The following is a 60,948-nucleotide window of genomic DNA, read 5'->3' on the forward strand; positions in this document are numbered from 1 at the left end:
GTTTACGCCTCTCATCCACACTGGAACTTCGTTTTCCTCCACCGAAAAGTGAGACTTTTGAAAATGCTCTCTAATACCATATACTGTACTTTGGAAAACAATGACATTAGGAAACTAGAAAAAGAGCTTTCAAACAAAAACGGATTAATGTGGATATGGCCCAACACATTTTCATTTTTTAACTAAATACTGTATGTTTTAAAAAAGGTCTCCTGTTCTGCATACTTTGGAAAGTGATTATGTTAGGATACGAAGATAGGAGTTTTCGACCGAAAATGCAAGTAGTGCGCTAAAATCTTGTTGGACAATTTCTGTCATGATCTACTTTTAACTTTTTCAGTGTGCCTTATATCAACATAAAGCACACACATCTCTGAAGCACATTTAATACATTTACTCCACTAAAATAACTGAGAATTCAGCTCTAAACATAATGTTTGCACATATTAAATGCAAGTATAATTTGCAGAAACGATGCACCACTTTTTTCATGCTTTCTTTTCATTATAATTTTTTGCGTTTTATTATTATACATTAGCACACTTATGTAATGATTGATGCATGCAGTCATGAAATCAGAGACCCTCTCCTCGAAATCCAAACACAATTGGTCAAAAGACATATTACCAGGTGTAAATGATAATAGAGCCTGTTAATATGAATCTTTATATACTGATGTACATTGATGTACTAGGTTAAAATGATTTTCTTGTTTCTTTTTTATCTCTCAATATGACAGCATTCTGATGGATAGTTTTTGGTTAACGCAACCCTTAGATGAGGCCTGTTTTCAAGAGAGTTTGCAACACTAGTAATAATGTGCATGCGATTATGCAGTACATATAATACGTTTTATTTTATGTGGTACATAAAATTCAAAATTTCAACAAATGTTTAATTTTGTGATGCATTTAATCTCTTGCTTGCAATTAACTCATACTTGTTGCTAACAGGGTTCCCACGGTCATGGAAATCCTGGAAGTATCAGGGAATTATTATTATTTTTTAGACCTGGAATAGTCCTGGAAGTTAATAAAATCATGGAAAAATTTCATGGAAAAAGTCATGGAAAAATCAGCGAAATTTCTATACTCAATGTACACTTTTCTAGATTTGCTCAGCTCTTAAATATTCCATCAGCTAGATAATGCTATTGTGTAGAGTACAATTGCTTGCAAGCCATATTGATGTCCAAACTGTGAGCGAATCGCTCTTTTGAGTCAGTTCTTTTTAATTGATTGGTAGGAATGTTTCACAAATTGGTCTAAATGAAAATGATTTTTAAAAATCTGTATCCAGTAATCAAAAGCAACTGAAAAAGGCATGGAAATTAATCCCAGTCCAAAAGGATGGGAACCCTGTGCTAAATAAGCAGCAGTTCTACATGATTTCCGAGGGATTTTACAGTAATGTTTTGGTTTATGTTGATGCAGCAGGGCTGTGTGGCTCAGACAAGCAGTCATTCAGGCACCCTCACCTCCTCTATGTCTATGGGCATGGGTCTCGGCCTGGGACTGAACGCTCCTGCCATGATCACCAGTGGCACTGCTACCATCTCGTCAGCGGCTGCTGCAAAGATGAACCGGATTCCAGCCAACCTCCTCGACCAGCTGGAACGGCACCTGCCACTCCAGCGAGATGGCTTCAGCACGCTGCAGTTCCACCAGCGCAGTCGCGGCTCCAAGCAGCGTAGCGAGAGTCCAAGCCGCATCCGCAACCTGGTGCAGTCCGTGCAGAAACTCTTTGCTAAGTCGCAGTCTTTGGAGGTGTCGGCGGTCAAAGGGAGCATTACTGCAGGTAGGGATGCAGATTTTGATGAATTCTTTTAACTGGTCACCGACCATTATTAATTGGTCACCCTCATGTGGCCCCAAACCTGTATGACATTTGCTGCATCCCCACTAATATGTTTTCGTTTGACAATGCATTAATTTCGCTGCATTTAGGCCACTCATCCACATCAGAATGGCGTTTTCCTCCACTAAAATCTGAGCGAAAACACTTTCTATTACTGCATACCTCAGATAAAGATGACGTTTTCAAACGAAAAAGGATTAGTGTGGATGTGACCATAATTTCTTCTGTGGAACACAAAAGAAGAATATTTTGAAACAAAATATCCTGGCCGAAAATATTAACGTAAGTCAGGTCACTCGGTGGCCATAGTCGTAACGCCTCTGCCAGTTATTTTCAGTCATACAAGTACAGTTTCTATCTACTTTAATGGGAAAGACCAAAATCTTCAAAACAGTTGTTAAAGTTTACATTTAAACAGCATATTTGAAATCAGCAATGGACCTATTTCATAGCAGCACCATCTTTTATTTTTGACAGGAATGACAACAAGGCAATGAGGGAAAAGCATACAGTCTCTTCAACAAGTTGCACTGTTGTTTAAAGTGTTTTGGATTGTTCTGCTGATGAAACATTACAAAAAATATCTTTCCAAGAAATATCAGTTGAGTTTTGGAAAATGAAATGTGACCTACGACTTTATACAGCTATACAGTGGATGCCTTTGAAGAAACTGTTAGTCTTTCCCTCACATTCTCGTTTTCATTCACATCAAAAATCAAAGATGGTGCTTTTGTAAAAGGGTCAAGAAAGACTGACAACAATGGTATCATTAACTGTGCTTATTTGGCTTAAATTGTGGAGAAAATCATTATTTTTCAGGCTGCTCCAGCTAATGCACATATTCAAAGGTAATTGGCTCTTTTAAGTTTAATGTGGGACTTCCATTCCTACACCTGCCATATTTAGTGTAACGATTTCTCCCATTCATATGTATACAAGTGACCCGTGTAAAGCCCAAAGTATAATTCGGTTTTGACGCAAACGCTTCACGTCTGCGTACAGTCGAACGCTAGCCTTTCAAAGTATACTTAATATCACTGTGCGTGAATACACAGGCAGTTGGCGCATGTGCGCTACAACTGCTATAAGATACTGGACTATATCTCTTCAGGAGTTTAGACTCAAGAAGATGTCTTTATATTCCTTCAAACTCGAGTTATACAAATGTAGGTATCTCCTGACCTGCTCGCACGCACACTCTTGATGAGCACATCTAATGTTGTATTGTTTTTTCCAAGTTCATCTACTGATATTTAACTGTGATTACATCTTCTTCTAGTGCTTCTTCATGAAAGCAATGGCTCACTTGTGAGTTTTTCCACCTTGTGGACCCACTAATTGTTGCAAATAATTCCAGGCGCATGTGCATTCTGTGCATTTAGAGTATGCACGGTTAGAAAATTCGGGCCGCACTCACGCGTCACGCGTCCTGTATGCAGACATGTAGCATTTGTGTCTGATTGAAGTATACTTTGGGCTTTTCCCTATATAGACATAAACATCCCATATGTCTATGTTTGTACATTATATAGCATATATATAGCACATATATAGCACAGTTGTTTAATGTAAAACAATCATTATTTTAAACTGATAGCATTAGTCAAACAAATTGTTAATTTTGGTTAATCGATTGACAATCTACATTCCTAACCGCAGGTCAAGGTGGGGAAACCGCCAAGACGGCCCGACGAAGCAAAAGCAAAGACCGCGCAAAGACAGAGGGCAACAAACGACGACCACGGCCCAGCCTCTCAGGATTCTGGAGCTCGGACGACGGCTTAGATGATGAGCCAACGACTCAGCCCACCGCCGGTCCATTAGCAGTGGCGTATCGTAACCCACTGAGTATGATGACGCTGGGGAGAGCTGTGTCGGACAGTCAGGCGGCACCTAGAACACACCCACAGGGCTACAACACCATCGCAGCACACTCGCTCAAATCGTCCAAGAGCAGCGGTGATCTGAAGCCACAGTTAGTGCCAGCACCCTCCAGTGGCCAAACAGGGGACAACACACTGGTGAAGAGAGGCTCCTGGTCAACATTGACCCTCAGTCAGGCCAGACAGGTGCTTCAGAAGGGCTCTGCCACTGTGAATCGGACCCTGCTCAAGTCCAAGTCATGCCATGGTCAGGAGATGACCTGCAACTTTCTACAGGTAGCACAAAAAAGAGAGAGATGTCTTCTGAAAACTTTTTTCTTTGACAGGTCTAATAAATCAGCCCGCTTGTTTTTAGTCTTGGTGTTGTGAGTTTTAATAGGCAGAATTTATAACACTAATACTGCCAGATCCCTTCTACCAAGGGGAGCCTACAAGGTTAATTATATATATATATATATATATATATAGTGGATATACCCCCACCCCGGACAGTCAACATAAATGTTCAGTGGGATGGGGATTGGGGTGGGGGGGGGGGGGTTTGAAATGCGCTTCCTTCAAGTTTTGTAAGGCGGTGCAAATGTTCAGTTCAAGCAATTTAAATTTTGACCCTGTTGCTGCTGAGCTTTCAAAGTGACAGCCAATGATTACCAGACAACATGGCTGGGTCTAAGATGGGCTAGGGGCACATTCCCCCATAGATTTTGCTTGTGCCCCCTCTAAAACGTCAGACACCCACTGGACCAAAGCTGCAACACGATCAAGGGGGACCAACCCAAGCGAAATGATCAAGGAAGAGCACCTTCCAGTCCGACAAAAAGATAAACAGTTTCCCACCCTGAAGAACAAAATGCCCCACCAAGGGCAACATTCTAGTACTGCCCATGCCGAACAATTTGCTTAAATGCAGTAAATCTGTCTTTAAGTGTCAGGTCCAACTTTACATCAAAGTTACATGTTGCACGTGTTTTTCCTTTGACGGGGAGGTTATGAAGGTATTGTGCGTGTCTTCAGTTCCAGTTTCGTTAGGGTTAGTGTAAGGGTTAGGGTGAGCACCATTATTATACAATTCAACCCTTTGCTTTACTTGCGCTTGGGGAGAAATAGGGATAATTTTAGGGGGGTGGGGTAGTATGCATATATTCTGGATGTATGGAAAACAATCAATGCCCTAGGAACCATACATGTACTAACAACCACCTTGACAACTGCACAGCTATGTCCTTGCAAACTCCCTAGTTTCGTGTCAGTGAATTTTGCATCGGCAAACACCACTCACTTTTTCTTTATGCGGGTAGTCAGATAAAATAAATTGAGGTTTGGTTGTGTTGTCTGTTGGCAGGTGCCTACAGGTGAGTCGAGTGGGACGCTGGGTAAGGCAGGGGCCACGGGCGAGATCCCATGCAGGAGAATGCGCAGCGGCAGTTACGTTAAAGCCATGGGAGACATGGAGGACAGCGATGATTCAGACAGCCCACCCTCACCCAAACCCTCGCCTAAGACCACCGCCAGACGACAGAGTTACCTGAAGGCCACACAGCCCTCTCTGAGTGAACAGCAGCCGCCACTACCGCCACGCAAGTGAGTCAAACCGCTCACACACTCATACACAGATAAACCACGTATGTAAACCACATCACTCACACAGACACACACATACAAGGACGGGTTAAGAGCTGAGAGGCCAAAGGGCCGATACACCATTGAGTAGTCCAGAACACGACTGGCTGAGCAAAAGGCATTTCGCATAAGCAAGAGATCACTTACATTTACATGGATTTATAATAGATATCTTTAGATATGCTAGAATATAATATACTAATAAATAGGGGTTTGTAGCGAAGCCATTATCTGTATTTGTATCTGTATCTGTTCACATGACAAAATTATCTGTATCTGTCTCTGTATTTGGATAGAACCGGGTGTGGGCAGGTTTTAAACAGGAAGTGCGTCAAAACTAAATAAAATGCCCATTTTTAAATGTTACTCTTACATTTATAGTTTCTATTAATATAATAAGCCTTGTATATGCCTTTTCATAATAGTAGCCTAATAATAATAATAATAATAAATATTAATATTATTATTATTATACAACTATTATTTAAAAATAGATATTATTTTATTCTTTTTTTTTCTTACCAGATGAAACTAAGATTTGTAGGCTACATTAACTGTGGAATATGTTGTTAACTGTGGTTTCTCCTGGTATTTCTGATATTAATATCTGCATTAATATCAGAAGAAAAGAAAAAAGTCAGAGCATGTTTCAGTTTCTTCGTTTTACATAAGGAGGAATATTCTGAATAGATTAATAATCTATGGAGCATTTTAACTGTTTTTTTTTTTTCTGAATAAATTCTTAACCAGATAATTACCTCAATCGCTGATGCGAATATAAATGTGGTCAACTTTAAGAGACGGATAGACGAGCTCCATCTCTTCAGGTCAGGAATTTAACATCATGCTCAGGTTTAGGCTATAAATAAATACATGGGAATCACGTGTGAATCGTGTGATACATTAACATAGACATTTCAAGAAGTGGAAAGTGTATGTGATGTCGTATCTTAATGTTACACTTGATAAGTTCCAGAAACGCACAATTAACAGAGACTGCAACCATCCGATCTGAAATCACAATGTGTGCATTTTCATTCATAAGGTTTACACTTTAGAAATATTGGCTGCACAGATTAATAAATTATTTGTAATTTTGCATGTTTATTTAAAATGTTGCTTTATCCTTGTGCCTCTTGGATAATCAGTCGTACGAATATTTTTTTATATTATTCGGATGAATCCGTTATTAGTTTGGAAGTCATTATTTGTGCCTTTCCGAATAAGGTATTCGGCTTCGGACACATCCCTGTTAATAATAGATGTACACTTGTGAATAGTTTGGAATATTTTATTTAGTTTTTATTTCATTTTCAATTTTTCACTCCAATTTAGTTTAGTTTCAGTTTTTCAGTACATTTAGTTTTTATTTTAGTTTTAGTATTTATATTAAGGGATATTGGAGAATGGGCATTTGTGTAATGTAGGTCATATTGCTGGACTCTTCAATAGATTGCTAGCGAATTATAAAATTACGCGCTCTGGATTATTTTTAACAGCAGTATAAGAATAAGAACTTTGTAATAAGGCTTTGGCTCAAATATCACAAATATAGCAGGTTATTTTTTCATTATTGACATTCAGGCAACTTTTCTCTTTTACTTGCCCCTTCAAAAATCCACTTGTTCCGGACAAGCATTAATGTCGAGCCCTTGCTGAACTTCAAACCAGACTCTTTACCAGTTCCAAATTAAATGTTAAACAAATCACAGATTGACATGGTAAGATAGAACGAGTGAAAAGTCTGTTATCTATGTGCTTTGCCTCTCTGGTAGTGATTCCCACTCTGTTGCTGATGTAATGAGGTTTTAGGCCTTCTATTATCGGCGTCTAGTGGCATCTTCATGTTATGGTAATGGCGGGTTTTAAGGTTTAAAAACATACTGCAACAAAAACGAAAACTAAATCTAATTTGAGATTATTTTTATTTCAGTTAGTTTCAGAGCCATACATTTTTAGTTTAGTTTTAGTTTTTCCAATTATGTTTTTTTTTTTTTTTTTAGTTTATGAAAATGTTTTTTACATTTAGTTTTAGTTTTAGTTTACGATAATAACCTTGGAACATACATACAAATTCACACAAACATACCCATCGTATAAACATTATTTATTCAGTCAGTGGGCTTGTACCAAAACCTAGTGAGCTTCCTCCGGAGGAGGCATTTTAAGACATAGGCGCACTCGCGACGCGAAGGCTGTTCCAAAATATTGGTATCTTAATTATGTTGCCTCATAAGATACCTCGTTTTGGACAAATTTTAAGGTAGCATACTAGCATCGTATGTATCTTGTACGATGTAGACAATCCCAGAATGCACCGTGATGAGCTCACGGAAAAATAAATCCAAGATGGCGGACAAAGCCAGTTAAATTTGGATTATAAATATACTTCTAATACATTCAATACTGTAAAGTAACTATATATTTTATATATATATATATATATATATATATATATATATATATATATATATATATATATATATATCATAGAAAACTGACTATTTTACCCAAAATGTGTGTGTACTATGCGTATTTATGCTCATTAGAGTATCGCGTTTTTCCTCTTGCATCACCTCTATTCAAATCAGTAGCGAGTCCAGTCTCACATGCGCTACGCATGATGAGCGCTATTTGAATGACGCCCGGAGCTGCCCGGAGACATTATTCACAGCAGCGCCATCTTTCATTTTTGACGGGAATGACAACGAGGCTGTGAGGGATAGACGTAGTCTCTTCAATGGGCTGTACTGCAGTTTAAAGTGTTTTGGATCGTTCCGTGGTCAAAGCATTGAAAAAAACATCTTTCCAAGAACATTCAGTAAACAAAAAAACTCCAGACAACATGATTTGTGGAAAATCCGGCGTGATCTAGGAGCTTTTTACCATGCGTGCCATTGAAGAGATGGTAAGTCTATCCCTCACAGCCTCGTTGTCATTCCCATTAAAAATCAAAGATGGCAGTACCGTGAATAAGGTCTGTTTAGAGCATTCCAAATTGCTCACTTACTGTACGTTTGCACTGGCATGTTGTGAGCAAAGGTGAGCGAGCATTTTCAATTAATTCCTATGAAAGTCAATCACCACGCTCTCGAGGTGGATTGTGGGATTGACAGTGGTGCTGAGCAAGCACTGAGGGCATTCGAGAGCATCAAAAAAGATGAAAATCCTTGGCTTTATGCAAATAAGAAGCGGAAAACGCCGGGCGGCAGCCAATCACTATGAGCTGAAGTAGTGACATCTGTCATAAGTGCTTTAAAATATGCCTTTAATGCTGGAGACTCTGCTGGATTCAGTGCTTTAATCACATCATTATGTTTATTTCTGATTTCAAACAGACTTCAAAGGATGATTTCACACATTCATAGTGGCTGGGTAAGCATGTGGGCATTCGGAAATGAAGCTGGCATCTTTCCAATTGTAATCGCACACATATAAAATTATATTATTGCTCGTATACTGAAAACAATGAGAGACAATACACACCTGCTTTGCATATTACAAACGGTAATTACGGTTAACCGAACGTTTCCACTGGCGTGTTGTGAGTGAAGCTGAGCGAGCATTTTCAATTGATTCCTATGGAAGTCGAGCACCACACTCGCGAGGTGGATTGTGGGATTGACAGCGGCGCGAAGCAAGCTGTTCCTTAGCGTTGTGAGCGGCAATGAGCGGATCGCACCAGTGGAAATGCAGAATTATTTCAGTACGAATGCTGCCATAAAAGACAGCTGCCTATGTAGACAGGAGACAGCTATGCAGCTCACTAAGTTTTGGAACAGATCCAGTGTCTCGTCCATCCAAAGTATCTTAAAGGAATATTCCGGGTTCAATACAAGTTAAGCTAATTTGACAGCATTTGTGGCATAATGTTGATTACCACAAAAATGTATTTCGTCTCATCCCTCCTTTTCTTAAAAAAAGAAAGCAAGAATCTGGGTTATAGTGAGACACTTACAATGGAAATGAATGGGGCCAATGCGTAAACGTTAAATTACTCACTGTTTCAAAATTATAGTCACAAGACATAAACAATATATGTGTTAACATGATGATAAACTTAGAGTGATAAACTTGCTTACTAACCTTTTCTGTGTAATGTTAAATCCTATTTTAGTACTTTGTTGCCATGATGATTTAATGTCAACAACAGGGACTAAAAACGAAATCTTTTTCATTTCGGTTCTTTTGAGCAAAAACTGTTTTGTTTTGTTTTTTCGTTCAAGTTCAGAAGTTCCACAGCCTCCTTTCCAAAAGGTTACCGGTTAGAACAAAATAAAAGAACGGGTAATAACGTTCTTTTTAAAATGACAGTACTCTGCGGTAAGAGGTGGGTGAAATACCAATTGCAGTGTTGCCAGATCTCACAAGTGAAACAAGAAACCTGGTCTGGAAGAACAAGCCCAGAATAAGCCACTTGCCTCACCACAACAAGTGGGGAAAAAGCTATTAAATTATTTCTGGTGTGGTGGGTTTATCAGCATAGAAATCATAAGCATACAGTTAATTAACAGTTGAGTATAATTGTATTTACAGATCTGCTTCTGAGTTCTGTATTAATGCATCATATCGAACAATAATTCACTGAAGACTTGGAAACAACTGAGAAATGAACTTTTACCTCTAATAATGTTTTCTTTGTATCTGGATTAGCAGTGCATGTATATGTAGTATTTATACATAATTGTTAAAAAGCTCTTCATTCAGAGAATACGACATCCACAATGGACAACTAGGCAAAGAAATGTGTGATGCAGCAGTTTCCTTCAGGATCAAAACACATGTTGAATTTCTCATGCAACATGAACTCAATGTAATTGCTATTATAAAATTATAAGCTTCACATTTCTGCCTTTAACCCCTCCACAAATTGGACTCATTCACTTCCATTCTAAGTGCCATTGTTCTAACCTTGATTTTTGCTTTTTTAAAGAAAAGGAGGGAAGAGTTGAAAGTTATTTTTGTGGTAATCAACTTTATGCCACAATTGTTGTTGATTGCGCGCAACTTGTATTGAACCCGGAACATTCCTTGAAATTAAAAGCCAACTCCATACAATATCAATGTCATTGGATGGAAACATGTGTTCATTGTGACCAGCAGATGGCAGTATGTTGACAGTTTGTTCACTTTCTTTCGACTTTCTTTCCTCCATGGAATACAAAAGGAACTGAAAAATGAAAATTCTGTCATTATTTATTCACTCTTATGTCGTTCCAAATGGCTGTCTTTGTTCCGTGGAACACAAAAGGAGATGTTAGGGAGATGTTAGGCAGAATGTTAGAGACTGACAGCCTCAGTCACTATTCACTTTCATTGCATTTCATTTTTGAATGGTGACTAAGACTCACATTTGTCATCTGTCATGAAAAGTAATTTGGAATGACATGAGGGTCAGTGCATGATTACAGAGTTGTCTTTTTATTTTTTTTCGTGAACTATTCCTTTAAATTGCCCATGTAACACCACACCCTTCCCTGTAAACCCACTGTGTAGAGCAAACATAGTGCTGGTCCGTTTATGAGGGAGCAGTTTGGTGTGGTCTGGTCTCTGTGCAATGCCACCTCAGTGCCACACCTGTACAGCCCATGATTTAAAATGGAGACCAATTTAAAGGAACAGTTCACCCAAAAATAAAAACTCTCATCATTTACTCCCCCTCATGCCATCCCAGATGTGTCTGACTTTCTTTCTTCTGCTGAACACAAATGAAGATTTTTAGAAGAATATCTCAGCTCTGTAGGTCCATATAATGCAAGTGAATGGTGGCCAAATGGTTGAAGCTCCAAAAAGCACATAAAGGCAGCATAAAAGTAATCCATACAACTCCAGTAGTTTACTCCATGTCTCTTGAAGCGATCCAGTTGGTTTTGGGTGAGTGCAGGTCAAAATATAACTCATTTATTACTGTACATCTTATCATTGCAGTCTCTAGGCACAAACATGATTTCAAGCTCGATTACACTTTCTTGTGCTTGAGGCATACACAGATGGTGCTATAGGAAGTATAATCAAGCTTGAAATCATGATCGCCAAGGAGACTGCTGATGTCAAGGTTTATACCACTGGAGTTGTATGGATTACTTTTATGCTGCCTTTATGTGCTTTTTTGAGCTTCAAAGTTTTGGTCACCATTCACATGCATTATAAGGACATACAGAGCTGAAATATTCTTCTAAAAACCTTTGTGTTCAGCAGGATAAAGACAACACATCTGAGATGGTATGTGGGTGAGTAAATTATGAGAGAATTTTTAATTTTTGGTGAATTATGAATGTGAATGTATGGTTGTTTCTTCTACGTACCAGTATTCAAACACTCTTCGCACTGTGGACTTCGAGAAAATAAAGCCTTGTAAAAACATTTTTCACACTCTCACTAGTTTTTTTGTTTTTGTTTTTATTTTGTCTCTTAACATTGTCCAACAGTATATGTACATGCATCACAGGAGATTTATGTAATTTTTGCCATTTTTCTGGTCATGAAAATTTCCACCACAGCGTCTGTGAACATTCGTACACATTCACACACACGCATCTAAATAAAGACATGCCACAGACTTATCATTTTAGCTAATTATAATGATAACTTACTAGCTCTACACCTAAAAAAAAAATGTTTTCACACACACACACACACACACACACACTCGTAAACCACAACATACACTCATACATCTGAATGTAATTGTCATTGTGGTAATTGTTGGATTATTTCATACCCATCACATATATTAGATTATTAAAGGGATCATGAAATGCTCTTTTTTGTAGTTTTATTATCTTCCCTGAGGTCCACTGATAATGTTTTAGTAAAGTGTTTTTGCATTAAAACAGTCATAATTCACTATATGATCATTTTCCACCCTGTGTCTGGACCTTTGTCTGAAACGTTTGTTTTTGGCCTTAGCGCCTCCTTAAAACTTTTATGTAAATGCCCACTGTTATTCTGTAACTGGCTAACACTGTGCAGCCCCTCAAACACGGCCATAATTGAAACAGTCTGAAGAGAATGAACAAGCTCCACAACATTATAAAACTTAATTTCAGTGTTTACACATAACGCACATCCAGCACATTGCACCTGAATATATTAAACTGTTAATTTCAAGCACAACTGTTAACACTCACACCCTGTCTACACTGGACTCGAGAGTCGCATCACGTCAAAAGCAATAGAACCCATTATAATCAATGATGCTCTGTACAATGGAAGCATCTGTTGTGGCGCGTTGCGTTGCGCCAACAGTAAACAGATGTCCTGTTCCATTTTGCGCTGCACACAATTTATTTATTTATTTTATTTGATAGGGCCAGTACTCATTAATCAACAGAAAAAAGACTGTAAATGAGCCAGAGTTAGACCTGTAGGCTAATTTCCATCTGTTGTCCATAGCCAGTTCTTAAGGCGGCAACCTAAAATTAAGATAAAATGACTTATCACAATTAACTAATCGCAATAGTGTACAGATAATAGCAGTGCATAATCCAATACAATATGACAAACAAACGAGGCAACACAACGCATCCATGATTAAGTAACAACACACAAAAAAAAACTTTAAGGATAAAAAAAGAGACAGACAAAACTGATGACAATACAATACAACGCAAAAGCAACAAATACATGCGTAGACACTATGGGTGACTAATTACACATGATTGCGAGTTTGGTTTGATTTAAGCCATATCTTAAGTTTATATTTAAAAGTTAAGTAATTAGTATTCTCTCTTAACTAAATAGGTAGAGTATTCCAGTAATGGATGGCTTTGACTGAGAAGACTGTTTGCCCAAACTTGGTACTTCTGTATTGTACAACACAGTCTCCTCTAGTAATTGCCCTTGTCATCCTGCCACTTTTATCCTTCTGCATTATAAACTGGTTCAATGGGGGAGGTGCAAACCCATGTAAAACCTTAAAAATGAGGCAAGCATCAGCAAAATGTTTAAAACTGTCAAAACTAAATAATTTGTATTTTTGAACTATATTGCAATAGTGATAACTATTGGCCCTCCGGTCAAGTGTTTTTAGTGTCTGTTTGTAAAGGGACTCAATTGGTTTTCAGAATTGTTGTGCTTGTTTGTGACCAGCTAGTAAAGCAATGTGTTATGTGGGAGAAGATCATAGCATGTATAAAAGCTTTGCTGCCTCTGCTGTTAGGTATGGTCTTATATGCCTAAAGTTAGCCAGGTTAAATTTGATAGTACTGGCCACATTTTTAGCATGTTTTTGAAATATCAGATTTGAATCTAAAATAACCCCAAGTTATTTAAAGTCAGAGACCACCTTAAGCTTTTCTGCTTTAACAAAGACATCAGGATGATGAATCTCTGTGGGTTTCTGTAAGAAGAACATACAAACAGATGAATTGCTTAACCAATCAGATACATGGACCATGGCTTCAGTTAATTTGTTTGCAGCTTGTTGTTTGTTTTTAGCATGTACATAAAGAACTGTGTCATCAGCACACATTTGTATGTTGACAGATGGACAGACTAAAGGCAAGTCATTAATATACAAGCTGAACAAAATAGGGCCCAATATTGACCCTTGAGGAACTCCAGTATTAGAGTTAAGATATGTTGAATGAGTATTGCCAATACGTACACTTTGCTTCCTGCTTATTAAATATTAATTCACCCATTTAATGGCATCAGCAGAAAAAATAAAGAGATAGCTTTGAGGGGAGTACTTTATGTTTCACAGTATCAAAAGTCTTCTTTAAATCCAGAAAAACTGCTCCTATTACACCGTCTTCTTTTAGTTTTGATTTTACATTTTCAGGAAAGTTGCAGTTGACTGTTTCTGTTGAGTGGTTGATTCGAAATCCGAATTGCATTGGGTGCAGAGGGGTGTGCTCCTTATTCAAGTGAGCGGTCAGCTGCTTTGCTACCCATTTCTCGGCCACCTTGGAAACTACAGTTAAAATACTAATAGGTCTGTAGTTTCCAACAGTTTTTTTGATCACCAGCCTTGAAAACTGTTTCCAGGTGTCTGGAAAAATTCCTTGCTTAACTGACAGATTAATCAGGTGGGCAATAGGACAAACTAAAACATCCTTATTTGATTTTAAAAATGCAATATCCAAACCATAAGCATCCTTTGCTTTTGAGTCTCTTAAGGAGCTTATGATATTTATTACTTCAGATTCAAATATTTCAGTTATTCTAAAAATTGGTTTGTCATCATTTATGAGATTACACACTATATTTCTGGAGGAGAAGCTTTGGGCCAGCTCGTCAACTGAGTTTATAAAAAAATTATTAAAAGTGCTTGCTATCATATCCTGATCTTGGGTTAATATTCTGTTCACTTTAAGTTCAAGTTCCTTTGTCCTATGATCAATATTTCTTCCAGGTAGTTTATTAAGATTTTTCCAGATCAGTTTCCCATTTCCCCTTGCATCAGCAATTATTCTAATAAAGAACTCAGATTTCGCCTTCCTTATGTTCCTTACTACTTTATTTCTAAGGGATGTGAAAATGTACTTGTCGCTACTATGACCAGATTTAAGTGCTCTTTTCAGTGCAAAATCTGTGCAGACAGCCTCAAGCCATTGCGTCACGTCAACGGACATACCCGGTTTAAACGGTATCAGCACCATAAATTATCAAACAGTCATGACATTTGAAATATTCGTGAATGGAATTGTTTACTTACTGTTTTGCATCGGGTTCAAGTGTTTTGAACTGCCCCATCCTGCAATAGCAGTTCCTTTGCAAAGCTTTAATCATTTTAATGTTGACTACCACAAAGGTTCATTTTGACTCATCCCTTCGTTTCTTTAAAAAACGATAAAGTCGAAGTTACAGTGAGCCACTTACAGTAAAAGTAAATGGGGCCAATCCATAAACGTTAAAATACTGTTTCAAAAGTATAGCCACAAGACACCGTAAACCCTAAAACCCTAAAACGACTAACTTTACAGCTCAAATAATAATGAGTTTTAACAGAAAAAATAATGTAAGTGCTTTTATAAAATAATAAGCTTCACATTTCTGCCTTTAAACGCTCAAAAAATTGGCCCCATTCACCTCCATTGTAAGTGCCTCATTTAAAGCACATCTCAAATTCTGTATTGTGTTTAATAGAATTCTTTGGTGGAAATGACGTTTTTAGAACGAAATGGCTGCCTCCTTTAGCTAACATTTTAACATACTAAATACACACAATTATATAATATTTTCCCTCTTTTTTTAGCATAATTTGTCAAAATGACAGCTTGATTGTAAATGAGCCCCATTAAAAATATTCTGCTAACAAGCGTTTTTTTTTTTTTACCTTGATTTTGTTTTGTTTTCATTAAACATCACGTGTCATATTTCATATCAAGAAAGCTCTTCACTGACAACTTTTGAAAAAACTTTATTAGGGGCAAAAATGTTGGCGTGGTGGAACTGTGGGACAGTCATAATATTTAAAAAAAAAAAATAATAATTATCTCCAAAATATTGAAATGGTTTATGTTTATTTCATTCTTGGTTTAGAAAGTAGTTTAAACATGTAATAATTTGTATTTTTATAATTTATTTTCTCAATTTAATATTGAAAGTCTGAGTCTGGGACAAGGCTAAAACAGTCAAATCTGTACATAAAAGGCATTTGAAAGTACACAAATAAACGATGAAGACCTAGTAAAAAGTTTCTAAGTCAGTTTTAATGTGACTTTCACACAACATAAAGACAAAAGTTTAAATATGTTTGGTTTAATAAAAATTCACCCCTGAGACATGAAGTTGCCTGAAGTTGAAGAAACACCCATTTATTTGAATTTAAATCAAGAATATAATCATTCCCAATCTCTTTTATTTTTCAAAATCATATATTTTAAAAGATTCCATTACACTCTTAGAAAAAAAGGTTCTTTAGGGTTCTATATAGAATAGAGCGATAGAACCCTTTTTGGTTCTATATGGAACCTTTTCTTCTAAGAGTGTACAATAGAATATAATTGTAAATACTGTAGTATACACTATACATCAGAGAGATAACCCATAACTGTTACCTCAGATACACTTTCACCAATAAATTCACTTTATTCAGTAAAAGCACCTTCCCCACAAAGCACACCGATGCACGAATTCCACGTCCACCCAGAATCCACAACACAGAACAGAGGAATCACTGTGAGGGACTTCACTTAAACTGAATTAAAGGAATAGTTCGCCGAAAAATGAAAATTCTGTCATGTTGTTTTTAACCTGTGTGACTTTTATTCTTGCGTGGAACACAAAATAAGATGTAAGGCAGAATGACAGTCTCAGTCACCATTCACTTTCATTGCATCTTGTTTACAGACACTGAAACTGAATGGTGACTGACATTCTGACTAACATCTCCTTTTGTGTTCCACAGAAGCCAAGAAGAAGGTTTGGAACAAAATGAGGGTGAGTAAATGATGACAGAATTTTCATTTTTGGGTGAACTATCCCTTTAAATAAAACTGTGAAGGTCATGTAAATTGCATGTGGTCAGAAAAAAGTTCCTCTCTGCTGTTTCATCTTAAAGACTCACTCTCTCTGTCACGTTTGCTCGGTCACCTCGTCTCAGTCACTACTAAAAAAGTTATCCACTGTGCATCAAAAGGGAAGTGGATTTCAGTTGTTCCTCGGGAATGTTGATCAGACTCTTCCATCACTCACTGTCTTATGTTTCTCCTTTGTTTCTCGATCAGATGTATGCCGTCTCTATGCGAGGTCTCCACCAATCGCAGTCTGGAGAACCTGGACTGTTTGATGGCACCGAGTGAGGCGGTCCTGCAGTACTGGGATGCAGATGCGGGATTCGTTCAGGGCTGTGCATCACTGGGACGGGGGACTACCATGAGCCAGGTCAGATGATTTCATTTATTTAAAATTATTTTGAAAAATTTTAATTCTGTTGTCATTTACTAACCTTCATGTAGTTCCAAACTCACTTGATTATCTTTTGTCCTTGGTACACATAAGGAGATTTTAAGCAGAATTACAAACTCAGTTACCATTCGCTTCCATTGTATGGAAAAAGCAACCACTTTGCAAAGACCTAGCAACCAGCCAACACACCCTAACAACCACCTAGTATTTACCCAGAACACCTTAGCAGCCACTTAAAAGAAGTCCTAGCAACCAGCCAACACACCCTAACAACTACCTAGCATTCACCCAGAACACCTTAGCAACCACTTAAAAAAAGCCCTAGCAACCAGCCAACACACCCTAACAACCACCTAGCATTCACCCAGAACACCTTAGCAACCACTTAAAAAAGCCATAGCAACCAGAAAACACACCCAAACAACCACATAGCATTCACCCAAAAAACCTGAACCACTTAAAAAAAACACCTAGCATCCATCAAGAACATGCTAGCAAACACCCAACCGCCTAGCAACCACCCAACACTGCCTAACAACCACCTAATAGCCATCAAGAACACCCTAGCTACCACTTTACAAAGCTCTAGCAACCATCCAACATCCACCTAGCATCCATCAAGAACACCCTAGGTACCACTTTATAAAGTCCTAGCAACCAGCCAACACACCCTAACACCAACTAGCACCCATCCAGGACACCCTAGCAACCACTTTACCATGTCCTAGCAACCAGTCAGCACACCCTAACAAACAACTAGCATTCACCCAGGACACCCTAGGTACCACTTTATAAAGTCCTAGCAGCCAGCCAACACACCCTAACACCAACTAGCACCCATCCAGGACACCCTAGAAACCACTTTACCATGTCCTAGCAACCAGTCAGCACGCCCTAACAAACAACCAGCATTCACCCAGGACACCTTAGCAACCACTTTAAAAAGCCCTAGCAACCAGCCAACACACCCTAACATCCACCTAGCATTCACCCAGAAAACCTTAGCAACCACTTAAAAAAAACCTAGCAACCAGCCAACACACCCTAACAACCACCTAGCATTCACCCAGAACACCTTAACAACCACTTAATAAAACACCTAGCATCCATCAAGAACACCCTAGCAACCACCCAACCGCCTAGTATCCACCTGAAACACCCTAGAAACCACATAGGAAACCCCTAGCAACCACCCAACACTGCCTAACAACCATCTAGCAACCATCAAGAACACCCTAGCTACCACTTTACAAAGCCCTATAAACCATCCAACATCGTCTAACAACCACCTAGCATCCATCAAGAACACCCTAGCAACCGCATAGCAAAACAATAGCAAACACCTAACACACCCTAACAACTACCTAGTATCCATCAAGAACACCCTAGCAACTGCATAATAAAGCCCTAGCAACCACTCAACACACTCCAACAACCACCTAGTAGCCATCAAGAACAACTTAGCAACCACTTTGCAAAGCCCTAGCAACCAGCCAACAGACATTAACAACCACGTAGCATCCATCAAGGACACCTTAGCAACCTAACAAACAACTAGAATCCACCCACAACACCCTAGCAGCTACATAGTAAAGCCCTAGCAACAACCCAACACACTCTAACAATCACTAAGCATCCATCAAGAACACCCTAGCAACCACATAGCAAAGCCATAGCAACCACCTAACACACCCTAACAACCACCTAGCACCCATCAGGAACACCCTAACAACCACTTAGCAAAGCCCTAGCAACCATCCAACATGCTCTAACAACCACCTAACATCCATCCAGAACACACTAGCAACCACAAAACCACCTAGTATTCACCAGGAACTCCCTAGCAACCACTTAGCAAAGCCCTAGCAACCATCCAACATGCTCTAACAACCACCTAGCATCCATCAAGAATATCCTAGCAACCACACAACCACCTAGTATCCACCTGCAACACCCTAGCAACTACATAGCAAAGCCCAAGCAACAACCCAACACACTCTAACAACCAACTAGCATCCATCAAGAACACCTTAGCAACCACATAGCAAAGCCATAGCAACCACCTAACACACCCTAACAACCACCTAGCACCCATCAGCAACACCCTAGCAACCACTTAGCAAAGCCCTAGCAACCATCCAACATGCTCTAACAACCACCTAACATCCATCCAGAACACCCTAGCAACCACAAAACCACCTAGCATCCATCAAGAACGCCCTAGCAACCTCCAAGTAAAGCCCTAGCAACGCATCACTCAATACATTTCACATTTCCTTAAGAAAATGCAAAATCTCTTTCTGTTTACTGTTCTAAATTGCTCCGTTCTACTCTCAACATCAGCGAGGAAACACTGAAGTACTGTATGTCAGAGATGTTTTGGTGTTTACGTGACCTCGGGAACAGAATGTTCCAGATTAAGAATGTTGTACGACATCCCTAAGCTAGTTTAAGGAGACATGGAGGGTGGAAAATCACTTTGAGAGCATTTTACCACGAGGAGATACTTGAATGTTTGCTTTAAAACTGTCCCTGCGAAGTCTCTTTTCTCTCACACTTCATAGAAGAAGACAATAAGACTTGTGAAGAAAAACAACGGTCTACAGAGGAAAGAGAATAGATTTTTTGGAGGATATCTTTAATTTGACCCAATGGGAATAATGTACCATGAAGACTTATTGATGGGCATTTTTTAAGTGCTGTTTCATGAAGACATCGTTTCTAAGATTGGACGGATGTTTTTGCGAGGGAAAATGGTTGAATCAAAGGGAAAACATGAAGATAAAGCTAGCACAACTGCTAGTTTGTAGCATTTATACTAGAGCTCAAGTAGGGAATGTTTACTTCATAGGGTTCTTTTAAAAATCAGACTTTATAATTACTTCAAAGAGTTTATTCCATGTTTCTCAGCTAAACCTTTTATTGTTGTTGTTGTTGTTGTTTGCTTTTAATTACTGGGTTTGTCCTCAACAAACACACATACATTCATAACCACAATCCTGTACTTTTGCGTTCCTGTGAGAAGTGTCACCTGCTAACCGAACAAACACAAAGTTTCTCTTCGCTTTTAATTATTTAAAGGGTTCAATCAATTGAAAAGAAGCAGCTGCAGTTTCAGTCCCTGCAGGCTTTAAGAGAGTTTGAACTGTGATTGCGTTTTGTCTGCAGGTTCGTTTCATCATATGAATCACTGCAGAGTTCATTCACTCTTGGGGGCTTTTTCCTGCATTCTGCCTGTCGGATTTGGAGCAGAGAGGCAGAAAAAGGATATTTCAGGATTAAAAATGTGGCGCTTCAGCTGTGCTCAAAACGAATCACTTTGTAAATTATTTGCTAAGATGCGTGTCCTGTTTCAGTGAAGCAAGAAGTGACTTTTGTGATTACATTGGAGTTCAAAAAGTCTGAGACAACTAGTAAAAATGCCTGTTTTTCTCATTTAGATCAAATTTATGTAATTTTCCATTTAAAAAATGATATTAAAATTAACAACAATACACAGACATAAAATGATACAAAATATTTTTCTGTTTTAAACAAATTTACACTTTAATGCTATTTATTATAATATTATCAGCATAACAATGTGAGTAAAAAGTTAAATAAAAAAATGTTTTCAATAAACTTTTACCTCATTTTTTCTAAAATGTAATTTCATGTCTTAAAAATTGATTTTTAATATTTTTAAGTGGTATCGGATATTTGGACCCCACTGGAAATATATATATATATTATTAATTTTAAATTTAACAAAAAATACCTATACATAAAATTATACAAAAATCTTTAAGACAATTTGTAATTACAAATTATATTATTAGTGTATATATATATATATATATATATATATATATATATATATATATATATATATATATATATATTATATTTTAATAATAATTATTTTACATTTAACAACAATACCTAGACACAAAATGATACAAAAATATTTTTCTCTTTTAGACAATTTTCCTCTTTAATGCAATATTAATTACAAATTATATTATCAGCATAACCATTTGAGTGAAACGTTTAATTGAAAAACTTTATTGTCAATACATTTTTACTACAATTTTCTAAAACGTAATTTCAATGTTTAAATTAGATTTTTAATCCCAAATTTTCTATGTGGTCACAGACTTTTGGACCCCACTATATTTATAATTGTTTTTATTAATAATTTTACATTTAACAACAATACCTAGACATAAAATTATACAAAAATATTTTTCTCTTTAAGACAATTTTTCTCTAAAGTGCTATTTTTTATTAAAATTATAGCATTAGTGTAACCATTTGAGTGAAAAGTTGAATCGAAAAACGTTATTTTCAATAAATTTTTACTACAATTTCCTAAAACAGAATTTCAAGGCATAAATTTGATTTTTAATCCCAGGTTTTCTATGTAGCCACAGACACTGTGTGTATATATATATAATTTTAATGATAATAATTGTACATTTAACAACAATACCTAGACATAAAATGAGACAAAAATAATGAGACTTTTCAAAGTTCAAGGCCAGTTCTCTGAGAGAGAAACATTTTCTTTTTTTTTTAATTACGAGCATTTTTATACTTTTTTTAAATGCACACCTGAACCACGGATAAGGACCAATACAATTATTTTATCCAAAACAACTTCAGTTTTATCAGTATTTGTGTTCCCTGGAATTGAACCCATGACCTTGGCATTGCTAGTTGAGCTACAGTCTATATGAAAATTGCTTAAAAGTTCATTAAAACATATAAGACATACAGTAAATTACACTCCATAATATTGGAGCTAAAGCGATCTTGTCTTCCATACCATAATGCCCCAGTCCACCTTAAAACGGCAGCATCATCTCACCCCATGTGAGGCACGGGTGTGGGCGGGCAGCGGTCGGTTACTCCGCCAGCCTCGAATGGGTCGATTCAATCTGCCTGTGTCCTTTCAGGTGGAGCAGGGTTACCTGAGCAGCACGGCTTACAGGCAGGTGGACTCTCAGGCGGTGAGGGCTTTGGATCTGCCCATGCCCACCTGCTTCAGGTCTCGAAGCCACAGCTACCTGCGGGCGATTCAGGCCGGCTGCTCTCAAGACGACGATACGGGCTCCGTGGACTCCGATGAAAGTCCGCCCACAACAACATCCATCAGTTGCTATAAGAACAACACCGGTGAGTACTGCACAACTACACCTATGGTTCGTCTTCAAAGAGGATCACATTCTTCTGATCTGCTACATAACAGAGAAAAAGACGAATGATAAAATTAAATTGTCTGTTTCCAGATTTTAGCAAATACCATTTAGCCTGAAACAGAGATATGCATTATCTGCTAAATAAGGACACAAACGTATTATTCAGAAGTCTAATAAATTATTCCATGAGACTCATGATTGTTATGAAAGCATACAATATGGTTTGGTTAGAAACAAACTGAAATCTTATGTATTATTTATTCAGAATGTTCACTGACCGTTGATGTCCTGTGCACGTTCATGGAAGGGCACGAGAGCAAGAGTTCACACAGCGCCCTCATGATATTGGGGTGTTCAAGAGAAAAGTCGTTTTGTTTATCTAAAAACAGGTCCTCCACAGCGATAACGACAACAAAAAACACAACACAGCTGCACACAAAACAGAGAACAGAACTAACTAAACGTGTGAAGAGTTGGTAGTCGAAGAATTGATGCATTTCTATGCCCAGCCTTGTTTTGTGTGCAGCTGTGTTGTGTTCTATTGTCGCTATCACTGTGGTGAATAAATTAAAGGGGGTACAACAAATCGTACATGACGTAAAAATAATTTTAAATTAAATTAACATATTATCATCATGAAAATAATTTGTAAAATCCTAATATGGTCCTAAATATTGGGGAAAATATAATCCACCCTTTTATATTCCTTCTAATACAAACTAAAAAAAATTAAGAGAAACAAATAGTATATCTAAAACATGAGTGTTGTTTGAAATATACACTACATTTATTCACTTTAACAACTTTCAAATTATTCAAAATTAAACCATTAAATAAATATCTGAATAGATAATGAAATACATAATAAAATCAGTAAAAAAGCTATAAAATATATTAATTAATAAATAAATCAATAAATGTCCATTGTATTTCATTTTAGCAATAGTTTGCACCCATTTTCATTGTGGCCATAACTTTGGGTTGATTTTTCATTTAAGTACAAGCTTTATTTAATTATTTAGTTTTAAGTAATTTGGCCCTCAATATACTGAATACAGCTTTCAACTGCAAATTTCAACCTTCAACTTTACAACACCATGAGGAGCAAAACTATCCTTTTAGGCCAAGATGAAATCTGCTCAACGTCAGTGATTTGTCATGTGTTTATCAAGTTCATTCAGGACTTTGTACTTTTGTGGTTTATGACTATAGGCCTGATTCACCTGACATATAAAAAAAAAATGTGTTATATAAAAGCTTATCGGCATATTTAATATAACATGATCATTGACCACCGGAAAGTAATGGTGCAGCACAATACGACAAGAGAAACAAAGCTCTGACCTGGTTGCCGGTATCATAGTGATACCAGTGGGTTTGCATAGAAGTAAATGCTTTGTTAACCAGGACAAAGACCATCGCAGGCAATATAATGACAGCATGATAAGAAGAGGTCTCGGGTACTTTCAAATATCACAATGTCATTATATTGCCTTCGGTGGTGATAAAAGCACCATCAAAAGTGCCCCTCTTTTTCTCTCACAGCAATAAAGACCTCCATGTAAAGACTGATGTCTCTTAATTTGAGGTCGGCATGTGGGAACGTCCTGACAAGTGATCTGATACCAAAGTTTGAGGGGTAAAAAAACAGCTTTAAAAGGAATTTTTTTGTAAAAACAATTAAAATGTTGTCATTATTTACTCACCCTTATATCATTACAAACCTTTATGATGTGTTCTGTGGAACACAAAAGGAGAATTTTGAAGAATCGTTATGTCTTTATGGACTTTTGCCTTAGTTTATGTGATCAGGATTCTTTAGGCTACTGGAGTCATTACATTTTTTTGACATCTCAAATGCTCACTGCCCAGTTTGTGCCACCAAAAAAATCGTCTGACGTACATTTTGGTCTGGTAGTGTCCTGCTGAGATGTATCCTGAGCTTAAATGGCTAACATTCTCAGATGAAGCTCAGAGTTTCTCAGCCCACCATGACCAACTCTGGCAAAACTTCAGATGCAAATTAAACCTCATCTCAGTTGGTATAAAAGGACATCAAGCAGATTAGTTTGGCTAAACACGTGATGCACCAGCATCCAGTGAGCAGCCTGATTTTACACATTTTATTGGAGATGATCAGGGCTAGAGTGAGTCTAATAAACAACCCGACCCAAAGCACAAGCTTTTACTAACTTCTGTATTACCAAAATAATGATTTATGGGTGTTTCTTCAACTTCAGGTAACTGTACAGTGTATGTGCATGCATTACCGGAGATTTATGTCACTTTTGTAATTTTTTGTGAAGATTCCCACCACGGTGTCATTTCCTGCACATCAAATTCTGTATTGTGTTTAATAGTATTCTGTGACGGAAATGACGCTGATGGAAATGGCATTTTTAACATTTTTAAATAAAATAACTGACTCCTTTGTCTTGCGTAGGCTAATTCTATAGCTAACATTTTATGTATCCTAAAAACACACAATTAAATAATATTTTCACACTTTTTGTGTAATTTTGCAAAATAACAGCTTGATTGGAAATTGTGCCCAGTACAAATACTCTGCTCAAAAGTTAAATTTAACTTGATTTTTTTTTATTCAAACATCACTTATCTCATATTTCATCTCAAGCATGCTCTTTACCGACACTTTTGTTGGCTTTGTTAACAAGTACACTAACTTTTGAAAAAACTCTATTGGGGTAAAAATTTGTGTTGTGGAAATGACGCCACAACTGTGGGACAGTCGTAATTTTTGAAAAATTCATAGAAATCATTTTGACTCAGTAAATATTGAATTACACTATTGAGACTATTTGTAAACATAAAATAATTTGTATTTTTATCATTTATTTTTATAGTTTAATATTGAAAGTCTGGATCTGGGACAAGGCTAAAACAGTAAAATATATACGTAAAAGGCATTTGAAAAGTACCAAAAAATAAATGTAAAAAGTTTCCAATTCAGTCTGAATGTAACCTATACAGTATAGAACAACAACAAATAAAAGTTTGAATCTGTTTGTTAAAAATGTACCCCGGGACATGAAGTAGCCCGAAATTGAAGAAACACTCTTATATGTATTTTACTGTACTGTATTTTGATATGTCTCATAATTAAATATGGGTGACATACTCCAGATTTATTCAATCAAACAACATTCCATCAGTTTTTCATTTCAGAAGAGCACCCTGTTTGAATAAAAGTAGAGAAATTATTCAAAATTAAGCCAACTAATATGTCCATATTTCACATGAGTTTAAATAAAAAATGTTCCTCATAAAAAAAAATAAAAAAAAAATAAAAAAAAGAAGTTTTACTACTAAAGACATGAATTGTAATTTTGAAGCATATGTATAAATTCAGGTACATTCACGTGAGATGAAGACCCCGTTTCCACCTGGTATTAAGATGCATTTCGGGTGATCCAATCACATGTGATCGGCCCTAAATACAGGTCTAAACGAGGTCTATAATGGATCACAAAAACCACATACGAATGTGGTCAAAAACGCATGTGACCGCATCACATTTGAGGTGTAAATGCTGATCCGTCCTGTATGCATCCCAGCAGCAGCGATGCACCGCCCCCACCTGTCAATCAACCGCTGCGCTAAAACAAGAGTTTAAACTTTGCCATTTATGAGCTGCTTTAAAAGGAAATAACCGTCCGATGGGAAAATTTTAAAAAGCAGATACATACACAATCACGTGAGCTTCATGGATCTTCTTCAGTGTGTCTGATATCAACACAGATGACAAGCACGAACACCTGAAGCTCCTTTAATACAGGTAATGCACTTAGATAACAGATAACTCTGCTTGACAGGTTGCGTTTGTACTTGCATTTAATTTAAACCGCATCTGGGAGAAACCGCGTGCCATTTTTTCCGCGCTTTCTTTGTCTTTTTTTACACTGTTGTGCTTTAATATCATGCAGTAACACACTGACATAGTGACTGATGTATGTCGTCATGAAACAGAGACCCTCCCCTCCAAATTCAAACACAAGTGGTTACAGGAGACACATTAAAGTGACCAGGTGTAAACAGCGATGTGTCTCACCTGACCACCCGAAACGCATCGTAATACCAGGTGGAAACGGGGCCGAAGATCCTACATGGAGAGGGTCCCCTCATGGGGGCTGCCATGTTAAAATCACATGACCAGCCGGAGACTTCTTGCTTAACTATAACCCAGATTTTGGCTTTTTTTTTTAAGAAAAGGAGAGACTAGTCTAATAGATTTTTGTGGTAATCAACATGATTCCACAAATGCTGTCAATTGAGCTAAACTTGTTTTAAACCTGGAATACTCCTTTAAGATAACTTTGAATTCTCAACCACTTCTGAGGTGTATGTTGTGGACAAATTAGCTGAATTCTGTCTGTGTAAACCAGCCCATGACAAACCACTTTTACGTAGCTCTTTCTCTCGTCTTTCAACTCCCTTTAGCCATAACACTATATTAGCACTGAATACATTCATGTGCTTTTAAATGCACGCTCCTCCCTGTCTGGCTATTTTCCGCGGTCATGTGACTGCGCGCGCAGCCACAGCCCGGCTGAAGCTCCAGTCATCTCACATTCTATCGCCAAACACAGAGAGAGAAAGCGAGTGGGGATTCTATTATGACGCAAACTGCATAAACCGCGTCGAGATCAAACGCTCACGCCGCCGGCCAATGAGAGGGCGGTGAGTGGATGCCTCGAACGCGACATTCTCCAATCCCGCGTGCTGAAAGCGGATTACCGGGATCGCGTCCGTTTTTCGTTTTTTTTTACCTCGACTGCTCGAGACGTGGACGGTGGGATCCGTTGCGGGTGGAAGACACAACACAAATATTTGAAGAAGGGCAAAAACTGTCAGTGGATCGCTTAACTTTGTCTTTTATTTTTAATCGACGATATGGAAATACTCAATCGACGGTGATCGCTTCACAGCACAGAGGAAGAGGAAAGAGGTGCGCGTGAGTTTTTTTCTTACGTTAAATGTCCGCCGTGAGCGCGTGAAAGCGGTGTGGGGCGGGCACGCGCAAAGCTCGAGAGCGACTGAATGTGTTGATTCTGGCATGTGCACGGTGTTAGATTAAGTCAAGACAAAGTATCTGATAATAGCGAACTTGTGTGATTAAAAATGCGTTTTCCAACAATGATTTTATCATCTGATTTAGTGCTAGTTTTATTACATTAGCAGGTTAGCTCATGCACTAGCCTGCATGGTGGCTAGTGGAGGCGTGTTTACAGTGATTCATCCGTCTAGACAGCAAAGCATGACTCCACTACACACCCTTACATGACAACCTACCCATGTTATTATAATGTATGCCCTTTTTGCATTCATATTTCATGTAAACACTGCTTTAGGGAACGTAATGCATATTGATTTGGATTGCACGTGCGCTGAGCACACACAAAGGCCAGTTTCTATGGTGTGTGTTATGAGTCAGGTTGAATGCATGTGATTGCATTACAAAATCAGGGAAATATAGCGTAGCTACCCTTTTGTTTAAAGGCATGCACTTTTGCATGCAAACACAACTTTAGGGAATATAGTGCATGTTGATATCCATTGCACATGTGTAATCTAGAGCTATACTCGCACAGAGATCCGTTTTTCTATGCACTGTGTTATGTTTAAGGTTGAATGCAACTGTTTGCATTGCAAATTCAGGGAGAGGTAACGTGACTATCATTTTGTTTAAAATTTTGAAGAGTGAAAATCATGCATATTTTAATGCAAACACTGATTTAGGAAATCTGTGCTATGCATTGAGTGTTTCACACACTATGTCCTATTGCATTGCAAAGTTAAGGAGAGTCTGCATTGGAAATATTGTGATTGTTTCTTATTACATTAGAATGTAGGTGAGGCCATTCAAAATTCCCAGTTAATTATAGGGTGTAATTGTACTTAAAGAAATGGTTCACCAAGAAATGAAAATTCTGTCACTGCAAACCAGTATTTCTTTCTTCTGTGGTAAACAAAATGTGAATTTTTGATTTTCTAATTCCATATAATGAAAGTGAATGAGAACTAGGGTCGTCAAGCTCCAAAATTGTGAAAAAAGCACCATAAAAGTGGTCCATATGACTTAAATCTAAGTCTGTTCCTCATACTAAACTATCGAACGGCTTTGTAATATAGCTCTCAAGCCGTATGGACCACTTTTATGATACTTTCAGGGTGCAGAATTTCTCCTGTGTTCCATGGAAAGTAATTTAGGTTTGGAACGACATGATGGTGAGTAAATGATTGCAGAATTTTCACTTATGGGTGAACTGTTCCTTTAATAAAATGTACTGTAGTATTTTAACAAGGATACGATTAATATGTTATTGAATAGTTTAGGCTAATGCTTAGATAGTGCTGCCATCTTTATATTTGATGTTACTAATTTGCCCTACATTTAGGAGGTTGTTTCCCTTCTTGGTAAGCGCTTGCTGTGTTTTAGAGTGAAGATGTACCCTGAATCTAAAAACATGTCCTAATAAGGATTACAAGTCTGAATGTGATGGAAAGGATTGAACTTTCTCAGTGTATGTGTATGGTGTTTGTCTCCCATCTGTGTAGTGTTGTCTGTAAGACGTCTTTACATTTATGGGTTGTGTGGACCGACAGCATTTTAAGTTTGTGAACAGTTTATCAACTATGACATTTATTTTTTTAAAGCAGCCTAAACTCTTGTGATGACCTGTAAAAACGACGTACCTACCCTAAACCTTGGACCTAACCGATAGTGTCAGAAAAAGCAAATCTGAGAAGAAAAAACGCAATTGCAGAAGCGACCACGTCATTTTGTGGTGCTTCTTTGATGCTTTTGACACACATGTTGACTCGTGTGCTGTTCAGGACTCGTTCCCTGGTCCTTTGCGTTGCAAGTGCAATGCTCTATCAGTTGAGCAACCACACAGTTTAATCGCAAGTGAAGAAGCTTGTAAATATAGTTAGGTATGTAATGCAAAAGTTTAAATATAGTGCCTTACAAAAATGCGCTATGGTAAAAATGTTTAGATGTCATAAGATAGCATTGCATGTGGAACAGGGCGAAAAGTACTGATTTGTGAAATTTAGGGTAGCATGGTATACTGTTCTGAAGTAATTCGGAATTTCACGTTTTTCAGGACAATTAATCAAATTTAAATCCCGATATGGCCATGTGGGATCATTAAACCATCAAAGGATTCGATTTAATACACTATTTATATTTGTCTGCATGCACTGCATGCTTCAGAATGAACAAGGCACGACTCTCTCATACTAATTAGATTTTTTCATCAGTGTTTTCATTTATAGTGTAAAGCTCTTTTGTGCGGCACTTTAGACCAAAATAACTGCAATTTTATGTTTAAAATTAATACGTTTTCATTTGTTTAAGGTTTATGTATTTAGTTGATTATACGCCATTTTGATAGACCGATAAATCGGTGCCGATATTTGCTTTTTGTAACTATCGCTTATTGGCCAAATCTATGCTGATAGTTGCTAATAGTTTTTTCGTCATTTTGTATTTTCAAAATAAAAGTCCCTGGTGTGTTTTGGGCTTGTTTATTCTTAAAAGTCCTGTGGAAATTGGAATTTTGTTATTGGAATTTTGGTTGAACAATAAGCTGTATCTGGGATTTTGGTTTAAATTTTTTTTTTTAGTGCTCATTATAGTAAGAAAAGAATCATGTTTTGACATTCTATAAATCAATTTTAAAAACTATTGGCCAATTAATTGGTTTGCGGTCAGAAAAGTATACTCTGAAAGGATACGCGGTCGGTCGGGCGCGATCCGGAATGCGGAAAAATGAAGGCTACACTGGCCTTAAGTATCAATACCAATGTGCCAGGGCTGGTGTCGTGCAAAAGCCAAAATTTTGTTATCAGAACAAGTGATTTTTGTGAAAGTGAATAAAAATCGTTGTAGCGCCTCTTGTGGAAACTGCGGCGTTACGTGCACTGAGCCACATGACAAATCATTTTGCTAAAATGTAGGTATCTCTAACGTGTTTCTATGAGACCAGATTGCTTTAAAGTGTATGTGGAATTTTTGTATTGAAAAGTTTTTACTATAAATGAGAAGTAAAATAATTATTTTATTTACTCACCCTCATGTTGAGCCAAACCTGTATGCTGTGGAGCACAAAGCAAGTATTTTCTCACAGCTCTTTTCCATAAAACAACAGTTAACCTTGACAGAAATGGTCATCATGAATTGTAATTGTATGGAAAAGAGCTGCATAAAATTTCTCCTTGGTGTTCCCGGATAGAAACAAAGTCATGGGTTTGGAACGATGTTGAGTACGAGGATGAGTAAATGATAACAGAATTTTCTCTTTGTGGTGAACTATTCCTTTAATCTTAATGCAAAGTATTTGTTAGTGCTTTGATGCCCATTCTGTGTTTGTAAAAAAAGGCTGTGCCCGGTTTGGAAGGGGTCCCGGGGCAGAACGACTGACTCTAATGCCGTTAATCTGGATCTGAGCCTCCCCTGCAGAGAGAGAACTGTGTCATAAACTTGGCATCACCCTCTACGCAGGGGCCCTAATGCAAACCAGCTCGGCGAGGCCACACGTGCTGATGCAAACTTATCTGAAGCAAGATAAAACCGCGGCCGTGAAGCATTCTGCTTCTAAACACTAAATCCCATTTGACTGCAAATAAAAGAGACAAAGTATGCCGTTAGCTATGGAAGTTTCTGAAAAAGTCACGCCACTGCTTTTGCAGAAGTTCAACAAGACTATGAAGTTTCTTGAGGGAAGTCATGATGTAATTAATACAGTGCTGCTTTGAGATTTGGTCTTGGCATAATAGTTTTTTTTTTTAAATGTATTAATCTACCACTACATCACAGAGAAGTAAAGGTGAACAAAGTCATTCAATACCCCTCAACTAAAACCATTAGCAGTCGCACTTCCATTCTTAAAGACATCTTATGGTTCTTCTTATTAAGTGTGATTTATTATGTTATTAATAGTGTTTTAAACCTCAAATCATGCAATTTGTTGAGGAGAGGTGTGCTATTTTTTTCCCCAAGCGATCAGACTTAAGAATTTCTCCTGATGGATAATAAAAACAGTCGTACAGTTGAAGTCAGAAGTTTACATACACTTAGGTATCATTAAGTCATTCAAACTCATTTTTTTAACCACTCCACAGATTTCATATTAGCAAACAATAGTTTTGGCAAGTCGTTTAGGACATCTACTTTGTGCATGACACAAGTATTTTTTTCCAACAATTGTTTACAGACAGATTGTTTCACTTTTAATTGACTATATCACCATTTCACAATTCCAGTGGGTCAGAAGTTTACATACACTAAGTTAACTGTGCCTTTAAGCAGCTTGGAAAATTCCAGAAAATGATATCAAGCCTTTAGGCAAGCTAATTTGAGTCAATTGGAGGTTTTCTCGTGGATGTATTTTAAGGCCTACCTTCAAACTCAGTGCCTCTTTGCTTGACATATTGGGAAAATCAAAAGAAATCAGCCAAGACATCAGAAAAAAAAATTGTGGACCTCCACAAGTCTGGTTCATCCTTGGGAGCAATTTCCAAATGCCTGAAGGTACCACGTTCATCTGTACAAACAATAGTATGCAAGTATAAACACCATGGGACCACCCAGCCATCATACCGCTCAGGAAGAAGACCCATTCTGTCTTCTAGAGATGAATGTAGTTTGGTGCGAAAAGTGCAAATCAATCCCAGAAAAATAGCAAAGGACCTTGTGAAGATGCTGGAAGAAACAGGTAAACAAGTATCTATATCCACAGTAAAATGAGTCCTATATCAACATAACCTGAAAGGCTGCTCAGCAAGGAAGAAGCCACTGCTCCAAAACCGCCATAAAAAGCCAGACTACAGTTTGCAAGTGCACATGGGGACAAAGATCTTACTTTTTGGAGAAATGTCCTCTGGTCTGATGAAGCAAAAATTGAACTGTTTGGCCATAATGACCATTGTTATGTTTGGAGGTAAAAGGGTGAGGCTTGCAAGCCAAAGAACACCATCCCAACCATGAAACATGGGGGTGGCAGCATCATGTTGTGGGGGTGCTTTGCTGCAGGAGGGACTGGTGCACTTCACAAAATAGATGGCATCATGAGGAAGGAAAATTATGTGGATATATTGAAGCAACATCTCAAGACATCAGTCAGGAAGTTAAACCTCTGTCGGAAATGGGTCTTCCAAATGGACAATGAGCCCAAGCATACCTCCAAATCTGTGGCAAAATGGCTTAAGGACAACAAAGTCAAGGTATTGGAGTGGCCATCACAAAGCTCTGACCTCAATCCGATGAAAATTTGTGGCCAGAACTGAAAAAACGTGTGCGAGCAAGGAGGCTTAAAAGCCTGACTCCGTTACACCAGTTCTGTCTGGAGGAATGGGCCAAAATTCCAGCAACTTATTGTGAGAAGCTTGTGGAAGGCTACCCAAAACATTTGACCCAAGTTAAACAATTTAAAGGCAATGCTACCAAATACTAACAAAGTGAATGTAAACTTCTGACCCACTGGGAATGTGATGAAAGAAATAAAAGCTGAAATAAATTATTCTCTCTACTATTATTCTGACATTTCACATTCTTAAAATAAAGTAGTGATCCTATCTGACCTAAGACAGGGAATGTTTTCTACGATTAAATGTCAGGAATTGTGAAAAACTGTTAAATGTATTTGGCTAAGGTGTATGTAAACTTCTGACTTCAACTGTAAAATTACATTAGAAAGAGCAACTTGAGCCCTATCTAGTGAAAGTAATGTTATAGAGACTTGGGGTTGCGCACTTTTTACTTGGGCTAATAAGCAGCAGCATAGCAACGCTCAAGCAACCAATCAGAATGCCCAAGCATAATGGCAGCTGATTTTGCACAGGATTGCTCTCATTTTCTTTACATAAATGTAAGTAATCTAGTTGTTCTACCAGGACAAGTAAAAAGATGTTATCTTAACTGTAGCTTTTGAACTGATTATTGTGTTTTGTAAAATTGTTTTATTATATGTTGACTGGCTTTATTTTTTAAATATATATCATTCATCTGTGAGGATCTGTATTGGCAATCAAAATGGCCTAGACTGCTGAGTGGCAGCTGTCCTGGCACCAGTTTGCAAGCACACAATGCCAACAAGCCATGCCAGAAAGAGGAAAACAGATTTATCCAATATTGTCTCTGAGCCGCACAGTGTCCGTGTTGAACTTGTCCTGGCATGAGTCCCCTATTCAACTAACACAAGACAATTCTACCATTTACAGGAAGGCAAATATTAGCCTTGTTTGCACATTAACGCAAGTCTTTGTGCTCATTGTTAAACTGTTGACTAAATATTATATTTTTGCCCTGATATTTCCAGCCTAAAGGCCCGATGACACCCAAGAATGATAACCTAGTTATAACGAAAACTAAAACCATAAAGCTTTAAAAATCTTTCTAATTCTAAGAGAATAGTGGAGTCCACTCCATAACTATAACATTTTCCAGCTGATGAACAATAAAAACATTGACAGCCAATCAAAATTCATCTGACTTTAAAGGGCTTGAGCATTTAAAATAGCAGACGACATTGCAGAGAAGCTCATTGTCGATGTCCAGAAAAACCCACTACTGTTTAACAAGTCAAACCCCTTTTCAAAGATGCCTTAAAGAAAAGGGATATCTGGAAAACAATTAGGTTTACCCTCAGAATTAATGGTGAGAAGTAGTAACGGAGATTAAATAATGAAAGGCTAATGCTAGCTGGTAGCATAAAATTACCTCAGGTATCCAGCGCTTTGTATTGCTTCCTTTGAAGTTGTGGTGAACATTAGCTAAATCTGTTACTTGTATGTAATGCAGTGGAGCTCTACATAAATTTTTTGACTGTGAACGTAACTGTAGCATGTGCTTCGAATAAACAATGTTATCGCCCATTGGTGTGGATGTTAATAAAGTTAGCATTATAGTTATGATTCTTGGTGTGAACGAACCAAACTGTCAAACTGATGTGCTAACACATTTTGCTCATCAGCAGTGTTGGAGTAATTAACTAAAAGTAGTGACATTATAAAAGAACATTTTTCAGTAGCATCTTCACAGTAGTGCAGCTTTTCTAGTAACAAGCTAATTTTTCAAAAAGCGTGTTAAATTGTATTACGCTGCTTTACAAGTGAGTTTACCCCTACAAAAATCGAGAGTTCTGGTAAACTTTCTGCAAATTCGCCACTCATTATTTTCACATGCAAATGAGCTTTGCTGCAAACTCTTCATTGGCGCCTAAGGTTTGCTGCAGGTTCACCACTACCGGTGAAGAGCTGTAAACTTCTGGCAAACAAATCTCAAGCTACTTTTCATGTGAAAAGAATAAATGAGAAATTTGCAGCAAGTTTGTCAGAACTCGAGATGTTTTGTAAATGTAGGCGGTAATCAAACATGCTCTCCTATAAAATTTCATTTTACTTCAGCTAATCAGCTTTATTGGACAGTTTATTGTAGTGAATCAATTAATTCAGATGGTACAATTTCAAAGAACTTATTCAAAAAGAAGATTCGCTGATTTGTCACTGATATTTCACTGATAGTCCCTGTGTATACTCATGTTTTTTTTTTTGTGGAAAATATTCAGTTAAATGTTGCTGTTTATCATTGTGTTTTCCAGTTCAGTGTTTTTAGTTTTATTGGTTTAGTTTTTTACATTTTTTACATTTTTGTTTAAGTTTGATGCTGTCGCCATAATGGAGCGCAAGAGTGTCAGCCATCTTGGTTCTGGATGTATTTTTCCCGTTTAATTTCATAAAATCCTTTATAAGAGTTCTAAGCTATAAACCAAACCAACCAACTCCGAGCTGAAATCACAACAATACAAATTTTGATTTGAAGCAGAGAAATAAGCCTTTTTGAAAATAGGACAAAAAGACAACTACAGTCCCATGAAGCATTGCGAATGGCGTATAAAATCGATAACACTATAGATTTGAAGTTGTTGATTATAATTATAGAAACAATATATTTTCATTTTATTGTAAAATATTCAGATACATACAACTAGTAGTAAGGTTTAGGAGGAAAAATCGATTCTGTCACCAATCGCGATTTTAACAATTTTAAAGTCGACTCCATGATGAAAAATATATTTAATTTAATAAAAAAACAAAACAATGTTGCTTAATATGCTAATTCAAGAATAGATAGATATAGAAAGCTGTATTTGTCTTGAGTTCCACACAAACAGGCTTTCTCCCTGAGAAGTTGTCTCTTTAATTCTTTACGTTTAGTCGTTTAATGCACCGCTGCTACAGCCTTCAAAGTGCCGCTTGTTAACTGTCAGATGTCAAATCCTCTGCTGTCGGTAATGTTACTGTAATAATGCATAATCCATCAGTTTATTTGTGAGGTGTTGTGGTGAATGTTTTCGGGTTGAATGTATAAAATCACAATAATAATAAAAAACAATACATATCAAATCAGCATCTAAATATCGTTGTAATATCGAATCGGTAGGTCTGTGGCAATTCTCACCGCTATAAGTAGTTCGATAGTGTGGAAACTGACTTGTTTGCGTCATTTTCAGTACGTCATAATAGTAGGCGGACACTGCAAAGATATTTTGCCTGCTGATTTGTGCATCTGTCTTTTCAGGATCGTGGGTAGTGTAGTATTTTCTTCACCAGAAATTCCACTGTTAAAAAATTTCTTAAAATTAAGTTAAAAAGATGACTTCAACAGCAGAATACACCATCGATTTACAACCTCGAAGCTCATGGTAGGTCTGACTTTAAAGGTTAGTAAGTTATGATTAAAAACCAATTCGTCTAAGGAGAAAATTAATGGAATGTTTACTTCCAGACCAGACTGTTGCACTCTATTGAGATCCTCATTAGTTGCTTTTCCACTATCAGGCCAATGTGAACAAGGGCTATCAACTGGCCAGCCAGGGCCAAAAGCCTCGGACATGAGCCGCAACACCAAAGTCGATCTGCATTCCCACCATCTGGGCCAATAACTCCGCAGCATTGCTATAAAATCTGCCCTTAATACGCTGCCCTGTTGCCAACGTCAGACACCGCACCCATTTCACAAGCAAGAGGGAAGCTCAAGCTGAGGTATCATGTTGTCTAGTTCTCTAGAATATCGAGTTTATATCGAATGTAAACTGTAAGATAAGTTAGCGCTGACAACTCACTGACTGTAACTGCCATGGTGTCCCGAGTGGTCTCTCTACTAACAGCGGGACGATGTCCCAGCACATCGTCTATGAAAGTTCACCGAACCATGGAAAGTAATTTCTTTGGGCATTGCTTTGTCCATTGGGCGTTTTAACGGATTTGTACTGTGCCTGCATTTTTTTTTATTTTTTTTTTTTATATATATATATTTTTTCGAACCTGTACCGTTGTGCGCTGGATACGCTGGGAAGTTCGGCGAAACTCCGCCTTTGACATTGAACACGCTTCAATCCACTGTTGGCCTTTTTTGGCCCAAGGGTAATCGGCGGGACAAAGGCCATTGGCAGTTGGCCCCGAGAAAGCCCAGAGAAGGCACGATGAAGCCCTGGAAGTGACAGTGGGAACTCAACTGGCCCTGACACGGCTATTGTTTTGAGCCAGAAAAATTCTACTGTTTTTGTATGTTTTAAAAATATAATACTAAAAAATTAGAATTAAAAAAAAAAAATCATAGCTACTTTTTGTTATTGATTATTATGATAAAATTAAAGTGTAAGTAAGTACTTTTTCAAAAGGTTAGCTTAACTGTAGGGCTTGTAGTTTGGCAAGCAACAGTTTCAAGGTAGCTTCCACAGCACTATTCACCAGGCTAATGATACACCTCCGAGTGTTATTATCAGGATTCATGACAACACAATACAAAACCTTGAGCCTTGTCAGCAGATTTCTAGCCCATTTTCTGTGGGTGGAGCTTGACATATTCTTGATGCAGTTTGCTATTGTTCGGCATGAGTGGAATGCTGTTGTGATTTGAGTATGTAAATGTCTGTCTTTGTTTTGTCTCTTCCTGTGGCTCAGAGCAGGGACTGCTGGGAAACCGTGTGACATTGTGAAGAGACAGTTTTGGGTTGTTTCTGGGTCCCTTGAGAAATGGATGGAGTTAGTGCTGGTATATTGGACTTGATTTAATATCCTTCATCCATATCCTTCTCAATCTGTCCACAAATCAACAAGGCACATCACGGTGCTTGTTGTTGGGTCAAATGGCTCGATTTGAGAACATATTTTAACATCCAAAGTAATTTTGATTCCACATCTCTATGCCATCACAAGCTGGCTTTGAGGTTGATTTAGGCCAGAAACATACTTTACGTCAGTACGCATACACAGATGCCATCGATTGGCCTACGTGCGGTCCAGTTGAACATGCTTAACGTTCGTTCTTGCATTACTGTGGCGGTAACAAACCTCAGCACTTAAGCGGGCAGTAGAGTTACTTCAAAATTCTGTCCGATTAAACTGGATATGTAATTATTCAGGTATGTTGCTATAAATATACTGACATTACCTTACTTGCTCTGCTATATTCTCTTCAAATATTTGCTCCGCAATAACAGTAGTTTATTGCTCACCATGGAAGCGGATAGTTTACACTAATGTTAGCTATAGCGTCCCCTTTGGTAACGAATGCAATGCATACTTGAATTGTGTCATGGACTGTGTTCATGACAAAATCGAGCTTGCGTAGCTAGAAGCATCTGCATTCACATACTTGCAAAGAGTATATTTCGGCCTTAAGTATATAATCAGTTTATGCGATATTTGGTATTAATTAAGTTTCAGGCGAATGGGGGGGAATCATTATTTTAAAACAATATTTATTTGATCAATTTCGTGCTTTAGTCGCTAGTGGCCCAGAAAATACATACTTTTCCTTTTGAATGTCGTCCTTTTTCTATCATCCATCTGCCACCATGCTGTCTAGATATTGGCATTAGCCATTAAAAAACCATGTGGGTCGACTGCTAGTCTTGACTGTTAGTTAATTGATTGTATATTGTGTATTTTATATACAGATTTTTTTTTCTTACCTTTCCATTTTTCTCTCTTTAGTCTCTACATGTACAGCCGCCTGTAAGAAGGCTCCACCACCTATTCCTCCACGTTCCACCCCGAAACCCTATATCTCCGTAACGGTCCAGAGCAGCACCGAATCCGCACAGGACACATACTTGGACAGCCAGGACCAGCGCAGCGAGGTCAACAGCCAATCAGGACACAGCAACTCTTCCGACAGCCTCACCAGCTCTCGTACAGGAAGTCTGGTGAAGGGTGCCAAGCGGCCGCCTATCCTGCCCCCCATCCCGGCCCCAAGGGAACCCGTACCCCTGCCCAGCGCGAGAGTTACCACCCCGCCTCCCGCTGTTGTTCCACCCTCTCCCGCCCCAGATGCCAAAAATGAGCCAGTGAGTCTGACGGTGGCAACTAACGAACAACAAGCTCCGCCCAAAAGAAAACTATCATCAATTGGTATTCAGGTACGTACACGAGAATTCGACATGTACTTGTATTGCGTTATGAAATGCAGTTGCACGTTTCGGAACGCAACAATGCCTGAAATATGTGTTATTGTGTTGTGTTTCTGTGCTTGTTTTTCTTAGATGGACAAACAAAATACAGAATATATAATAACATGTTGTTATAATGTTAATTGGGAATTTAAGTTATTGTGGAGATATTTCGAAACGTTAGAAGATATAATAAAAGTTATTTTTTTATGCCTGTACTACAGTTACAGTTTTGTTTAATTTTGATTTAGTTTGGTCCGTTCTCTTATCATCTTGATGTTCTTTTCCTTTGATGTGCAAAATATAATACACTTTATATCCACATATGTTACTGGGAAGTAAATTTTATTGTTGATTTTTTTTAGAATTTTAATTTTTTTGTTTACTTATAGTATGTATTATAATTTTTTACTTTATCATTTAAAACTGAATGATATATAAAGGTAATGCATAATAATAATGGCATGTTTATTAGTAAATTGGTTTTGTTGATATTTTGAAATGTAAAATATTATAAAATACATTTTTATAAATTTATATAAAAATATTTATCATAGTAATGTTATGTAATCCAAAAAATCCATAATATTGGTTTATTGGTAAATTTTATTGTGAAATGGCACTTGTTTGCCTTTGCGAATCGTTTGCATTTACATTATGCGAGTATGTTTTTGGCATTATTGACCGTACCATTTTTAGATCAATATTTTTATAATATTTCTTTTTGTCACAGGTGGATTGTGTTCAGCCGGTACTGAAAGAGGAACAAACTCCCACGACCCGGTTTCAGTCTATCGGAGTTCAAGTTGAAGACGGCAGGCCGTGAGTTTCCCAAAAAATCCTTTTATTTATTATTACTTTTTATTTTATCCCCTTTTCTCTCAATTTGGAATGCCCAATTCCCACTACTTAGTAGGTCCTCGTGGTGGCGTGGTTACTCACCTCAATCCGGGTGGTGGAGGACAAGTCTCAGTTGCCTCCGCTCCTGAGAGAGTCAGTCCACGCAGCTTACCACGTGGCTCGCTGTGCATGACACCGCGGAGACTCGCAGCATGTGGAGGCTCATGCTACTCTCTGCGATCCACGCACAACTTACCACGCGCCCCATTGAAAGCGAGAACCCCTAATTGTGACCATGAGGAGGTTACCCCATGTGACTCTACCCTCCCTAGCAACCAGGCCAGTTTGGTTGCTAAGGAGACCTGGCTGGAGTCACTCAGCACGCCCTGGATTCGAACTCACGACTCCAGGGGTGATAGTCAGCATCAGTACGAGCTACCCAGGCCCCCTGAAAAATCTTGAAAAATGGTTCATTCAAAAATTAAAATTGTCAACATTTAATCACCTTCATGTTTTTCCAAACCTGTATGACTTCCTTTCCTTTTCCTCCACATTTCTTTTCTGTACAATGAAATTGAATGGTGACTGAGACTAAACATTCTGCCCAACATCTCCTTTTGTGTTTGGAAAAAGAAAGTCATACAGGTTTAACATGAATGTGAGTAAATGACAGAATTTACAAATGTTTTTTTTTTTTTTTTTAATAAACTATCCCTTTAAACTCCTCTGTATCCTTGAGCAATAAAAGTTACTCCAATGTCTGCCTCCATTTACACATTTGGAATGTGATCCGCATGTTGACAGCAGCACTTCTGACAAAAGCCTCTTATAAACTTTGTCTCTGTGTGTGTGAGTCAGCAGCAATGCTTCTCAGCCTGAAAATGCACACAAATAATGATTGAGTGCAGACGGGCGACTCATAATGTGATTTGGTCTGTATCTCCCACTCAATTTGTTCTCTGGCTGTCTCCATAGCAGTTTATTTTCATATCTCTCCATCTCTCTGTCTCTCATTTACATATCTCTGTTGAAGTAAGCTGTCTCCCACACATCAGCTGTCTGTCTTTCTCTTCTGGTCTGCTGTGATGGTTTTCTCTGAAATGAAGTACAGTATATTTCATAACATGTAATGTTAATTGGGAAATTAAGTTTTATTAGAGATATTTAGAATTGTATTATGTTAGAAAAGATGATTTAATACAAGAAATGCGTAATGTTTCAGAATATATCATATAGTTATTGTTTTACACCAATCAGCCACAACATTAAAACCACCTGCCTAATATTGTGTGCCACCCTGGTGCCAGATGGGCTGGTTTGAGTATTTCTGTAACTGCTGATCTCCTGGGATTTTCATGCACAGCTGTCTCTAGAATTTACTCAGAATGGTGCCAAAACAAAAACATTCAGTGAGTGGCAGTTCTGTGGATGGAAACGCCTTGTTGATGAGAGAGATCAACAGAGAATGGCCAGACTGGTTCAACCTGACAAAGTCTACGGTAACTCAGATAACCACTCTGTACAATTGTGGTGAGAAGAATATTATCTCAGAATGCTATTCTGAGATGCAGGTTGGCGCTGTTTTGGTGGCACGAGGGGGACCTACACCGTGTTAGGCAATGTTTTGGCTGATCGGTGTATATTACTACTATATTCTTTAACATTCATGTACAAAGCAAAATAGACAATATAGGAGTATAATAACTACATGTTATTTGGAAACACATTTTATTGTTGAATTGTATAGAATTATTATTATTATTATTATTATTATTATTATATATTTTTTCAGTTAAAAAAAAAATATATATAATTTAAACATTCCATACCCCATAATGACAAAGCAAAAAACAGATTTTTGATAACTTTGCAAATGTATTAATGAGGAAAAAACTGAAATATCACATTGACGAGTATTCAGACCCTAAACACACAGCCAAGACAACACAAGAGTGGCTACGGGACAACTCTGTGAATGTCCTTGAGTGGCCCAGCCAGAGCCCGTAGTTGGAACCAATCGAACATCTCTGGAGAGACCTGAAAATGGCTGTCAACCGACAGTCCCCATCCAACCTGACAGAGCTTGAGAGGATCTGCAGAGAAGAATGGCAGAAAATTCCCAAATCCAGATGTGCAAAGCTTGTCGCATCATACTCAAAAATACTTGAGGCTTTAATCGCTGCCAAATGTGCTTCAACTAAGTACTGAGTTAAGGGTCTGAATACTTATGTCAATGTGATATTTCAGTTTTTTCTTTTTAATAAATTTGCAAAGATATCAAAAATCTGGTTGTTGTTTTGTCATTATGGGGTATGGAGTGTAGATTGATGGGAAAAAATACAATAATTTAAAGCATTTTAGCATAAGGCTGCAACATGACAAAACGTGAAAAAAATGAAGGGGTCTGAATACTTTCTGAATATAGTGTGTGTGTGTATGTGTGTGTGTATGTAAATATACACTACCAGTCAAAAGTTTTGAAACACTCATTCTTTATTATTATTTTTTTTTCTTCACATTTTAGAATAATAAAGTCATCAAAACTGTGGAATAACAAATGGAACTATGGGAATTATGTTGTGACTAAACAAAATCCAAAATAAATCAAAACTGTGTTATATTTTAGCATCTTCAAAGTAGTCACCCTTTGCCTAGAATTTGCAGACATGTACTCTTGACATTTTCTCAACCAACTTCTTGAGGTATCACCCTGGGATGCTTTTTAAACAGTATTGAAGGAGTTCCCATCTATGTTGGGCACTTATTGGGTGCTTTTCTTTATTATTTGGTCCAAGTCATCAATTTCAAAAATGTTTTTTTTTTATTTTAATTACATTTTAGTTTTATAATGAAATAAATTAATATGGTGGCACAATTATATTTTTGTCTACAAAACTAATTTCAAACATTTAAGCATACGCCTTCAGACCAAAAGAATTTTAAGATCATGAGAAACATTTCAGTCAAGTGTTTCAAAACTTTTGACCGGTAGTGTGTGTGTGTGTGTGTGTGTGTGTGTGTGTGTGTGTATGTATGTATGTATGTATATATATATATATATATATACATATACATACACACATACATACACACACACAATATATATATGTGTGTGTGTGTGTGTGTGTGTGTATGTATGTATGTATGTGTGTATATATATATATATATACACACACACACATACATATACATACACACACACAATATATATATGTGTGTGTGTGTATGTGTGTGTCTGTATATATATATATATATATATATATATATATATAATATAAGCAAATGCATAATAATGTCATGCTTATTAGTAAATGATTTGTGATATTTAAAAATGGACAACATTGCAACCTTTTTATTACATTTCTATTATAATTTTTCAAATTATCATTGTATAATAAAAACACAATAGTTTGTTAAATTTTATTTTGAATTTTACTATTTTAACTTTAAAGTGTATAAATATATTTGTATATATTTAATAATTTTACTTGTAATTTAAAAATAGTTTAAAATAAAGGAAATGCATAGTAATTATAATGTCATGTTAATTGGTAAATTAGTTTAATCGGTGATATTTAAAAATAATATAAAAGGTAATGCATAAAATAATGTCATGTTAATTGGTAAAGTATTTTTATTGGTGATATTTAAATATGTACTATATTGTAATATACATTTTTAAAAAAATGGATTATTTTAATTTATCAAATTATAATTGTATTATAAATAATAGTTGATATTTAGTTTTACTTTCATTTTTTTAATTAAATATTATATAATAAATTAAATGCATAATAATAATGTCATATTTATTGGTAAATTACTTTTATTGGTGATGTTTAAAAATGTGCAATATTATAAAATATTTGTGTAAAACTGACCAATTTATCAAACTATTATTTTGTATAATAAACACATTAATATTTGTTTATTGGTAGATTTTATTGATAGTTAGAATTTTACATTATTATAGAAGAATCTATTTTTATGAAATTATATTATATACAATATTTGTAGCCAATATCCATTTTTCATAATTGGGCGTGTAGCAATCATCATAAGTAGGGAGGACATAGGTAGACAAATTGAGCCAAAGAGCACTGGCTATAATAGTTTTGTTTACTCTGAATGTTCTAGTAGTTTAAAAAATTGAGGATTGCATTTTACATAATGGATTTGTAACCTAATAGAAGTGTCTAATAGAAGCAGACAGCAAGAAAGTCCCAGTTGGTCAACGTCTCTGACAGCTGTCTTCTCTCCGTGTGTCTAGACTCAGTCGCTTCACTAGCATGGCGTCTAGACAGGAGACAACGGAGGCCGAATCTCAGGAGCAGTCCGACGGTAAACCTGCAGCGAATAAGATGCCCAACCAATGGCTGGACGGCGGCGTGCACAAACCCTCGAGATCAGACGTGACGCATTGCAGTTCTACCTCGCTGCAGGAAATGCTAGATCCCGCACTGGATCCGTCCTCGCTCCCCCCACCCGACCCCTCGCTGCAGGCTGGGACCGGCAGTGTGAACGGAGCCGTGGAGCAGTCCGGGGCAGCAGCGTGCCTCCGAGATGGACGCTGCTTCCAGAAGCTACTTCAAGCAGAGACGGACCGCATGGAGGCCTGGTGTCAACAGATGGACCAGGAGACCAAAGACAAACAACTGTCAGAGGAGGGTGAGATATTCACTTTTTTATACTGGCTTCTGAACAGGCGTTCATCTAGACCAAATCTATAACATTTAAAGGGAATTTTCACCCAAAAATGAAAATTCTATGATCGTTAATTCACTCTAATGTCGTTCCAAACCTGTATGACTTTCTTCTGTGGAACACAATAGGAGATGTTATGCAGTAGCCTCCATCACCATTCACTTTCATTGTACGAAAAAGGTTGGCCTGGATATTCAAAATGTCACTTTTTGTTTTCCATGGAAGAAGAAAAGTCAAACAGGTTTGAAACGACATGAAAGTGTGAATAACGACAGAACTATACCGTTGAAAATACTCTTAAATGGTCCAGATTAAATTTCTGAGTCTGAAGGTACTTCAGGTGTGAAAAGCATTAATTTAACCCTTGTGTTTGTTTTTGTTCTAATACATTATGTGTTCCTGGTCAAAAATGACTGACCCACTAAGACTGTTAGTAAATCTCTATTGCATATATTATCACAAGATATTGGATTAGATATTTTTGTCAACATCTTTTTTAGTAATTATGGCGGGTTTTGTAGTTCTTTTTTTTAGCATAGTTAAAATATACATATAGATATATATATTTTTTTTATTGATAGAAGGATTCATTGAACTGAGCTTATACCGGGCTAGTGGGGGGCACTCCCTGTGGAAACAAAATTAAAATGCTTGATCTAAACAAAATAGGTGTCATTGTAAAGTTTAGAATCTGACCTTTACAATGCATATAGCTGATCCTACCAATTCTTAAATAGTGTTTGTTTTTTTATTTGCTGACAAAGAACTGTTTAGTTCTCATAATTTGCTAATTTGTTATCACCACTTTTCAATTCAGAGGTGGTAAAAACATAAAGATAAGATAACCATGTGTTATAAATCGTTGGAAAGGTCTCAATTAGTAAAGTGCAATGAGCAAATGTATTTCACAGACACCCATAAATATAATAAACAGGAGTGTCTTTGTCATGTTTTTCCTTATTACTTCCTGAAACATACATATAACATAGACAGTGACATATCGTAATGTACAGCAGAGTATCCCGATTCAAACGAGCCCAAACACAACATAATATAAGTCGATCGTTAAATATTCCTTTACATTGAATGATGATGCACAAAAGGGTGCTTAAACACTGTGTGTGTGTGTGTGTGTGTGTGTGAGTGTGTGTGTGTGTGTGTGTGTGAGTGTGTGTGTGTGTGTGTGTGTGTGTGAGTGTGTGTGAGTGTGTGTGAGTGTGTGTGAGTGTGTGTGAGTGTGTGAGAGTGTGTGAGAGTGTGTGAGAGTGTGTGAGAGTGTGTGAGAGTGTGTGTGAGTGTGTGTGAGTGTGTGTGAGTGTGTGTGAGTGTGTGTGAGTGTGTGTGAGTGTGTGTGAGTGAGTGAGAGAGAGAGATGTCCGAGGACTAAAGGATTGGGATGCACCTGAACATTTAATATTTCTGTATTTTTTTTAGTCCAAACCGTTCATTTCCACAGGTGCAACAAGGTTAAATAAAACCAATAAAATTTCATTAAAAAAAAATTAAATAAAAGAATTTGTACAAAGTCATTGAATTTTATTCCAAATGAATGAAATAAACTAGTTTTCAGGAAAAGAGAAAAAATCGATCAGTTTTGACCAGAACACAATATAAGGGTTAAAGGTGTTTGGAAAGTTACTCAAAGTAGTCCATTATAAATCACTAATTACTTCTATAAAATTGTAATCAGATTACTTTACTGATTATGGTATTGAAAAGATAATCGCACATTGCTAATAACTAGGACTGGGTAAAAATATCGATTTTCCGATGCATCGCAATCTTCATTTGAATGATCTCAATATTGATTCCTAAATCCCAATGTGATACGTCTGTAGCTCTTCTATGAAGGAGGAAGTGGGGGTCAGGTGAACGGTCCACGTAATTCTTTATTTTTAACACTTTTCAATGTATCCACACAAAATAATGCTTTTCAGCCATCTGCTGAACACACACAGCTTCGTGCGTCTTTTTCTCTTGTCTACCGCCGTCTCCTCCCCTTTTATCTCCACCACAGCTCACTGGAAACACAAACAGGTGTCAGCACAAATAAAAATCCTTAACCACTCAGCTTTCCCGGACCTCACTCTCCACCGATCACACCCCCGCCTCCACACTCAACATCGATCTTTTACGATTTTTGATGATCTGCAACTCTCAACAATCATTCACATATGAGACGAAATTTTGTGCTATGTGATAAAAAAAAATTTCTTACCAGTGATTTAGTATATTGCTGAATACGTTTAGCATCCTTTCACTGTGTGGTGAGTTGAGCGTGGATGCCGCGGTGTATGCCGTGAAGCCTCCACACGCGCTATGTCTCCGTGGCAACGCGCTCAGCAAGCCACGTGATAAGATGCGCGGGTTGACGGTCTCAGACGTGGAGGCAGCTGAGATTCGTCCTCCACCACCCGGATTGAGGCAAGTCACTATGCCACCACGAGGACTTAAAAGTGCATTTGTTCTCAAAAGTTTGCATACCCTGGCAGAAATTGTGAAATTTTGGCATTGATTTTGAAAATAGGACTGATCATGCAAAAAACTGTCTTTTATTTAAGGATAGTGATCATATGAAGCCATTTATTATCACATAGTTGTTTGGCTCCTTTTTAAATCATAATGGTAACAAAAATCACCCAAATGGCCCTGATCAAAAGTTTACATACCCTTGAATGTTTGGCCTTGTTACAGACACACAAGGTGTCCCACACAGGTTTAAATGGCAATTAAAGGTTAATTTCCCACACCTGTGGCTTTTAAAATTGCAATTAGTGTCTGTGTGTAAATAGTCAATGAATTTGTTAGCTCTCACGTGGATGCACTGAGCAGGCTAGATACTGAGCCATGGGGAGCAGAAAAGAACTGTCAAAAGACCTGCATAACAAGGTAATGGAGCTTTATAAAGATGGAAAAGGATATAAAAAGATATCCAAAGCCTTGAAAATGCCAGTCAGTACTGTTCAATCACTTATTAAGAAGTGGAAAATTCGGGATCTCTTGATACCAAGCCAAGGTCAGGTAGACCAAGAAAGATTTCACCCACAACTGCCAGAAGAATTGTTCGGGATACAAAGAAAAACCCACAGGTAACCTCAGGAGAAATACAGGCTGCTCTGGAAAAAGACAGTGTGGTTGTTTCAAGGAGCACGATACAACGATACTTGAACAAAAATGAGCTGCATGGTCAAGTTGCCAGAAAGAAGCCTTTACTGCACCAATGCCACAAAAAAGCCCTTGACACACCTCACAGCTTCTGGCACACTGTAATTTGGAGTAACAAGACCAAAATAGAGCTTTATGGTCACAACCATAAGCGCTATGTTTGGAGAGGGGTCAAAAAGGCCTATAGTGAAAAGAATACCATCCCCACTGTGAAGCATTCATTCCTGTGAAGGAATCTTGTGAAAATTTATGGCAAAATGAATGCAGCATGTTATCAGAAAATACTGGCAGACAATTTGCATTCTTCTGCACGAAAACTGCGCATGGGACGCTCTTGGACTTTCCAGCACGACAATAACCCTAAGCACAAGGCCAAGTTGACCCTCCAGTGGTTACAGCAGAAAAAGGTGAAGGTTCTGGAGTGGCCATCACAGTCTCCTGACCTTAATATCATCGAGCCACTCTGGGGAGATCTCAAATGTGTGGTTCATGCAAGACGACCAAAGACTTTGCATGACCTGGAGGCATTTTGCCAAGATGAATGGGCAGCTATACCACCTGCAAGAATTTGGGGCCTCATAGACAACTATTACAAAAGACTGCACGCTGTCATTGATGCTAAAGGGGGCAATACACAGTATTAAGAACAGACGTGCACGAAATGCCCAGAGGATCCATGAATAAAGGATGATATCACTCTCTCTCTCTCTAAACATGCGGACTCATTAACAAGCTTTAATCAGAAATGGCTCTCAGTTGTCGGCTAATTTTGGCTCCTCAATCCTGTGATTAAAGTCATTAGGTTCGAACCTGGCAGGAACAAAAGAGAGCCTGGAAAACCGATGGTGGCTTCTGTGAGATGATAATGCATACATGTATTTGCCACTCAGGCAGTGTCAAACAGAACAAATCAATGTTTTGCATTTATTGTGTTATAGTGACTAAAGAAGAGTATGTCCTCTGTCTCTGTAGTGTTGGGAAAGATCCGCAGTGCAGTCGGCAGCGCTCAACTCTTAATGTCTCAGAAGTTCCGGCAGTTCCAGGGGCTTTGTGAGCAGAACCTGGTGAGTATCCTGATGTGGCCCAGTTTCGCTTGGCTCTCTTTGCCAAATCCATATTCAAGGTTTGGGTTGATCACGCAATAGAACTGCTATTGATTAGCACCCTCTAGTGGCACTTTATCTGCATTACAAACAGATTTTTACACTGGAAAGTGACATTTAAAGGGATAGTTCACCCAAAAATGCATATTCTGTCATCATTTAATCACCCTCTTGTTGTTCTAAACAAGTATGATTTTCTTTCTTTAGTGGAACATAAAAGGAGAAGTTAAGATGAATGTTTGCTTCAGTCACCATTCACCTTCATTGTATGCAAAAGAAATTGCAATAAAATGAATGGTGACTGAGACTAACATACAGCGTAACATCTTTTGTGTTCCATGTAGTCATTTGGATTTGGAACAACATGGGTCATTTGGGTCAACTCTTCCTTTAAATTCATAGTTTTAATGTTGTTGTTATTAGTTTAGTATTTGGGTCAGTGACAAAAATGGCATGTGGTGTAACCGTCCAGAGACGACAATGAAAAGATCTCTTTAAAAGCTGAAATTCTTGAAGAAAGAAATGTTGGTGTACATAGTTTGGAAAGTTATTATATCCACCAAATCTAAGTCAGGTGGTGTAACTAACATACAGGTAGCCATTTTGTTGTTATTTGACAAGAAAACTGTAAAACACTGAGGATCTCTTTAGACCCTCATGACTGTTTTTATGAAAAGGTACATTTTGTTCAGGTCAAATGGAGTAACCTTTTAAAAATGTATAGATATTCACGACTCAAAAAATACCTTAAAAAATATGTCTGAAAACATAATTGATGATTACGTTGCATATACTCGTGTTTGTTCAGTTTGCATGGAAAATATTTGAATACCTTTTAATTGGTTACGCCACATGACATTTTGAAAGACATATATATTTTTTTTATATAATATGCTATAAATGTTTTTCAGAAATGTATAAAAAAAATTAAAAAAAACAACAGCATGGACACAAACATTACATGTCTACAAACTTGGCACATGTGTTTTTTAACTTGTCATTTTTTTTTTCACCCAGTTTGGAATGCCCAATTCCCAGTGCGCTTTTTAAGTCCTTGTGGTCGCGTAGTGATTCGCCTCAATCCGAGTGGCAGTGGACGAATCCCAGCTGCATCTTATCACGTGGCTTGTTGAGCGCACTACCACGGAGACATAGTGCGTGTGGAGGCTTCACTCTATTCTCCGCGGCATCCACGCTCAACTCACCACACGCCCCACCGAGAACGAACCACATTATAGCGACCACGAGGAGGTTACCTCATGTGACTCTACCCTCCCTAGCAACCGGGCCAATTTGGTTGCTTAGGAGACCTGGCTGGAGTCACTCAGCACACCCTGGGATTCGAACTAGCGAACTAGCGAACTCCAGGGGTGGTAGCCAGTGTATTTTACTACTGAGCTACCCAGGCCCCCAACTCATGTAGTTTTTTAAAAGATTTCACATCACCTCAGACTTTATATGTCAATCACCTATTTATTGAAAATTCTGTAATGTTACTATTTACATATAGGTGACATGAAAGGCTTTAAGCCTTTATGACATTATACAACAGGGATTTAAATAATAATTTTGCTAGTGTGTTATGTTTGTTTTATGGCTCCCACATATATGAATGAAATTGGAATGGGTCCAGATGACCTGTTAATGACACCTCGATTCTGTTCTAGTTTGTTGTTGTCGCTTTAAATTTTCTTGTCTTGCATTTTGGCAGGCACTTTAATTTAAAGTAGATTACAGTAGATTCAAGATACACGTTATATCTGTATGTTTTCCCTGGGAATCAAACCCCATGATCTTTGGTTTTGCCATGCTCTAATAGTTAAGCAACAGGATTAGAATCTATTTTCTTTCTTCCGTAAGGATGCAAACGCTCAGCCGAGGCCCACGGCGCAGGATCTGGCGGGTTTCTGGGATCTACTGCAGCTGACCATCGAAGACATCAGCATGAAGTTTGACGAGCTCCACCTACTCAGGTCCAATGACTGGAAGATGTCTGAGACGCAGGACAAAAAGGTCCAACCGACGTACCTTTGTAATATCCTAACGTTTCCTGTTGTCTAAGTAAATGGGTTTAACCGTTGTATTTTTTTATCTTTTTGCCAGATTGCACACTTTCATTTGTGAGCCCTCAGATTTGCATCTCAATTCTCAGACCCGCATACTATCATACTACTCACACTATTTCTGCAGTATACAGTGTACATGTATAATGTACACAGTATATTTTGAGCCTAAAACTTTTAAAACTATGCTATGTTCAGAATATCATACTCTAGTACTATTTCACGAACAAAGTTTTAAGTATGTAGTAAGCAGTACATTAGTAGGCCTGTAAAGTGTTAACTCATACATTTGATTACATGTAATATTTGTTTATATTTAATATAAAAGTATTAAATTTTTTTTAAATATTTTATAATGTAATTTTATTGCTATAGATTTGTATAAAATATACTTTATTTTTATAATTAATTATTTTCATTTTTTAATATAACATTTGAGTTTTGTATAAATTATGTAATATATTTTTTGCTTTACATTTATAGAAAAAGTATTAAATAATTGTATACTAAATTTGTTTTATATAAATGTAAAGGGAAAAATATATTACATAATTTCTAAAAAAGCTCAAATGTTTTATATATATATATATAATATACTGTGTGTATATATATATATATATATATATATATATATATATATATATATATATATATATATATTTACTGTGTATGGATGTGTGTGTGTGTGTGTGTGTGTGTATCTATATATATACATGTATGTGTATCTATATATATATATATATATATATATATATATACAGGTGCATCTCAATAAATTAGAATGTCGTGGAAAAGTTCATTTATTTCAGTAATTCAACTCAAATTGTGAAACTCGTGTATTAAATAAATTCAGTGCACACAGACTGAAGTAGTTTAAGTCTTTGGTTCTTTTAATTGTGATGATTTTGGCTCACATTTAACAAAAACCCACCAATTTACTATCTCAAAAAATTAGAATATGGTGACATGCCAATCAGCTAATCAACTCAAAACACCTGCAAAGGTTTCCTGAGCCTTCAAAATGGTCTCTCAGTTTGGTTCACTAGGCTACACAATCATGGGGAAGACGGCTGATCTGACAGTTGTCCAGAAGACAATCATTGACACCCTTCACAAGGAGGGTAAGCCACAAACATTCATTGCCAAAGAAGCTGGCTGTTCACAGAGTGCTGTATCCAAGCATGTTAACAGAAAGTTGAGTGGAAGTAAAAAGTGTGGAAGAAAAAGATGCACAACCAACCGAGAGAACCGCAGCCTTATGATTGTCAAGCAAAATCGATTCAAGAATTTGGGTGAACTTCACAAGGAATGGACTGAGGCTGGGGTCAAGGCATCAAGAGCCACCACACACAGACATGTCAAGGAATTTGGCTACAGTTGTTGTATTCCTCTTGTTAAGCCACTCCTGAACCACAGAAAACGTCAGAGGCGTCTTACCTGGGCTAAGGAGAAGAAGAACTGGACTGTTGCCCAATGGTCCAAAGTCCTCTTTTCAGATGAGAGCAAGTTTTGTATTTCATTTGGAAACCAAGATCCTAGAGTCTGGAGAAAGGGTGGAGAAGCTCATAGCCCAAGTTGCTTGAAGTCCAGTGTTAAGTTTCCACAGTCTGTGATGATTTGGGGTGCAATGTCATCTGCTGGTGTTGGTCCATTGTGTTTTTTGAAAACCAAAGTCACTGCACCCGTTTACCAAGAAATATTGGAGCACTTCATGCTTCCTTCTGCTGACCAGCTTTTTAAAGATGCTGATTTCATTTTCCAGCAGGATTTGACACCTGCCCACACTGCCAAAAGCACCAAAAGTTGGTTAAATGACCATGGTGTTGGTGTGCTTGACTGGCCAGCAAACTCACCAGACCTGAACCCCATAGAGAATCTATGGGGTATTGTCAAGAGGAAAATGAGAAACAAGAGACCAAAAAATGCAGATGAGCTGAAGGCCACTGTCAAAGAAACCTGGGCTTCCATACCACCTCAGCAGTGCCACAAACTGATCACTTCCATGCCACGCCAAATTGAGGCAGTAATTAAAGCAAAAGGAGCCCCTACCAAGTATTGAGTACATATACAGTAAATTAACATACTTTCCAGAAGGCCAACAATTCACTAAAAATGTTTTTTTTATTGGTCTTATGATGTATTCTAATTTTTTGAGATAGTGAATTGGTGGGTTTTTGTTAAATGTGAGCCAAAATCATCACAATTAAAAGAACCAAAGACTTAAACTACTTCAGTCTGTGTGCATTGAATTTATTTAATACACGAGTTTCACAATTTGAGTTGAATTACTGAAATAAATTAACTTTTCCACGACATTCTAATTTATTGAGATGCACCTGTATATATATATATATATATATCAGTGCATCCGGAAAATATTCACAGCGCTTCACTTTTTCCACATTTTGTTATGTTACAGCCTTATTCCAAAATGGATTAAATTCATTCTTTTCCTCAAAATTCTACAAACAATACCCCATAATGACAACGTGAAAGAAGTTTGTTTGAAATCTTTGCAAATATATTAAAAATAAAAAACAGAAAAAAATCACATGTACATAAATATTCACAGCCTTTGCTCAATACTTTGTTGAAGCACCTTTGGCACCAATTACAGCCTCAAGTCTTTTTGAGTATGATGCTACAAGCTTGGCACACATATTTTTGGGCAGTTTCTCCCATTCTTCTTTGCAGGACCTCTCAAGCTCCATCAGGTTGGATGGGGAGCGTCGGTGCACAGCCATTTTCAGATCTCTCCAGAGATGTTCAATCGGGTTCAAGTCTGGGCTCTGGCTGGGCCACTCAAGGACATTCACGGAGTTGTCCCGGAGCCACTTCTTTGTTATCTTGGCTGTGTGCTTAGGGTTGTTGTCCTGTTGGAAGATGAACCTTCGCCCCAGTCTGAGGTCCAGAGCGCTCTGGAGCAGGATTTCATCATGGATGTCTCTGTGCATAGCTGCATTCATCTTTCCCTCGACCCTGACTAGTCTCCCAGTTCCTGCCGCTGAAAAACATCCCCACAGCATGATGCTGCCACCACCATGCTTCACTGTAGGGATGGTATTGGCCAGGTGATGAGCGGTGCCTGGTTTCCTCCAGACATGACGCTTGCCATTCAGGCCAAAGAGTTCAATCTTTGTTTCTCATGGTCTGAGAGTCCTTCAGGTGCCTTTTGGCAAACTCCAGGCAGCTGTCATGTGCCTTTTACTGAGGAGTGGCTTCCGTCTGGCCACTCTACCATACAGGCCTGATTGGTGGAGTGCTGCAGAGATGGTTGTTCTTCTGGAAGGTTCTCCTCTCTCCACAGAGAAATGCTGGAGCTCTGTCAGAGTGACCATCGGGTTCTTGGTCACCTCCCTGACTAAGGCCCTTCTCCCCCGATCGCTCAGTTTGGCCAGGCGGCCAGCTCTAGGAAGAGTCCTGGTGGTTCCAAAATTATTTCCATTTACGGATGATGGAGGCCACTGTGCTCATTGGGACCTTCAATGCTGCAGAATTTTTCTGTACCTTTCCCCAGATCTGTGCCTCGATACAATCCTGTCTCGGAGGTCAGCAGACAATTCCTTGGACTTCATGGCTTGGTTTGTGCTCTGACATGCACTGTTAACTGTGGGACCTTATATAGACAGGTGTATGACTTTCCAAATCGTGTCCAATCAACTGAATTTATGACAGGTGGACTCCAATCAAGTTGTAGAAACATCTCAAGGATGATCAGTGGAAACAGGATGCACCTGAGCTCAGTTTTGAGTGTCATGGCAAAGGCTGTGAATACTTATGTACATGTGATTTTTTTTTTCGTTTTTTATTTTTAATAAATTTGCAAAGATTTCAAACAAACTTCTTTCACGTTGTCATTATGGGGTATTGTTTGTAGAATTTTGAGAAAAATAATGAATTTAATCCATTTTGGAATAAGGCTGTAACATAACAAAATGTGGAAAAAGTGAAGCGCTGTGAATACTTTCCGGATGCACTGTATATGTGTGTGTATGTTAGTCTATATATATATATATATATATATAATTTAATATAACATTTGAGTTTTTTTTTAAATTATGTAATATATTTTTTTGCTTTACATTGATAACTTTTTATATTAAAAATATTTTTTTTTTTTATTCTTTTTTAAAAACATAATGATTTAATATAATGTTAATTGTTAAATCAATCTGTACTCAGGAGAAGCCGCCAGCTCCTGCACACACACCAAAGAAGACGGTAAAAGTGAAATCCACCGGCGGGAAGGAAAAAAGCGTCGACTCTTTGGCCAACAAGCAACGCCAGGAAGCCAGAAAACGACTGATGGCTGCCAAGCGAGCGGTGTCCGAACGACAAAACTCTGCCACGGAGAGCGCCGAAAGCATCGAAATCTACGTTCCAGAGGCCCAAACGCGACTTTAAAAAAAAAAAAAACAAGTGAAAACTCGTTCACCCTAATCCACCTCTCTAACGGGAAAACGCCGTCTTGCGCACACGGACAGGCACTCGTATTGAGGATACTAGGGCTGAATCTGAAGGTGTGGCGTGCAAAATGGAGGTGTGGAAAACCACAAGCAAAAAATAATGAACAGAAAAAAGAACTATTAATTTTTGAACGCTACTGCGTCACCGCTGCCACAGAAGAACCTCCTGTTGACGTTTGTTTCTATGGTTACCCTTGTTATAAATATTAATGTTATAAAAGTTAATTATCTCATGGAATATATCAAGACTTTGTCTGTAAATTGTGCTGATATCTCTGAAAAGACGTTATTTGCCGCGTCAGATCTCTGACCCTTTATACGCATCACATGACCTGCATCACATATAAAAAGACCCACCGTATATATTTTTTGCGCCCCTCGTACAGAATGCACTCAGGACCTGCACGTGTGCACTTGTATTTCATCAACGCAGTCTTCCTGTTCTCACAAATACACGTTTGTTTAACTTTTCGCCAATCTTTGGCCGTATGGCGCATCTTCAGTGGGAGCAAGAATACGCAAGGCATTTGAATGGTGTTAAGAATGTGAAATTGAAGCAATTTTAAGCGTCCAGTCTATACAAGCTTCTGGAACTCTTTGGTTAGATGATTTGATGGTACAACAGATACTTGAAATTCAGTAAAACAAATCAACGCAGGACGTCGAGAGTAAAATAGCACAGATCCCAAACCAGCCCAGTCAGAAAGAGAGAAAATTCTAGCATTCCACTTATTTTCGCTTTTAACTTTGTTCACTCATGTTTTGCTTTTATTTTCTCGTTTTTTCACCATAGTAAAAATTTCGATAATGTTTCTATAAACTGTATAGTTTTCACTCCAGTAAAAATTAATGCAGAGTCGCACTGAGCACATAGAAAATGTCAAACACTCAAATCATCTGTCGACCTGTCTGTCTCTTGTAGGTTAACAATATGAGTTTTTATGATGAGTGCTTTAAAAAATTCAACAAATGATAATTTTCCAAATGTTTTCTTGGGCCAACGATCTTTTTTTGTAAAATTACTGTTATTAATATTATTATTTTAAAAGATTCACTTTTGTTTTCTGTTGTCCAATCATTCCATGTCTACTTTAGCACACAGTTCTCTCAAACTGTATCCGGTGGTTGATTTCGGATCAGTTCAAGCAGTCTTTTTGTGTGACCAATTCATTTGTGATAGAGGATTTTTTTTTTGTTTTTTGCATTATTATTATTTCTTTATCTGATATTAAAAGCTTCTGTTACCCAGAGCTTGCTGATATGATTTGGAGAACTTTCAGCTACCAGAAAAACTGATTTTATTTATTTTCTTTCCTCTTGTGCCTCATTCACGAAATTCAAGCGAAAGGCATTTCTGTGTGAACTGTTGGTGCTTACATAAATTGTTGTATTCAATTCAGTGGGACAATTTATGAATGGTTTTACGAACAGTTTACCCAGAAATGCATTTCGTGAATTTTTGTGGTTTGCATTAACAGATTATTGTCATAGACTCGTCAACACACCCAAAACCTTTTATTTCCACCAAATACAATCAGACAAGCTGTTGGTCAGGTATTTAAAGGCAAAGTGTGTAATTTGTGATATTTCAAAATATGATATAGCAAAAGTAATGATTTGCTTCCAAACTGGTTTTACAAACACTCCTACCACTTTTCCTTGGACTGCCATTGGTCATAAAACCGGTAGTCCCGCCCCCAAACTCACACCATTGGTTGAGACTGAACTGGGAGAATTGCTGCCTGTTTGGTTTCAAGTGCCAATTACCAATGATCCTGATTCGAAGAGTCGTCAATTTCAAACCAGACTGTTTGCTATGGAAGTCGATGTCAAGCGATGGAAAAAAATCCAGAATACAAACCATTATTTTGAGTTGGCATCTCATTATTTCAGTTATCTTGTTATTTTGGTTAAAAAAAAAAAAAAAAGAGAGAGAAAGAGATACTACCTCCTAGATGCTCGCTTGATAATTTGAGATGTTATGTAATTGTTTTGAAATGGTATCTCGAAATGAGATTGGATCTTGAAATGATGAGATGCTCAGAATAATGACTAATGATTTTATTATTTGACGTGACGGAAACGGGCTTCCATAATTTTCCAAAGCCAAAAGAGTCAATTGGATTGGAGGATGACAAGTTCCTGTTCATGCCATCTGTTTAGGCAGATTTTATTTTTCAGTTTTTATTGTACTCCCAACCTCTGCTATAAGCACCTGCTAAATGAACGAATCCCTAAAATCTGATTTGTTGATAGGTTTTTCCTGGAACATGTCCTACTTGGTCATTTAAACACTACGTGACGTTATGATTCTGCATCAGTTGAACGCTGTTTCAATGTTCCACAGTAGTTTTTGGAAGAAATGCAATGGAAAACAAAGGTTAAAATATATATGCTCTTGCATTATAGGGTTTCCATTTCGATTGACCACAATATCATCTGGTATGATTCTTATCTCTGTTTTGTCACATTTGTACACTAGACTGTTTGTAGAAGTAAGTTAAGCTCAATCGAAAGCATTTGTGGCACAATGATTTTGATTCATCCCTCATTTATAAAGAAAAAGAAGCAAAAATCGCTGTTACAGTAAGGCACAGACAATGGAATTGACTGGAGCCAGTCCATAAACACTAAAATACACTGTTTATAGCCACAAGACATAAACATTATACGTGGTATCTTTATGAATTTCATCACACCGCTGGAGGTCAATTGAGGGCATTGAATGGTTAAACATGATCAGCTGATTCTCGTCTCTTGTAAACACAGACTCAACTCAGCCGGAAATAAGCCCAAAGCGGTCTTCTTGTGTTTATCCGCACTCACGCCACAATGCAGCCGACAGCATGTCTTTTTCTTCATTTGGCAAACCGGACTCAACCCAGATCTCAGCCAGTTTTTGTTGACCAGACTGAAGCCAATGTTCAGCCAAATGAATGTCTGTCTTTGCTTTGTTTCTTTTGGTTGACCGGACTCGCACCAGACTTCAGCCAAATGCTATTTCACACAAAGGTGTTAAAATTTCACTGCCAGAACCAAACCAGAAGTGCCAAAAGTAAGCCAGATTCGGCCCACTTCTTGTTGCTGTGTGGGCAGTTACGTCGTCGTGACAGCAAGGTTGTAATATTGGATATAACTTCACACAGGTAAGGTTAGTAAATGCTTTTATCAAACTGAAATCATGTTAACATGTATAATGTTTACGTCTTGTGTGGCTATACGTTCGAAACTGTATTTTAGCGTTTGGATTGGCCCCATTCACTTTCATTGTAAGTGCCTCACTGTAACCGCTATTTATTTATTGGTTTTTTTTAATAAACGAGTGACTAGTTCAAATAACTTTTTGTGGTAATTAACATCATGCCACAAATGCTGTCGACTGAGCAAAACTTGTTTTAAACATGGAACATTCCTTAAAAAGTGTCTTGTTCAGGGGCTTGTTACACTTTTGGGTTGCAGCTTTTTATTTTTACCTGACCACAGTCCATATCTAGCATGACACCATTTTATTTCAGCTAGAAATTATAGGCTTGTAAGAATATCTAGACCAATCACAGCTCAGAATGCAGAATGTTTAGATTCAACAATTTTTACAGAATCGACTTGGCAATAAAGTAGCATCCCAGATAGCACGCATATATTTCCGAGATGTCTGTTTTATCATCTTTTCATCTGGAATCATCACACTCTAATTAGCATCTGCTACGCATCTTAAAAAGATCAGATTTACAAGTATTCTAAATCATAATCGTCTCAGATACATCTGTCATGATACAGATACATCTGTCTTGTAGACGTATTGCAGATGAGCAAAACAACCTAAAAAAATTGACATCTGGTTGATGTACGTGTGCTATCAGGGATTTTATGTAACAGTTTGTGATATGTGAAAAGTAATGTTATTGTCCCCAAGAAAGAATTCGCATTGTGCGAATATATTTTCACAAATGTTCAGTCTATATTCACTTGAATTTTTTTTGTTCATTATTGTTAATCATGTCCGTATATCTTCATTCTTGACATCTACTTGACCTTTCATGCTTTTCAAAACAAATACTAATAATCAGCACAAATTTCCGAACTCCGCACGGCATGGACTCTGCACCTACAGAGTCTTAAAGCCTTTGTATGCTTGTGGAAGGACTGAGAATCTACTTCACTTGATTTCAATTGAAAATCAACAAACTCAAATTCATGGAATCTTAATAGGGCTACACTGGACTGAACACACGGAGGAAACTTCTGCGAGACTTTCAATGGACTTCTAGCCTGTCTTTGTACATTTTTTTTATTTCGTTTTTTACAGATGATGTCTCAGATATTTTGAAGGGACATTAAAACCGGGTGGCGTTGGATGAAATAACCGGATGCAAATCAAATGCATTTGTCTCTTGTTTTGTAGGTAGCCTACCAATGATGTGGTCTGATGCTACCTTTTGGAGACAAATGTTATGTTTCCAAATCGGATAGAGCTTTGCATCGATGTCCACATGCACACATTGACAACTGTATGTTGAAGTCATCAGGTTGTTATTTGTGCTTTTGTTTGTGTCTTCTGCATTTACAGCGAATCACCAGGTTTAAAGGAATAGTTCATCCAAAAGTAAAACTTCTTTCAGTTTAGTTTGAGCTGTTGTGATCAAGAGGAACACATGGAATCAAATCAGTCAATTCAATATGCATACAGGCCCGAATCTCATTCCTACGTCTCCAGAGTCTAGAGAAAGATAGATTTATTATAGATATTGTTGATGGTTCTTATTTTTCAAAACTGACATGTTTTAAAGTGATATAGATATACGATGTTACGCTCTGTAGATTGTAGGATTGTTGTTGTGAATATTTCTTTTACAACAAAAATAAAGTTTTATTTAACAAGAACACAGCGGAACAATGGGGTAAATGTTTGTTCTTTGTGCACGGTTGGGAGGGACATTGAATTTATGCAGTAATTGTTCCGAATCATAAAGGTTGGTGACGTACTTTTGGCCGTAAAAGGAAGACAAGCATCTGTTATCTGTCAAACATCATACTTGTACTTTAAAGTTTTTTTTTCTTGTGGTACAGAAACACAAAGGGGTTTAAGATTCATGGGGGAACCTCACGAAGCCTGTCAAGAACGTGCAGGATATATTTGTAATATTTCACCCAAAAATGAAAAGCATAAGAAATTGTACTTTGCATAAAATTATGTTATCTTAGGACTTTTACGATATTTTGTGTTGTGACATTATTTTCATCCCATTCACCCATTTTCATGACTGTAATGCAAAAAAAAAAATAAAAATAGTAGGCCTACATTTTAATACACTGTTTTATTGTAATGCAGTAAACAAATATGATCTATAGTACTGGGTGTAATCAGGGTTGGGAAGGTTACTTTTAAAAAGTGTTCCACTACAGATTACAGAATACATGCTGTAAAATGTAATTTGTAACGTATTCCATAAATTACTCAAGGTCAGTAACGTAATCTAAATACTTTGGATTTGCACTGGCAGATTTTTTCACTTGTTTTGACTATAAACAAGTAAATAAAGTAAGAAAATATACTTCACTGTAAAAATAAATTCTCAGAAAAAGCCTAAATCTCTTATGCAGTTTGCTATTTAAGTAAATGTATCTTTTTTTAAGGTTTTTAAGATTGTTACAGTAAAAGATATTTTTAAGAATAATTTTTTTTTTTTTTTTGCAGTACATCTTTGCTCTAAAATCAAATGTCTTACTAGAGAA

The 60,948-nt window shown here is 37.4% G+C and overlaps 1 protein-coding gene across 3 annotated transcripts; it reads left to right on the forward strand.

The window, feature by feature from the left end:
• Positions 1-5,125: 5,125 nt before the first annotated feature.
• Positions 5,126-60,521, forward strand: LOC127419631 (disks large-associated protein 4-like). Of its 3 annotated transcripts, none has more exons than XM_051661188.1 (9): positions 5,126-5,321; positions 17,036-17,192; positions 22,154-22,373; positions 38,420-38,844; positions 39,608-39,696; positions 43,985-44,382; positions 48,556-48,647; positions 50,547-50,699; positions 54,932-60,521. In XM_051661188.1, the coding sequence occupies exons 1-9, from the start codon at positions 5,152-5,154 to the stop codon at positions 55,151-55,153; spliced, it is 1,926 nt and encodes a 641-aa protein (XP_051517148.1). In that variant the 5' UTR covers positions 5,126-5,151; the 3' UTR covers positions 55,154-60,521. The 3 variants fall into 3 exon arrangements, with proteins under 3 accessions (XP_051517148.1, XP_051517149.1, XP_051517150.1); XM_051661189.1 differs by having other exon boundaries at positions 50,547-50,718; positions 54,932-55,069; XM_051661190.1 differs by lacking the exons at positions 5,126-5,321; positions 17,036-17,192 and adding an exon at positions 19,729-20,045.
• Positions 60,522-60,948: the final 427 nt, after the last annotated feature.

Source organism: Myxocyprinus asiaticus, chromosome 29, assembly GCF_019703515.2.
Source record: "Myxocyprinus asiaticus isolate MX2 ecotype Aquarium Trade chromosome 29, UBuf_Myxa_2, whole genome shotgun sequence".
In the NCBI taxonomy this organism is placed as follows: Eukaryota; Metazoa; Chordata; class Actinopteri; order Cypriniformes; family Catostomidae; genus Myxocyprinus; species Myxocyprinus asiaticus.

Excerpts from the sequence above, each read along its gene's own strand:
- LOC127419631 (XM_051661188.1), top strand. The coding sequence starts at position 5,152 with ATGCGCAGCGGCAGTTACGTTAAAGCCATGGGAGACATGGAGGACAGC. Across the intron at positions 17,193-22,153 it reads GGGGGACTACCATGAGCCAG|GTGGAGCAGGGTTACCTGAG; the intron begins GTCAGATGATTT and ends GTGTCCTTTCAG. Across the intron at positions 44,383-48,555 it reads CAAACAACTGTCAGAGGAGG|TGTTGGGAAAGATCCGCAGT; the intron begins GTGAGATATTCA and ends CTGTCTCTGTAG.